At 48.9% G+C, this 70,665-nt stretch overlaps 4 protein-coding genes and 1 pseudogene across 4 annotated transcripts; 2 read left to right on the top strand and 3 right to left on the bottom strand.

Annotated features, from left to right (window-relative positions):
- The first annotated feature begins 28,299 nt into the window (after positions 1 to 28,299).
- Positions 28,300 to 29,284, top strand: LOC135577836 (olfactory receptor 14J1-like). The gene has a single exon (XM_065047953.1). The coding sequence runs from the start codon at positions 28,300 to 28,302 to the stop codon at positions 29,239 to 29,241; it is 942 nt and encodes a 313-aa protein (XP_064904025.1). The 3' UTR covers positions 29,242 to 29,284.
- A 9,097-nt stretch (positions 29,285 to 38,381) lies between these two features.
- On the bottom strand, positions 38,382 to 39,314 carry LOC102089075 (olfactory receptor 14A16-like). Its single transcript, XM_065047958.1, has one exon. The coding sequence runs from the start codon at positions 39,312 to 39,314 to the stop codon at positions 38,382 to 38,384; it is 933 nt and encodes a 310-aa protein (XP_064904030.1).
- Positions 39,315 to 50,362: 11,048 nt separating this feature from the next.
- LOC135577841 (olfactory receptor 14J1-like) lies at positions 50,363 to 51,118 on the bottom strand. The gene is made up of 2 exons (XM_065047957.1): positions 50,876 to 51,118; positions 50,363 to 50,743 (listed from the first exon to the last, which is right to left on the bottom strand). Exons 1-2 carry the CDS (start codon positions 51,116 to 51,118, stop codon positions 50,363 to 50,365), a joined length of 624 nt encoding a protein of 207 aa, XP_064904029.1.
- A 4,956-nt stretch (positions 51,119 to 56,074) lies between these two features.
- LOC135577840 (olfactory receptor 14J1-like) lies at positions 56,075 to 57,007 on the top strand. Its single transcript, XM_065047956.1, has one exon. The coding sequence runs from the start codon at positions 56,075 to 56,077 to the stop codon at positions 57,005 to 57,007; it is 933 nt and encodes a 310-aa protein (XP_064904028.1).
- Positions 57,008 to 70,193: 13,186 nt separating this feature from the next.
- The window catches only part of LOC135577839 (olfactory receptor 14J1-like), a 965-nt pseudogene continuing 493 nt past the window's right edge, over positions 70,194 to 70,665 (bottom strand).

Raw genomic sequence — 70,665 nt, 5'->3', positions numbered from 1 at the left:
TTCTCATCCTCTTCACATCCCCTTCCCCTTCCCCTTCCCCTTCCCTTCCACCTTCCCCTTCACCTTCCCCTTCCCCTTCCCTTCCCCTTCCCTTCCTTCCCTTCCCTTCCCTTCCCTCCCTTCCCTTCCCTTCCCTTCCCTTCCTTCCCTTCCCTTCCCTTCCCTTCCCTTCCCTTCCCTTCCCTTCCCTTCCTCCCCCTCCCCTTCACTTACCTTCCCCTTCGCCTTCCCCTCTCCTCTCCTCTCCTCTCTCTCTCCTCTCCTCTCCTCTCCTCTCCTCTCCTCTCCTCTCCTCTCCTCTCCTCTCCTCTCCTCTCCTCTCCTCTCCTCTCCTCTCCTCTCCTCTCCTCTCCTCTCCTCTCCTCCTTTCTTCACTCTTCCCTCTCCCTCTTCTCTCTCCTTCTTTTCCTTCTCCCTCCTTTCACTAGCAGTACATGCTAAAGAAATTGCTGACAAACACTAATAACCTTGCCCTGCTTACCCATTCTCTCCATCACCTTGTGCCCCCGACGCATGTACCTTCTGGTGGCCGGGAGAGCACCGGGCCCCCTTAAACCACTCTGCATTCCACTTCCTACAGCTGCTGACCTAGCTCCCCACTCCATCAGGACGGTGAGCTCTGCAGTGCTCCTCAAGAAGGCATTCCTTCATTTTGCTACTGCTATCCAGCTGAAAAGGATGATCATCCATCAGATGAACCTGGAAGGTTGCCCTGCTGGGAGATGGCCTTGCAGCGGAGAAACTCCAGCTGCCTCGTCCAGGTCTTCCTTCAGCCCCTGTCCAAGGGATTCCACCAGCTCCTCAAGGACTTCCTCTCTAATTTCTTCAGGCTGCCTCCAGGCCAGCTCTGGCAGCAGACATGGGAGCCTGCTCCCTTTTATACTGTCCTGGGGCATTGTGACATCAGCATTGCTGGCTGGTCACACTGTGACACGGAGGTGACATGGGCCCCCAATGTCCCACCCCACCCACTGCCCATGCACTTTGGGGTGCTGCTGGCCCCGAGGCTGCCTCCAGGACAGCTCTGGCAGCAGGCACGGGACGCTGCTCCCTTTTATACTGCCCCGGGGCATTGTGACATCAGCATTGCCCCGTGGTCGCATTGTGACATGGATGTGACGTGGGCCCCCAGTGTCTCACCCCACCCACTGCCCATGCACCCAGCACTCTTGGAGGAAGGACTTCAGGGTGCTGCTGGCCCCGAGGCTGTCCTTGTGCCCAGGTGGCCCAGGGGGCTGTCCCTGCTCTTGGTGGTCACGCACTGGGCATGGCTGCAACCACCTGGGAATGGCGGTGGCATGAAATTACTGAGGAGGTTATTCACATACAAAGGAACTTCTTCTCTTTGCCTTTAAAGTTACTAAAAGAAACTATGAAAAACAATCCTCTGGTACATGATGGTAATGAATTGCTCTGGCGAAAGTGCTGCCATGGGTGCAGGAACCTGCAGCCTACGTCTATTCCATTAAAGAATCTCAACATTTTGGTGCTGGCTCCATGTGTTTGACATGTGGCCTCTCTCACCTCCTAGATGTCCAGATAGGAAAAACAGGCGGGGGAGCAGGTCTCAGCTAAACCCCAGGGCACCTGCTATGGAAAGCATAGGTGTAAAAGCATAGGCATAGCCTCTGGGCTCAGCACCAGGTTCTGTGGGCTGGCAAATGGCTGCCTGACAGCTCAGACATGGTAATTATCCCTAATTCAAGCACTTGGGGTAATGCAAGGTGGTGCCGTGTTGGAAGCGCTTCATTAACTGCAGAAGAGTAAAGACAGGCCCATGGGCAGATCCTCTGCTGCAAAGGGTCTTCACATCCTTTGGTCTCACCGTGAACCCATGCCCTCACGTTCTGGATTAAAGTGACTCCAATTAGACTTAGCTTAATTCTCCCCTAGAAACAAAGTAAGAACCTACCCAGTCTACTCAGCCAGTTCCGCTGTCCTAAAAGTCCCAGGCAGATGAATCTCCAAAACCAGAACATGGGCGGCTGCTCATCCTGTTGGTCATTTTTCTATCACATGCCATTTATTGAGTGTTATTGACAACAAGGACATTTTGCCCCCGGCAGTGGGAACAGAACCAGACAACAGTGTGAACCTTATAAGTCCTCTTCCAAATTGCTGCCAAACTGATTCCCAATTTACATTCTCACTTAGTGATGTCCAGAGTTGACTAATTCCCAAACAAAATTGAGATGGTGTGGTCAGTTCTTGCAATACTATCATGCATCGGGATGTAACTTGTGATTTCCCTCCAGTTCGTATCATTACAAAACTAAGCATCTCTGTTTTCCTTACAAATGTGTTGCTTCCATGCTCACCGAGAGAACTTGCAAGTGTAACACTTTAATTTTTTTAAGTGAGTGGGAAAATGAAAACCAACTGCGTTTCTTATATGTCTTATTTTTAACTTCAGGGGCATGATTTTTTAAGCTCCTCCTTTAGTGCATTCACTAATGACAGATATGGACTCACCTTGATGTGCTGATCAGGTGCTGGAAAAATTTTCAGTAATAGAACAAAACTTGGGGTTACACCCTCTGCTGTGTCTGCCTGCAAAGTGTCCTTTTTTTTTAATGAAAAACTGCCCTGTGCTTGCACTAGATCTGACTTTTAATAGACCTATTTTCCCCTCCCCAGGCCAAAGGAGGACATTAACCCACTTCCCCCTGAGCAGGCTGGTTTAGAGCGTCAACAGCCCCTCAGCTGGTCTGTTTAGGAGACGCCCCAGCCGCGATTCACCACCCTCTATGAGGAGGAGATTTGCACTTGCTGAGATAAGTGCCTCTCACAAGCAAGCAAATCACTTTCTCTAGGAACTTTCTATAGATCAAAACACTTGAGGTGAGTCCTGAGAACATAAGACACAAAGCAAGACAAAGCACCTGGGCTAATCCTGACGAGCAAGAGGTGCTGTCCACTGAGTAGTCTCTTCTGTCTTCGAGCAAAGAAAACCCCTACATAATATCAGCCTCATCCTAGACACTGGCAAACACTTTGCCAATCGAAAGCATGCTTCTGTAGATCCTTTCAGCATTTCTTCTTCCACCAATAATGCAACTTCCGTCAGGTAACTTGCTTATGCAGACTATGCACAGGGTTGCCTGGGGCTTTCCATACTGAGCAAACAAAAGGACATTCCTATTCCATTTCCAGAAGCTGTACAGACAATGATCAAAATGTTCACAAGTTAAATTGTCCATTTTGAGATGTGAAAGACCTGCCTGGTTTAGATTTTTGTGGGGTTTTTGAGGGCGTATCGTATTTTCATAACATCCTCCCCCACCTCAACTGACCCAGTTGCCGGTGGAAATGAATCTGTGAATCTGATCCTAGATGTAACACACTGGATCTCCAGAAAACAAGGCACTGGCAACCAGAAGTCACAGGGAGGACTGAGTCCCTCCCTGCTGTCACACAAGGTCACCACGGCAGACACGAGGTTGGATGCTCCTGCGGGGAGCCGGGCTGCCTTGGTTGCAAAGCCCTGTCTGTCTGTCTGTCTGTCTCTCTGTCTGACTTGGTATTTTGAGAAAGACATATTTGACCTTTTTAATGATGCTGATATCTGTGGATTACTAAACACTTATTTTAGATGGACTAGATCTTCCTTTGGGGGTAGAATGTGGTTTTCTAGATGGGATGCACTGTCATTTTCTCGAATTCTGAAAGAAGTACTTAGCCATGTACTTCATGGACTTGAAAGAATGTATTTAGACTTCTCCATTTTAAACTGTATCAGACCATCCTAGGTAAACATATGTTTTAATAACTTTATTTATCAAAATGTTTGGCAGAGCCAAACCTGATTTCTAAGAAGCAGGATTATGTGTTTCATTCAGCGAATTAAGTTGGTACGCATGATATGATCAGTGCTTTTGCAGAGGAGATGGGTATTGTGGTAATGGTAAATGACACTTGTGACAGCAGAAACTGTGATTTCACACGGCTAGCCAGCAGCAACCAGCAACTCAGCTGAGTCAGTTTAAAGGATCACAGATGTGTCAATTGTGAAATGTTCTCTAATTTAACTGTATCTGCTAAAAATCTGTTCTTACTTTGAAATCTTTAGCAATCGCATTAGAAAAAAAAACATGTAGATTGTCTCTGTGCCTCACTGTGTTAAACTGAAGTCAGGAGGAGTGGGAAGAAAGTACACCACAAATATACTAATGTGCATTCTTTTCTCAGAATTCTTGTTGAATATTTCCCTCCTAAGTGTTTTGACGTTTCAACAAGTTTATAAGGTTTGGAATTTCAGCTGCCTAGTGGATGAAGGGAAGGCAGTAGATGTAGTTTTTCTGGATTTTAGTAAAGCCTTTGATACTGTCCCTCGCAGCACACTTCTGGACAAGCTGTTCAGCTGTGAGATGAGCAGATACGCAGTGTGCTGGGTGGAGAGCTGGGTGAATGGCAGGGCTCAAACTGTTGCAGTGGATGGTGCTATATCTGGCTAGAGACAAGCCACCAGGGATGTTCCTCAGGACTCAGTCCTAGGGCCAGGTCTGTTCAATATTTTTATCAATAATCTGGATGCAGGAATTTAAGGCACCATTAGCAAATTTTCTGATAATACCGTCCTCGGAGGTGCTGATGACTATCCTGAGGGACAAGGAAACTTGCAGAACGATCTAGATAGATTGGAGCATTAGGCAATGATCAACGGCATAAAATCTAACAAGTCCACATGCCGGATTCTGCACCTGGGATAAAGTAATGCCAAGCACAAGTCTAAATGGGGAGAGGATTGGCTGGAGAGCAGCCCTGCAGAAAGGAGCCTTGGGGCGCTGGTTGACAGGAGGCTCAACAAGAGTCAGCAGTGTGTGCCCTGGCAGCCAAGAGCGCAAATCCCACCCTGGGGTACATCAAACAGAGCAGAACCAACCGCTCAAAGGAGGTGATTATCCTGCTGTATTCAGAGTTGCTGTGGCCTCACCTTGAGTGCTGTGTGCAGTTCTGGGCCCCACGATTTGACAAGGATGTTGAAGTATTCCAATGTGTCCAGAGAGCAACAAAGCTGGTGACCGACCGGAAGGCATGTCCTCTGAGGAGTGGCTGAGCAATCTGGATTTCTCAGGTTTGGAGAGAAGGAAGCTGATGAGCAAGCTCCTTGCCCTCTAAAAGTTCCTGAGGAGGGAAGTGTATAGGGAAGTGCTGGTCTCTTGTCCCTGGTATCCAGTGATAGGACATGTGTGAATGGTGCAAACCTGCGTCAGAGGAAGTTCAGACTTGACCCTCTACTGAGAGTGTGGTCAAATACTGGAACAGCCTTCTGAAGGATAGGATGAGGGGCAATGGGCACAGCATAGGAGGTCCCATCTGAATATTAGGAAAAACCTCTTTACTGTGAGGGTGCCTGATCACTGGAACAGGCTGTTCAGAGGGGTTGTGGAGTGTCCTCCTCTGGAGACATTCAAAACCCGCCTGGACACCTTCCTGTGCGATCTGCTCTGGGTGAACCTGCTTTAGCAGGTGGGTGGGCTAGATGATCTCCAGAGGTCCCTTTCAAGCCCAACCATTCTGTGATTCTGTGACAGCTGGTTGATGCCCCAAGCCTCAGCATTCGAGAGGCATTTGGCCAATGCACTTACTACCCTGTTTTAACTTTAGATCAGCCTTGAATTGGTCATGCAGTGGGACTAGATGGTCATTCTAGGTCCCTTACAGCTGAACTATACCTCACCTCCCTTCTTTCCTTTCTCCTCCTTTCCCTAGCAGGGGGAAGCTGCAAAGCCCCCCAACCACAGCCCCACCCGGCACCCTTTGCAGGAAGCCTTTGGGGTGCTGGCCCCAAGGCAGTCCCAGTGCCCAGGAGTTCCAGGGGCCTGTCCCTGCCCTTGGTGTCCACGTGCTGGGCACAGCTGCTGGCTGTCCCTGATGCCTTCTCTGCCGTTTGGCTCTCCAGGACAAAGCTCCTGCTCTTCTCTCCAGTCATGGCAGAAACCAGCCCTGCAACCAAGAGAAGAGCCCTGGTAGCTGTCCCCTCTCTGCACCAGAGCTGATGTCCATGAGGCCCCACAGCGAGGAGGACCAGGGTCACAAAGCCTTTTCTGGGGGGATAACAGGATGGTTTCAACCACTGCAGCGTGGAGAAAATCCCAAGTGTGACCAGAGCCATAGGCTGCGCTGGACAGTGCCAACAGACCGCCATGGAAATAAGACTCGCTTTGAATCCATTCCCAAAGCACAGCCATGCAAATGATGACTCTTCCCAAATGAGCAAAAAGAGTCCATTGCTGCTACTGCAGTCATGTTTCCTTTTCTACCCAAACCAAGATCCACAGTTGGCCATCTGTACAGGGGATGCAAAATGCACTTCAGCCGCAGGGTAAACCTTCCACACCTCCTGTGTGACTTGCACCTTTCTCAGAGTTATTTGCCTACCTTGATTGGTGGGAAGAGGTTCAGAACTTATGGAAAGCCTTTAAGAGATACTCTTTTGAGTACTCAAAGAGTAAGGAAGCTACTGACATTTTGGACATTTGCGTCAAAACTCATACACACATGGGATAGTGTGTGGTGTGTGACATGGATTTCTTTTTCTCCTTGTTCTCCTGTTTAGTAATGCCTGAGATCTTTGCTTTGGAAAAAACATACCTAAACAAAAGAATCTGAGAACAAAAGTCCTGATCAGAGAGAAGGTCCATCTGGGCCAAGACTCAGTCTCCAAAGCTGCCAGCCATCCGTGTCTACAGGGTCTTGGGGTGCTCAAAGGCCTCAGTGGCTGGGACCGGCCTCCCTGGGGACCATCTCCTGCAGGGGCCCAGGGGCCGTGTCTCAGCTCAGCCTGGGACCTCTGGTGCCTGCCTGAGCCATGTTGTAGGTGTGTGTGCCTGTCTCTGCCCCATCTCCTGGACGGGCCTGGGCCCTGCCCTGCAGAGAGCGGCTCTCCTGGATGGAGTCCTCAGGCCTGGCTCAGAGCTCATCGTGCTCCAGGCACAACTACTGAGCACAACCATGCTGTGCTGTGCTGTGCTGTGCTGCTCTATTCTGTACGCTCACAAGGAGTCCAATAAAGATGTGACTGTTCCACTGAAATGCCAGACAGGTTTTAGATCCAAAAACAGTTTCAGGGACACATACACAAAGCATACAACTGGAAACAGAACTTTTTTTTTTTTTAATATTTATTTTATTAAAATTACAAATTTTAATAGAAGAAGGAGAAGGAGGAGAGCTGGCTCCTGCTGCAAGCTTGCCCTTGGAGAAATATCCCGATAAAGCCAGGGCACGAGTGGTGCCTTGGAGGGCAAGAGCAGTGGGCATGAACCGAGCCAAAAGGGCCCAGAGGAGCTCTGACAGGTGGTCATGCTCAATGCTGCAGAGGAAGGCAAAAAAACCCCGGGGACCAGGGCCAGTCTGCCCCGGGGGAAAATTCCTTCCTGACCCCAACACTGGCGATCGGCTGTTCCCTGAGCATTTGAGCAAGACCTGGCTCCTCGGCCCACAGGCTGGTCATGCCTCCCAGAAGACCACAGAATAATAGAAGCATAGAATGATAGGATGATGATGTCTTCTCTCTTCTCTTCTCTTCTCTTCTCTTCTCTTCTCTTCTCTTCTCTTCTCTTCTCTTCTCTTCTCTTCTCTTCTCTTCTCTTCTCTTCTCTTCTCTTCTCTTCTCTTCTCTTCTCTCCTATCTCCTCTCCTATCTCCTCTCCTCTCTTCACCTCTTCCCTCTCCCTCTTCTCTCTCCTTCTTCTCCTTCTCCCTCCTTTCACTACCAGTACATGCTGAGGAAATTGCTGACAAACACTTGTAACCTTGCCCAGATTAGGCATTCGCTCCATCACCTTGTGCAAAGGACGCATGTACCTTCTGGTGGCCGGGAGAGCACCGTGCCCCCTTAAACCACTCAGCATTCCACTTCCTACAGCTGCTGACCCTAGCTCCCCACTCCATCAGGACGGTGAGCTCTGCAGTGCTCCTCAAGAAGTTATTCCCTTCATTTTGCTGCTGCTATTCAGCTGAAAAGGATGTTCCTCTTCCTCCTCCTCTTCCTCTTCCTCTTCCTCCTCCTCCTCCTCCTCCTCCTCCTCCTCCTCTTCATCTTCCTCCTCTTCCTCTCTTCTCTCTTCCTCTCTTCTCTCTTCTCCTCTTGCTTCACCTCTTCCCTCTCTCTCTCCCTCTCCCTCTTCTTCTCTCTCCCTCTTTTCATTCCCCCTCCTTTCACTACCAGTGCATGCTGGGGAAATCCCTGACAAACACTTGGAACCTTGCCCAGCTTACCCATTCGCTCCATCACCTTATGCCAACCACGCATCTACCTTCTGGTGGCCGGGAGAGCACCGGGCCCCCTTCAAACCACTCTGCATTCCACTTCCTACAGCTGCTGACCCTAGCTCCCCACTCCATCAGGACGGTGAGCTCTGCAGTGCTCCTCAAGAAGGCATTCCCTTCATTTGGCTACTGCTATCCAGCTGAAAAGGATGATCATCCATCAGATGAACCTGGAAGGTTGCCCTGCTGGGAGATGGCCTTGCAGCGGAGAAACTCCAGCTGCCTCGTCCAGCTCTTCCTCCTTCAGCCCCTGTCAAGAGATTCCATTGGCTCCTCAAGGACTTCCTCTCCGATGTCTTCAGGCTGCCTCCAGGCCAGCTCTGGCAGCAGACACGGGACGCTGCTCCCTTTTATACTGTCCCGGGGCATTGTGACATCAGCATTGCCCCGTGGTCGCATTGTGACATGGAGGTGACATGGGCCCCCAGTGTCCCACCCCACCCACTGCCCATGCACCCAGCACTCTTTGGAGGAAGGACTTTGGGGTGCTGCTGGCCCCGAGGCTGTCCTTGTGCCCAGGAGGCCCAGGGCGCTGTCCCTGCTCTTGGTGGTCACGCACTGGGCATGGCTGAAACCACCTGGGAATGGCGGTGGCATGAAATTACTGAGGAGGTTATTCACATACAAAGGAACTTCTTCTCTTTCCTTTAAAGTTACTAAAAGAAACTATAAAAAACAATCCTCTAGTACATGATGGTAATGAATTGCTCTGCGAAAGTGCTGCCATGGGTGCAGGAACCTGCCAGCCTACGTCTATTCCATTAAAGAATCTCAACATTTTGGTGCCGGCTCCATGTGTTTGGCATGTGGCCTCTCTCACCTCCTAGATGTCCAGGTAGGAAAACAGGTGGGGGAGCAGGTCTCAGCTAAACCCCAGGGCACCTGCTATGGAAAGCATAGGTGTGAAAGCATAGGCATAGCCTCTGGGCTCAGGCACCAGGTTCTGTGGGCTGGCAGATGGCTGCCTGACAGCGCAGACATGGTAATTATCCCTAATTGAAGCACTTGGGGTAATGCAAGGTGGTGCCGTGTTGGAAGCGCTTCATTAACTGCAGAAGAGTAAAGACAGGCCCATGGGCAGATCCTCTGCTGCAAAGGGGCATTGTTCCTGTTGTAGCAAATACAAGCCCAGTGATACTCTTTAGCCCATATCGGCATACGTAGCTGGTTTTAAGAAGCGGCTAAGAAGAGTAATCGGGCTGCAGATGATGGCAAGGGGCTGCATTCATCCCCAGGGGCATCATCAGGGGAGGAAGTGACCATTACCCGGTCTTTTTCTCCAAGTGAGCTGAGAGAGTTGCGAAAAGACTATACTCGTAAAGATGGTGAGAATATGTTAACCTGGATGCTCCGATGCTGGGATAACAGGGCTGACACAAGAGAACTGGAGGGCGGAGAAGCCAAGCACTTGGGATCTCTGTCAAGGGATTCCACCCTTGATGGGGCAATTGCCAGTGAGCCCAACCCCACGGCCCTCTGGACCCGACTCTTGACAGCCATGAAAACAAGATTTCGTAACAAGGATGACTGTCCATGCACATCAAGGAAATGGAATGCTATGGAGCGAGGTATCCAGTTCCTGAGAGAGTTAGCTGTGCGAGAGATTATCTATTTTGGGCCAGATAGCCAGGAGGGGGTGAATCCAGATAGAGTTGAGTGTACACGGTCTATGTGGCGCAGATTCTCACAGAGTGCACCAGCTCCATATGCTAAGATATTGGCAGGAACGTTCGTGTCAACTGGCGGTAGACAAAGTGTTAATGACATGACTGAGCGGCTCCGGGAATTTGAGGAAAACCTTTCTGATCCCCTAGGGGCTTATGTCTCTAGGGTGGAGAAACTGAGTGAAACGACTGTTGACTGTTTTGAAAAGCTGTTGATAGAAATGAAAGCACTCAGGGAACACACACATGGCTCTCGATTTGTACGAACCAATGCTTCAGCTATTAGGAGAAAGCATTTCCAATATCCAGAGAGAGAGAGAAAGCGTTTCCAGTCCCCAGAGAGAGAGAGAAGGCGTTCCCAATCTCCAGAGAGAGAACACAGGCAGGCCACCAGCAGAGGTTTGCTGTGGTCCTTCCTACGTGAGCAGGGAGAAGATGTGAGTAAGTGGCCCAGTAAACCTACTGGGGAACTTCAAGAATGAGTGCATGAGTTAACAGGGCAGGCTTCTAGGAAAAGGGCTGCCTGGTTTACAAAAGAGATTCTGATGCTCGTGAAGGAACCTCTAATTCACACCGAGTGATGGTGGAAGACCGAGATTAGAGGTGCCCTGCCTCCAGCCAGGCGGAGGAAAGGGATAACAGAGTTTACTGGACGGTACAGATAGGATGGCCTGGTACAACACACCCCCAGGAGTACAAGGCTTTGGTGGACACTGCTGCTCAGTGCACAATAATTCCTTCAGACTGTAAGGGGACACAACTCATCAGTATTTTTGGAGTGACTGGGGGATCCCAAGAGCTGACTGTTGTAGAGGCTGAAATGAGCCTAACTGGAAAAACCTGGCAAAAGCATCCCATTGTGACTGGCCCAGATGCTCCATGCATCCTTGGCATAGACTACCTTAAGAGAGGGTATTTTAAGGACCCAAAAGGGTATAGGTGGGCATTTGGTACAGCATCAGTGGACACTGAGAGAATTGAACAGCTGTCTAATTTTCCTGGTCTTTCAGATGACCCTTCTGTTGTAGGACTGCTGATGGTTGATGATCAGCAGGTGCCAGTTGCTACCACAACGGTGCGTTGTCGACAGTATCGCACCAACCGGGACCCTTGGATTCCTATTCAGAAATTGATTCGTCAACTGGAAAGCCAGGGTGTGATCAGTAAGACTCGCTCACCTTTCAATAGCCCAATTTGGCCAGTGCGTAAGTCTAGCGGTGAGTGGAGATTAACTGTAGACTACTGTGGCCTGAAGGGGGAAGGGGGAAAAAGGGTGAAGGGAAACCTTCTCCCACAGTTTTGATTGTCTCCCCATGATCAAACCACGACAAAAACAAAGAATCAGCGTGGTGAGGCTGTCGAGTGGCCCTTGGTTTGTCCTGCAAACAAGCTCTGAATGTGGATTCTTGCAGGTCTAGCGGAGCAGGCAGCAGCATCTGAGTAAAGCTCTGGGGGACGGGGTCCTGTGTGCTGGGGACAGTTTCCCTCGCCATTCTCTGCTCCCTCCTCCTTCAAGCAGGGGCTGCCCCACGCCGCGCACAGCCAGTCCCAGCCGGGCCCGGAGGTGGGTGTCTCCATGACGACCGCCCGGGCTCTGTGACGTCATAACCAGAGGCCATTGTGACATGGGGTTGACATCACCAGAGGCCATTGTGACACGGGGGTCCCCGCCCGGACCGTGGGGGTATTTAAGGAGCGAGAGCCCTGGGGATGCTCACTCCCAGGAGAGCAGCTTCTCAGGAGCAGCAGCTTCTCAGGAGCAGCAGCTTCTCACGAGGCAGCATCTCCCCTGGGTGCCCGTTGCGGCTCTTTGATAGAGGAGACCCAAGATGCCAACTGACAAGGAGGTGTCCTGCTCCTCCTCCTGCCCGCAGATCGGCCACAGCCTGGGCCAGCACACCCTCCAGAGCACCTGGGTCACCCCCTCGGTCCAGGAGCGCTTGCAGGACCACCATGAAGGTCCCCAGGAGGGGTCTGGCTGCCCTCGCAGCACCAACAGCGAGGCAGCAGCAGAGGCAGAGTGCCCGGCACCTGCCCCACAGGGCCCCACAGCCGACGACGCGGCTCTGTGGGACACAGCCCAGCGCATCGTCAGTGAGGCCGTGCGCAGGGCTGTGGCTCAGATCGTGGCAGCTGGCCAGGAACCGGAGGAACAGCAGGACCTGGCCCAGCACATGGACTTGCAAGATGAGAACAGCAAAGAGGGGTGCCAAGGTGGAGACACCATCCACAGCACCTGGATCAACCCCTCGGTCCAGGAGCACCTGCAGGACGCCCCTGCAGGTCCCCAGGAGGGGTCTGGCTTGACCAGCTGCACAGACACAGAGGCGGCAGCAGAGGCAGAGCGCCCGGCACCTGCCCAGCACAGCCCCACAGAGGACGATGTGGACCTGTCAGACATTGTGGAGTACATCGTCAGTGAGGCGGTGCGCAGGGCTGAGGCTGAGATCCAGGGACCTGGCCAGCAACCGGTAGAACAGCAGGACCTGGCCCAATGCACGGATGTTCCAATGGCAGCACCAGCACCTGCAGGACTTGAAGCCATTGAGGCTCATTTGGCAGGAGAGGATGAGGGACAGGCCAGCACAGCCCCTCTCGTCCCAGCTGCAAAGGAGGGAGAAGAGAACACGGTTTCTCCAATGTCTGCAGAGCATGGGGGAGAGACCAGCGCAGACATCGCCTGCCCAGCGCAGGGCCCGGCTCCACGGCGACGGCCTTCCCGGTTCAGGAGGGCGCTCCGGGCTCTGCGCAGGGCTTTCCGCTGCAGCTGCACCGCGGCACAGCAAGAGGAGTAGAGCCGCGACCGCGGCGTTCACCTGCCCTGAGGACATGGTGCTGCCAGCCTCTGCTCGGCCTTGGATTGTTTTCAAAATCAATAAAGCCAAAAAAAAAAAAAATGACAAGTTTTCACCCTGTGCTCCTCTGTTCCTACTCCACCTCGGGACAAAGAAGGCTGCAGGAAATCTCTGTCCTCGGGGTGTCCCGGCCTTGGTTGCCGGAAGCCCTGGGCTGGTGCTGCCGCAAGGGGGCAGTCTGGCTGGATCCCCCTCAAGCTCCCTTCCCACCCGCCTGTCTCCAGTTCCAGTCCAGGACTTGGAACATTTGAGATCTATTGCCGACTTGGCCTGGTTGACCTGCACCGTACGGCATCCCCTTCGTCTCACAAGGAACCTCCCCATTGCGGGGGTGTTTCGGAGCACCTGCATGAGCTGATACAGGCGAGACCCTCCAAACCCACATGTGGTCCCTCTCCTCCACCGAGGGTCTTCCAAGTCAGGAAGAGCCGGCTGCTCGCTCCCTTGCTGGAAATCTGAGCCATGACCCATCTCTGCACAAGGCTCTGATGCACAAGGCTGCCAGCGTCACGAGAGCACGTTCAGGCCTGAGACACCAGGGAGAAGCGCCGCAAACAGTGCTGGTCTTGACAAGAAATCCCCCTGCTCAGAGCTTCGTCTCAGATGCGAGTTACTCTGCCCTGGGTTTCTGGGGCCCAGAAATGGAGGGAGGCTCAGGTATAAACCCAGTCAGCCAAGAGCCGCAGCAGCTGCCGATCCCTGTGTGGCGCATTGCAAACCAGCCATGGCTGTCTGTGGCTGCTGCATGCCCCGGGCTGCAGCCTTCGCAGCATCCTCCTCTTCCCCAGCACCCCCGTGCACTGCACAGACCCAGAGCTGATTGCAATGGCTGGGGCAGCACCGGGCAGCAGCAGCATCTCTCTCCCCAGCCTCCAGCTGCCCAGTTGCCCTGCAGGGAATTTCTGCCTGGGAAGGGCAGAGTTGTATTGCGATCGGCCGGGGGCTCAGGACAAAGCACAGCACCGCCACGTCCCCGGAGCAGAGCCCTTCTTTTCCTGGCTTGGACTGGTGTATTCCTCCTGCTCACAGCGCGGTCCTTCTCTGGGAGAAGGTGACGCCAGCACTTTCAGGGAAATTGGAACGTCATGATGGAGTGGACGTGAAACAGCCTCACTTCCCGAAAAGCCAAAGGAGTAAAGCTGACATGGAACAAAGCAAGTAACTTGCCACAGCTGTCCAACCTGTGCTCCTCAGGCGGGAGGTGACCGGCGACATGTTCTGGTGCTGCGGGGCTGTGCCGCAACAAGTCAGTTGGGGCCGTGGCCAGAAAGGTAGTGATGTACATCTAGAGATACCCACATCGTTCTGTGGGAAGCATCTGTTTCCTCGGCACGATTTGGAACACTTTTGACACACGGGGCTTGCTGGGCCCTAAATCACAGCTGTGTTGGCTCCTCTAAGCCTCCCAGTTCCAATTCAGCAGGTGCCCAGTTCAAGGTGTTGACTCAGCAATGTGTACTTCACTTTAATATGTATTATGTATTATGTATTATGTATTATGTATTTATTATATATTATGTATTATGCATTATGCATTATGTATTATGTATTATGTATTATGTATTATGTATTATGTATTATGTATTATGTATTATGTATTATGTATTATGTATTACCAACAGTAATTTGCCAACAGGAGGAGTTCTTGCTAAATTAACAGCAAAAGCCATGCTGAAAAATGCAAGGGAGCAATGAGGGAGGGCTGGAGTCGTGCTCGGGAGCTGTGTCCATGCGGGAAGGTTTATGTGTCTCGCTGGGTAGTGCCCAGAGAGTTGGTCTGATCGCACCGCAGAGCTCCCGGAGACATCAATCTGTTTGCTTCTTTCCTACACCAAGCTTTAAAGGCTGGTTTGGATAGTCAAATGGGATTCAAACGTAACGTTCCTCTAAGAAGGCCTTGGGTAAGTCATTTCCCAAAATTCCAACTTCTTTTCCCAGGGAGGCTGAATTTCCTCCATAGCAATCAAATGATCAGGTTTTGCACAGAAGAGCTGCTGTGGTTCTAAGCGTCTTTATTTTGTCTATGCTGCCTTAAAGAAGCAGCTGGTCTGCCTTTTGCTTTTGGTGATGGAAGTCGGGAATGGCCAGCGCTGTGCTTCATGTCAGGATGGTTTCATTCTCAAATTATTGAAACGTTTGCCGGATGCAACTAAAAGAACAACACCTCCATCTCTTCCAGGGCCCTGCTCTTTAGTCCGCTCTCAACATCACCAGCAAAGAGCTGCTGCTTCTCTTCTGCACTGGATGTTTGGACATCTCTTTGCTAGAGGGACAAGGTCCCTTCGATCAAGAGACTGAAGCAGAAGCATCAGAAATTGACATTCCTCCAAGTTTTCCCCCAGTGCCTCAAGTTCCAAAGCAAAGAGAAGGGCATGGCGGTGGTGCCATTTTCTACCCCAGGGATAAAATTGTGGCAGGAATCGTAGTATGGAACATCTTCTACAGGATGCCTATTGCCAGCAACGTCAGTGCAGGACTGGTGTGCTGAACAGTTAGTCTTGCTTAGATTGGGGATTTTCTTGTGGAAAAATCCATCTGCCCATTTAAAATGATGAAAAAGAAATGGAGATGCTCTGTTTGGTACGATACTTGCAAGAAACTTGTAGGTTGCTTGTGCTTTAGTTGTTAGCAGTGCAGGTCAGAGCGGCTTCACAGTATCACAGTATCACAGTATGTTTGGGATTGGAAGAGACCTCAAAAGATCATCTAGTGCAATCCCCCCATGGAGCAGGAACGCCCAGGTGAGGTTGCACAGGAACACGTCCAGATGGGTTTTGAATGTCTCCAGAGAAGGAGACTCCACAACCTCCCTGGGCAGCCTGTTCAGTGCTCTGTCACCCTTACTGAGAGAAGCTTTTTCTCAAATTTAAGTGGAACCTCTTGTGTTCCAGCTTGATCCCATTGCCCCTTGTCCTATCATTGTTTGCCACCGAGAAGAGCCTGGCTCTGTCCTCGTGGCACTCTCCCTTTATATATTTATAAACATTAATAAGGTCCCACCTTGGTCTTCTCTTCTCCCAACTAAAGAGCCCCAGCTCCCTCAGCCTTTCTTCATAAGGGAGGTGCTCCACTCCCTTAATCATCTTCGTTGCCCTACGCTGGACCCTCTCCAGCAGTTCCCTGTCCTGCTGGAACTGAGGGGCCCAGAACTGGACCCAATATTCCAGATGTGGTCTCACCAGGGCGGAGTAGAGGGGAAGGAGAACCTCTCTCGATCTACTAACCACCCCCCTTCTAACCCCCCCCAGGATGCCATTGGCCTTCCTGGCCACAAGGGCCCAGTGCTGGCTCATGGTCATCCTGTTGTCCACCAGGACCCCCAGGTCCCTTTCCCCTACACTGCTCTCTCATATGTAATTTCCCAACCTATACTGGAACCTGGGGTTGTTCCTGCCCAGATGCAGGACTCCACACTTGCCCTTGTTAAATTTCATTAGGTTATTCCCCACCCAGCTCTCCAGCCTGTCCAGGTCTCTGATGGCAGCACAGCCTTCTGGCGTGTCAGCCACTCCTCCCAGCTTGGTGTCATCAGCAAACTTGCTGACAGTCACTCTATTCCCTCGTCTAAATCGTTAATGAATATATTGAATAACATTGGCCCCAGTACTGACCCCTGAGGCACTCCACTAGATACTGGCCTCCAACTAGACTCCGCACCATTGACTACCACTCTCTGGCTTCTCTCCTTAAGCCAGTTTGCAACCCACCTCACTACTCTATTGTCTAGACCACGCCTCCTCAGCTTAGCTGTGATTAGTGCTTACACTGGTTCAAAATGATGTTTTGGGAAATCCTTGCTCCAGAAGGTTCCACTTTGTCAGGTTAATTTTGGGTACCAGGAGACGGGTTTGGCATCATTTCATTTTCTGAAATTCTGAAATCCTCATGTGACAATGGATTTCGACCTGATGGCGGCTCCAACCAGCAGCGAGTGCTTCATGCTTTCAGAACCACCCGCCACTGTCGTATCCTGAATGCGCAAGAGCAATGACAATTTTTATTTTAAAATAATTTTAAAATTATTTTTATTTTATTTTCATTCCTTATTTTTACTTTGTTTCAATTTGTATTATATTAATATTTTTACTTTATTATTATGTATATTTATATTTTATTTTTAGTTACGTTTACATTTATTTTTAAATTCCATATTCATATAATTTTATTTTTTAATTTTTGGTCTTATTTTTACTTTATTATTTTTCTTTATATTTACTTTGTTTTGATTTGTATTTATGTTTTATGTTTTTGTTTATTTTAAAATTCCCTATTCTTATTTCTTCTTTTTATTTCTCCTTTATTTTATTTGTGTTTCTGTCTGTCTCTTTCCAGCCACAGGATCCAGCCGTTTTTGGTGCTGATTCCATTCTGATGAACTCCTCCAAGCTCTACCTGAGCATCCGCTACACGCTGCTGCCGTACCTGTACACGCTCTTCTACCGCGCCCACACCCACGGAGACACGGTGGCGCGGCCGCTGCTCCACGAGTGTGAACCACAAATTTCCAGCAACTCCCAGAATTTCCCCGGAAATTACAAATTTACAATTTCCCCATTGGCTGTATTAACAGAATTATCGAATCATGTTGGTTTAAGAGATCCTCAGGGTTTTATCGATTCCAGCCATAACCTAAATCTAGCATTGCAAATGTTAATGAAACTTAATTAAATTAGTAGCACTAAAAATATTCATTTCAAATAATTTCATAGTTACAAAATGCCATTGGCAGTCAATGAAATTCTTATCCATTTGCAGATATATTCTAAAATTTTAATGTGTTTTTTTAATCTTAAAGTTTCATTTGATTTATTTTTAAAATTTTTGATTATTTTTAAAATTTCAATTTATTTTAATTTCTAATAATCTTGCAGCATCACCATATGAAACTTTTCAGCAGTGATTTTAGACAATCATGACCTTGAAACATTAGGATTGCTTCTGATTATATTAATTAATCTGTTCTTATATAAGTGCAATTAATGCTGCTGATTTCCTATATTTTTGACAGGTTTTATTCTGATGAAGTGACATGGAATGTAGATAAACAATTCCTCTGGGGTCTTGGGCTCCTCATCACCCCTGTGCTTGAGCCGGTAATTCTCAATTCATGATTTGTAATTAATTAACCAACACAATGCAAATTATTCCCTTTGTTTGAAACTACCTGTGGATTTTCTCACTTATTCAGACCGGGGTGATATTTTTTTTGGTTTAAAAATCTGAATTCCCCTGTTTTGTGCAGGTGTATTTCCCTGAACTCACACTCCTGGTCTATTTTTAAAACTGGGAAATAAAAAAAAATTTCACTATAAAAATTTTGATAAATTTTCCCCATTGAACCCAACAAATTGCTCTGGTCATTATCTAGCCTGAATTGTCTTGGTGACAATGGGAAAGAGAATTCCCTAGGTTTTAAATGTATTTGTATTCATATTTTTTTCATGAGCTTTAGTACATCTCCACTGGAAACATGTCTTAATATAAACTTTAATTATATCTTTCTTTCATACATATTAATCACCATTTTCTCCAAATTAATTATCCTTTAAATTAATTTTTTTCTAAATTTAATGATAACCTTAAACTCAATTTTCTTTTTAAATTTATGTATTATATACTTTTATGATATTATGTATATTTTTATATTTTCTTTTTATCTCTTTACATTTGTATATGTTTAAGCATACTAAACACATGCTTGTCTTTGGACTCCTCATTCATATATTTTTTCCTTTATTTTCTACTCGCTATGAGAGAGCCCGCAATACAATTTTATCTCTGTTGAATTAGAAAATGTTGCCCTTTTGCACCATTAAATTTTATATTCCGTTATTTCTGCTTTCTTGTCCTTTATCTTCCTCTTCCTTTGCAAAATTCTGCATTTCATTTCTCACCCGATTTCACTTTTTCCATGTGATTCACCAAGAGAAACATTAAAGTACAAATTGATGATTTTCCCATTGCAAAATCTTGTCCAAAATCCACATTAATTTTTGTTTTGAAAAACAAAATGTGTTGGGTTTTTTTTAACGTCTGAAAAGAGCCAACATGGAATAAAGAAAACCAAGATTTTACCATGTTTGTGAATAGCGATAATAAAATCAACAATAATATAAAGAATAATATTAATAGTTATAGCAATAATATTAATAAGGAATATAATTAATGGAATCATAGATCATGATATTGTTAATAATATTAGTAATATGAATAACATCATTAACAATAACAATAACGGTTATAGAGTTTGCTGAAATTAGGGCTTGAACTTCTGTTTTGCACTGGCAGGGGGTGGAGGTGATCCAGGCATACATCCCCGACGCAGTCTGGTACGATTACCATTCGGTGAGTGACTGGGATTAATTAGGGGGTAATGAGGGTGACGGACCTGGGGATTGAGTTGGGGATTGGGGAGCAACGGGTTGAATGAAACATTAAAATTATGAATTACCAAAATATTAATTACAATATTAAAATATACTAATTATGTAAAGAGCATTAAATATAGCAAATATTTCAAACTCTACAAAAAGTCTCTAAAAATAAATAATATATCTAAAAATTAACATATTAATAGGTCCATATTGTTAATAATGCACAAAACGTTGCTTATCTAATTTCTGGAAATGTATAGAATGTACAATATATGCAAAATAGTATAGATTATGTGGTTTTGTAGATATTAAATATGTATTTAAGATTTAGATATTGAATATTTAATATCTATACATATTAAATGTACAAATAAAGATCAAATATTCAATATAATATATTATACATTAACTATATACTGAATATCTCAATATGTTTCTGCATATATGTAATTTTTTAATATACTCAATATATTTGATCTTTATATATATTTAATGTATAACATATTATATTGAATGCAATATAATATATTATACATTAACTACATACTGAATATCTCAATATATTTCTGCATATTGTAATTTATTTAATATATTTGATCTTTATATATAGTTAATGTATAATATATTTTATTGAATGTGTAATTAATATATACTTACGATATTAAGCAAGATATAGTATATATTCATAGTATTACCAACGCACAGAGCGTTGCTGTTGCAAATCCATTTCCCACCCCTTGGTGGTGTTTTCAGTGAGTGGGAAAGGGCCATGGTTTGTTAGAGGCTGTCACCAGGTTGCTCATTAATTAAATAATCTGCTAGAATAAGGTGAATTAATAAGGTGAAATTCAATAATTAGACTTATTTATAGATAGAATTTTGTAGTTTTCTGGTCTCTGCTGGTTGGACATTCATGGTGATACAGCTGTTGTAAAAGGGCAAATGAAAAAAGAAGCAACACCTGTGGAGGAAAGATTAATTATTTCCCCTGTTAATTAGGGTGGGCGGCTGTGGGCGCGGCGGCAGCACTGGGACCTGTACCTGCCCGCGGAGCGGCTGGGGCTGCACCTGCGCGGCGGCCACATCTTCCCCATCCAGGGTCCAGCCAGCACGACTACAGACAGGTAAACCCGGTCGGCCTGAGCTGCTGGGTAAACTTGCCCTGAACCGAGTAAATGTGACCTGAACTGGGTAAACCCAGCCTAAACTCCTGGGTAAACCCGGCCTGGACTGCTGGGGAGTGAGGAGCAGGAAGGCACTCATGGCCACCTGATCACATGAAAAAAATGGCATTACTCTCATTATCATCATTTCTGGGTTTGTTTTTATATTTTTGAAAGTTTTAAATTTTATTAATTTTAATTTTTGTTTTCTTTTTAATTTTTTGTTTAATTTTTCTTTTATTTTTATTTTTATTTTTGTTTTGATTTTTATTTTTAATTTTTATTTTATTTTTTGTTTTCCTTTTTTTGTTGATTATTTTGTTTTATTTTTATTTTATAGGTTAATGTTAATTTTTTTTGCTATTTAGTATTTTAACTATTGTTTTTCTTTTTTGTTGTTTGGTTTCTATTTCTAATTTTTAAGATTTTAAAATTTTATTTTAATGTTGGGGTAAATATTTAAGTTTTATTTTAAATTTTGTTTTTATTTTATATTTATTCTTGATTTTATTTTTCTTTCTTTTTATTTTTAATTTGGGGGGGTATTTTATTTTTCATTTTAATGTGCTTTTTTTTTTTTTTAATTAGAATGGTCATAAATATCAGCACTAATATTAACACTAGCAGTATTATCAGTAATATCAGTTTTATTATTAGCATTACTCTTAATATTACCCTACATCACAACATCACATTATTACCAGTAGCAGTATCTGTGGGTTTGGGTTAGTAATTAGTTAGTTATCTTTAGCATTTGCAATTTGGCAATAACTCCCAGTCACTGCTTGCTGCTGCTGAGCTGGACACAAAACACGTTTAATAATGATATTTATTATATACTTTAATTTAAATTAATCATAATTTATTATATTAAATGTCTTTTACAGCCGTAAGAATCCCCTGGGACTCATCGTCGCGCTGGATGATGCTAACGAAGCCATTGGGGAATTATTCTGGGATGATGGAGAATCGACAGGTGAGTCAAATGTCAAGATGAAGGAATTATGATAATCCAAATACTAATACTTGATTTCATTTCATTTCATTATTTTATTTTATTTTATTTTATTTTATTTTATTTTATTCTTTTTTATTTTATATATTTTCTTTATTTTTTTTTTCAAAGAGACAATATATACAATAGTGTATTCTACATGGATAAACTAATTTTGCAAAAAGTTGGGGAAACTTCATTTATGTCAGTGAGGCTGTTCCACGCATTTGTATTGATATTTATAAAGCAGCTGGCCCTGCCTGAGGCCGCCAAGCTCGAGAGCGATTCAGCTGCATCACCTGCACATCGGTTTTCAACCATTCTTTTAAATTGAGACATTTTAGCCAATCAGCTCGTGCATATTTTATAGCCTCAATTTAGCATAAGTCTACATGGACACAAATTCATTGGATAGACCAGAAGCTCCCTCAACAAACACACATTTATTTATCAGTTCTGGATACTCTACTATTATGTAAATTAGAAACCATACACAAACACAGAAATTAAAAGAGGATAAAGATACAATAGATAATATTATCAAAATAATTATTATTATTATTATTATTATTATTATTATTATTATTATTATTATTATTATTATTATTATTATTATTATTATTATTATTATTATTATATTTTATTTATTTATTTATTTATTTATTTATTTATTTATTTATTGGACAAGATTTTCTGCTCCCACCATCCGATGTCCTGATGGAAAAGAGCCAGTTGGGCAAAAATTGGTTAGTTTTGTTTCATTTTTGTTAACAGTTGTTAATTGCTTAAAGGTCCCAGCAGGACCTTTGAACAGAGGCCGGTGTGGAGTCACTGACTCTACTCGTGACGAATTTTTCTTCTTAATTTTCAATTTTATTCTTAATTTTAATAATTATTCTTATTTTTTGTCACTATTATTAATTTTTATTGCTATTCTTAATTATTATAGTTTTTTTCTTGAGCAAATATTGTGTAATAAAGTCAGTGATTAGTGCTGCTTATTACAATTGTTGCAATTTCCTGCATATTAGCTTTACATTTTTGTTTTAAGCAGTTGAATAGCTGGAATTAAATTAGATGGGAATTATACAGACAGTCGATTTAAAAGAAATGCTTTGTACAAAAAAATGTGTTGTTTCATTTTCTTGGTGGCCAGAATTTGTTATTCTTAATTATAATTTTAATCTGCATTTTAATTTTAATATTTTATTCATGACGCTCATATTTCCCATTCATTTTGACTTTGTCAAGTCATTGGACATTAACTGCTAAGGGAGAAAAGGGTTTTTTTGCTCTTTTCAGTTGTAAAATGACATAATAAATGCACCTTTTCCTGCTTTTACAGAAAGCTGTTAAGGAAAAGCTTAATTAAAGCAGTTGTAAATCAATCAGGAATGAAGAATGCAATAAAATCACCATATTATTATTATTAATTAAGTTTGGGAATGAAGAGCTTCATAATCTATTTTAAGCTTTTTTTTTTTTTTTTTTGCATTTCTAAAAGGCAAATTAAAAATAAATCAGCAAAATGCCCGCAGGACTTCAGCAATAACCGGTGGTTGCACAAAAATCTTTCCACTGAATTCAGTAGTTTGGGAAACTCCAGAGAAATACTGGAAAATCAGGGAAAAAATAAAGAAAAGGTTTGAATGATGAAAACAACTTGTTTTAACCCTTTCCTATGCTGCAAAATTCACATCGGGACAAATCTGTTGAATATGCAGCAGCAGGGGATGCAAAGGAAGGGGGAAAATCAAAGCTGCCAACATTCGGAAAATGAAGTGAAAAGTGAAGCGAGGTGAAGTGAAGTGAAAAGTGAAGTGAAAAGTGAAGTGAAAAGTGAAGTGAAGTGAAGTGAAGTGAAGTGAAGTGAAGTGAAGTGAAGTGAAGTGAAGTGAAAAAGCGTTTTCTGACAAATAACTGCCCAAGCAAAAAATCACTGATATGTTTGTATTTCTTTTCCTTCAGGATGTTTTAGAGATAAAGGTTTCGCACCAAGGTTACGCTGATCCAAATAATGTGAGGTTCACCCAAATTAAGATTTTGGGGCTGAGCTCAACCGTCCGGAGGGTGATGGTGTCGCAGGACGGGCAAGAAATTCCATCTCCTCACGTCGTGTCGTACAACAGTGAAAAACAGGTATATCCATTTAGTTTTCCTCCAGAATTAATGATTCTAGTCACAAATCATGGTCGTGCTGTTCAGTGAGACCCCCGGAGCTAAAATCCATTGATGTTTAATTCAATTGACTATTATTCAGTTATCAATTTATGACTCAGTGTTGAGTTGTGTTTCCGTTTGCCTTTCAGCCAAAAGACAATGTGTTAATATATTAAAATGTAGAATTATTATAGGAAAGGAATATTGATAATAGAAATATAATATGTAAAATCAACAGGAGCATAACCTAATGTACTATAATATAATGTGATAATATAATATGCTAGAATGTAACATAATATATGATATAATTATTATAATTTACATAGTATAACGGGATAGAATATAGTAGGATGTAAGATAACATGATATAATAGGATAGGATATAATATAATATCAAAAAAGATAAATTAAGAAGGTAACGAGAAGCAATCTGAAATAAGAACTGTCAATTTTTTATAGTACGCCTCTTTTTTAAATATGTTTTCCCAAGGTCCTGGAAATCACTGGCCTGGAACTTCAGTTAGGCCAAGGCTACACATTGCAGTGGAGTTAAAACGCCCGTGAATCCCACGGAACTTCCTCATGTTCACAAGTTCTTTTTGAATTCTTCAGATGTTTTGGGGTAAAAACATGTACAGGGGGGCTGTTTTAAGTTATTTTGTGCAGAACAGAATTGTGGTTTTGTGTTGGCCGCATTTTTAAACGAATTGGACAAACTTGGTCTTTCCAAATGAAAAGATGAACGTGAAATGAGGTGATTTCTCTAACTCAAATTTTGTTTTATTTTATTTTATTTTATTGGCACGAACTGAGGGCATGTGGGGCAATAAATCTGCCCACATTTTTCTTCCCTGCTTGTTTATGAGTTGAGATTACAGATAATTATTTAAGGGCAATCACATGGATTTAAAAGATTCTGCAGTTGTTGATCTATAAAATATTAAGGCACTTGCAAGAAATCCTCAGAAGCTTTGCCCGGCCTTAGCCAGGCACTCAAGTACTCCAGCATGTTGATCCGAAGTTGTGTAAAATTAAACATGACATTTGAATGTTAACTAAAAACAAAAAAAAAAAAAAAAAACAAACAAACAAAAAAAAACAAAACAAAAAAAATTGAAGTTTTATTGAGGTTTTTATTGAATTTTTATTTCATGGAAGGTAATGTTGTAAATTTACTGGAATTAGTGTTTCACACAACAGCAGGTGGGAGAGAGCAGGGAGGAAATGGGAGAGAAAAGCACTGCAGACACCAAGGTCGTATCCCATAGGACCCAAGCAGGTCCCTCAGCAGGCCAAAGCTTGCTCTCCTGAAATCCTGCTCTTGGCCTTGTTCTCATCTCCCAGGAGCCCCAGCTCCACTTTCCATCCCTGACTGTTCCATCCTGACCAACTCTTTCTGGTTTGTAAGTGTGAAGTCCCACAGGGCACCTCACCCCACTGACTCCTCAGTCACCCGTGTCAGGAAATGTTGTCAATGAGTTCCAAACCCTCCTGGATGGCTGGTACCTTGCAGATATTGGGATATCTCAGGTCTGCCATGAGGACACAGCCCTGGAAACATGAGGCTTCTTTCATTTGTCTGAAGGAGGCCTCATCTCATTCCTCTTCCTCATCAGTGAGTCTGTAGCTGATGTCCAGTCACCACAACACTGCCCATGTTGTTCTGCCCTCTCATGCTGACTCCTCAACATTCAGCTGACATTGTCTGTCCCCAGGAAGAGCTCCACACATTCCTCCTGCTCTACCACTTGAAGAGAAATTTCTCCTCTTACTCCAGACCTCTGACATTATGAGTATCAGATGCACAAGACCCCACGGTTTCTCCAGGAGGTAGTATTTGCAGTGTCCTGTAACTCCTCATGCTGTTATCTTGGGAGAGAAATCCTCATCAGGATAAGCCGTCTGCATGCAAACATTAACAGGTGGGCAAATGGAGCTTCAGGCCAGGGAGAGTCCAGACCTTGAAAAAATCTGGCATTCATCCATCAGAAATCTCTGAATTGTGACAAGATGAAGTGACCAGTTCTGTATCGGGGCAGGAGAACAACCCCATCCATCAGGACAGAGCAGGACCTGACAGGCTGAGCAGTGACCCTGAGGAGAAGGGCCTGGGCACTACAAGGTCCCCACACCAGCCCATGGTGCACGCTCACCATGAACAAGGCAGCTGCACACGGGGCTGCATGAGGAGGAGCGTGGGGACCCAGACACCTGCAGTTCTCATCCCATTCGGTTCAGCACTGATGTGACCCACACACACGGGTGTGTGCCAGTGTGCGGCTTCCCAGTTTGGAGCAGCAGGGAGGAACTGCAGAGTGCAGGGCTGTGCCAAGGCAGGTTCAGCACCTTGTGCACATGGTGTGGGGTGCTGAGGGACCTGGGCTGCTTTGGCCCAGCAGCGCTGGGGAGCTGCAGCAGTGCAGGAGAAGCCTGAGAGTGCTTGAAGGGCGGTTTCAGAGGTGGTGGAGGTTTCTTGATAGTGGGAAAGAGCTTGAGAAAGAAATAATGGCCCAAAGTGCAGCTGGGGAGGTTCAGGCTGGACATGAGCACAAAGGAATGTGATGGAAGGGCAGTACTGTGGGGGAGCAGGTCAGCAGAGGGAGTCTGCATCAGCCCAAGTCTTTGTGCTTCAAGGACCAGCGGGGGAGGATGGAGAGATCTCAGCAAAGGAAGGAAGATGCTCAGACAAGAGCAAGGTGGGGCAGCAGGGGGGATGTCTCCAGCCTGCAGGGACAGAGGTGCAGGGGATGCCACAGCACAGGATAGGCTGTCGTGGAGATGATCAAGGGATGTAAAGAGGCTGAAAGCCCCACCAGACATGAGCTCCTTCTCCCCTTGGCTATGGCTGTTGTCTGCACCTCTGATGCCTGTGAGGAGACACCTTGTCCTTCCAGCACAGGGGCCTCATGGCCTCTTGTCCCCAGCCAGGAACCTGGGAGGTGTGGGACCATAGTCCTGCCCTTGGCCTTGCACAGCCCCACATCACAATGTCCCAGGAAGGGCCATGGGCAACGTGGGAGGGACAGGACCTGATTTCCAAAGGGGAGTCAAGGTTTGGCCCTTTGGTTAATGAAACACATCCAGGTTTACTTAGCATCAGAGACACCTTTACTTTGCTTTTCCTGACCTTTCATTATTGCCTCCAGTTTTCTGATCTAAACAGACATCAAGGGACATCAAGGGCTACTCCTGTGCTGCTGAGCTGGGCTGGGCTCCTGGGACACAGGGAGCTCATGGCAGCGGCAGCGCTGCAGAGAGACAGCTCTGCCCAGGAGCAGCTCCTCTGCACACGCAGCAGGGCTGAGGGCTCTGCCTGCAGCACCGAGGGCACAGGAGCCAGGCACAGAGAGGGGAAAGGCAATGTGGGATGGTTGGTTGCTGAGGGCTCATTGAGAGACAAAACTTCACAGTTCTAACACGGTAAGTCTCTGGCTGTAGGACAATGCAGCTGCATTTCCTGGAGGGATCTCCTAAAGGTGATACATCCCACAATTTACAGGATCTGTCAGGTCTCTCTCACAGTATTTCTCATGTGGAGGAGAAGAACATGGTCCAGACCAGCGCTTCCCTGCTGCACTGTCAGAAGGACAGGGCATGATGGCAGCTTCTGCTGAGGGTGATTGCAGGGGGAGCACCCAGGGGTGCCCAGGGCTGTCCTGCAGAGCAGGGTCCCTGCACCCCAGGGCTGTGCCGGGCAAGGGCTCTGCTGCCTGCCAGGGTCAGCGCTCAGCCTGCCCGGGAGATCCCATGGCAGCAGCTGTGGGTGGAAGGAGCGACCCCCGGCAGGGCAGGCAGGGAGCTTGTGGGGTTTGAGGGGGCTGTGTGGGTCAGGGCTGCTCAAAGCTCCAGATCCCCCCACAGACATGGCAGAGGGTCCTTATGAACAATGACATCAACTCATGAAAAACTGCAAGGGAAGGAGTCTGTGCTTTCAGTTTTCCACTCTTGGTTCTCTCCACCCCAGTTCTCGTTAGGACTTGTGTGAGCTGCTCCTGAGCCCCTGCACACACAGAGCTGCCCCTGGGCAGTGCCAGGAGGTGTGAGCAGGACAGAGCTGAGCACACAGCGGGTGGGACGGGGTCTGTGACACTGACAGGGAGCAGACCCAGGGACAGAGACACAGCTGCAGGCAGCACAGACCTGGGCAGGGAGAAGGAGCTCCTACCAGATATGCCAGGGACGTGATTTAGGAACCCCTCTGCAATCCCCTGCAGTGCAGACACATTTCCCAGTGCAAGCCCTGGTCTCCTCTCCTCCCCAGCAGACCCTCTGCCCCAAACCATGGGGTCCAGGTCACGAGTCTCCACCTCAGCAGCTGGACCTCCAGGTGAAGGGTTCCTGCAACGTGGTACTCAAAAAAGGTGCTAAAAGTACTTGCTCTCCAGTGTCATCATGTGAGTGGCAGCAGCACAGCCGGGTCAGGAGAAGGTTCCACAGCATGCCCGTCTGCCTTTCTGTCCTTGCTTTATTTTCTGGTAGCACTGCAGTGTCCTTCCCCGTTTCTCCACCTGTCCCTGGTACTCTTGCTTTCTGGGGTTGGGGTGGGAGTGTGGGTCAGTTTTTGTTCTGACACCAGTTCAGTGGATCTTGCCTCATGGGTGTGTTCATGGAAACCAGATGCCGAAGCTGCATTTTAAACTGTGATGAACAGTTTTTCTCAATTGGTAGAAAGAGAGAATGAGCGGATACATCCCTCCATCAGGGAGGGGGTTTTCCATGAGAAACAGCCTGTTTATTTTCCTTAGAGAAGACTCCCCTAACTTGTCACTGTCCTTTCCTCCTTGCACAGGTCCTCATGCCCACAGGCAGCCAATGTCCAACAGCAGCTCCATCACCCAGTTCCTCCTCCTGCCGTTCACAGACACACGGGAGCTGCAGCTCTTGCACTTCTGGCTCTTCCTGGGCATCTACCTGGCTGCCCTCCTGGGCAACGGCCTCATCATCACCACCATAGCCTGGGACCAGCACCTCCACACCCCCATGTACTTCTTCCTGCTCAACCTCGCCCTCCTCGACCTTGGCTCTGTCTCCACCATTGTCCCCAAAACCATGGCTAATTCCCTGTGGGATTCCAGGGTCATTTCCTATGCAGGATGTGCTGCGCAGGTCTTCTTTGTATTTTTCTTGCTTAGTGCAGAGTGTTCCCTTCTCACCATCATGTCGTACGACCGCTACGTTGCCATCTGCAAACCCCTGCACTACGGGACCCTCCTGGGCAGCAGAGCTTGTGTCCACATGGCAGCAGCTGCCTGGACCACTGGGTTTCTCAATGCTCTGCTGCACACGGCCAATACATTTTCACTGCCCCTGTGCAAGGGCAATGCCCTGGGCCAGTTCTTCTGTGAAATCCCCCAGATCCTCAAGCTCTCCTGCTCACACTCCTACCTCAGGGAACTTGGGCTTCTTGTGGTCAGTGTCTGTTTAGGATTTGTGTGTTTTGTGTTCATTGTGGTGTCCTATGTGCAGATCTTGAGGGCCGTGCTGAGGATCCCCTCTGAGCAGGGACGGCACAAAGCCTTTTCCACCTGCCTCCCTCACCTGGCCGTGGTCTCCCTGTTTGTCAGCACTATCATATTTGCCTACCTGAAGCCCCCCTCCATCTCCTCCCCATCCCTGGATCTGGTGGTGTCAGTTCTGTACTCGGTGGTTCCTCCAGCAATGAACCCCCTCATCTACAGCATGAGGAACAGGGAACTCAAGGAGTCTATAAGGAAAGTGATTACTGTTCGCTTTTCAAAAGCTGTAATGAAGTGACGTCCTGCTTCTGCATGTCACTTGTACTATAATGCATTACTAGTTCAACCTGAGTTCTGTAGGTTTTGTGGTTTTTTTGTTTGTTTGGTTGGGGTTTTTTTTGTTTTGTTGTTTTTTTTTGTGTGTGTGTGTGTGTTTTTGTTTTTGTTTTGTTTTGTTTTGTTTTTCTCTTTGGTGTTTGTTTTTCTTGGTTGTATTAATGCTATCCACAAGCAAAATTATTTGTCTTCGTATGGCTGTGTCCATATATACCTGTCTGGTGTGTGCCATAGTCTTTGTGTAAATAAGGAGCTGTACTCTCTGTGTGTATAAATGAAATAAAGGACCCCGCACTGACTTTTTTGCCCAGAATCCTCTCTCTGGGATCTCTCGGGCTGCAGGAGCCATGTCTGCGTGCTGAGGGGGAGTGAGCAGGAGCCACCCTGAGCTGGGTCTTCCTCCCACCCTGACCAGTGTGAATCTGCGGACTCACCCCATGGCCCTGGGCACCACAGCCCACTTGCTCTGCGGAGCAGCACCGCCAGGTCGGAGCTGTATGGAGCGTGGGAAGCGGGGCAGGAACAGCTGGCCAGGTCAGCATAGCTCAGGTCTCTTGGGAAAGGGCTCTGTGGGGAGATGGGATGCTCCAGGAGAAGAGTGGGGCCAAATGTCTCATGCTGTCCTGGGGAGCCAGTCTGGACCTGGGTCTGGAGCTTCCTGTGCTGGAGACCCACTCAGCTTGCTGGCTGGATGAACATTCTCACTGTCCTTCATTCTCACTGGTCCCCACTGCTGTGGGACCAGTTCCAGTTCCAGTGTGGCTGCTCTGCCAGCTTGGCTGGGGAGAGGGCAGGGGGGTGGCACAATTCAGGAGGGGGTGGGAGGGCTGAACTGACAAACATCCCAGAGAAGAAGATACCAGTGAACGGCTGAAGTGTGTGAGTGCGCAGGGCTGGCACACAGCGGTGTCCTCTCCCAGCGAGGCCTCCTGGGAGAGCCCTGAAGCACCAGCAGAGCAGGGGCTGGTGTGTGCCCATGTTCATGGGACAACCTGGGGAAACTGGCCCAGGACAGTCACCACAGACCAGCCCCTCATAACCACCTTTTCCTGCACTGGCCCTTCACCCCAGCTGAGAGAGGTTGTTCATCCCTCAACACAAGGACAATGAATGAGTAAGTCAGAAGCCAATGTTTCCACCGTATGGATGAGATATGAGCATGCATATCATGTACATAAGTTGAACTCGACTCAGTACAAACCCCATCAACTATTCCTGCATGTTCCACGAAGGCCTGAATGCAGCACTAGGATGTGCTGCCTTGAACTGAGGTCCCCATGTCCATTCCTCATGACGTGGGACATGAGGATGGCCATGCCTAAGGATCTGGACATGCTGGATCATGGGGCTGAGGCCTATTGTCTGAGGCTTAACAAAGCCAAGTGCTGGGTCCTGCACTTGGGTCACAACAACCCCAGGCAGCGCTAGAGGCTCAGGGAGGAGTGGCTGTAAAGCTGCCTGGTGGAAAGGGATGTGCGGGTGTCGAGCAATAGCTGGCTGAACATGAGCCAGAATGTTTCCAGGTGGCCAAAAAGGCCACCAGCATCCTGGCTTGTATCAAGAATAGTGTGGCCAGCATGACTAGAGAAGTGATCGTGCCACTGCTCTCGGCACTGGTGAGGCCGCACCTTGAATCCTGTGTTCAGGTTTGGGCTCCTCATCTCAAGAAGGACATTGAGGTACTAGAGAGAGTGCAGAGGAGGCGACAAAGCTGCTGAGTTGCTGGAGCACAAGTGTGATGAGGAGCGGCTGAGGGAACTGGTGGGTTTAGCCTGGAGAACAGGAGGCTGATGGGAGACCTTCTCACTGTCCACAACTGCCTGACTGGAGGCTGCAATATGGCGAGTCTTGGCCTCTTCTCCCAAGTAGCAAGTGATAGGACAGGAGGAATTGACCACAATTTGCACCAGGGGAGGTTTAGCTTGGTTATCAGGAAAAAAGTATTTCTCGGAAAGGGTTGTCAGGCATTGGAACAGGCTGCTCAGGGCAGTGGGGGAGTCACCACCCCTGGAGGGGTTTAAAGGTGTTTAGACAAGGTTCTCAGGGACATGGTTTGATGCGAGAGCTGGGCTATGGTTGGACTCAATGATCCCAAGGCTCTCTTCCTATCAGAGTATTCTGTGATTCTATGATTCTGCCTCAGATGAGAGTCCACAAAGCCAACTCAGTTATGGACACCTGGCACAACCCTGACATTTCTGTGTGTGACTCTGGGAACAAACCCCACTGACCCAGTGAGATTCACCTCCGTTGCCCTGTGATTCTGGATTGTGTTTTCAAAATGACAGTGCAATCCAGGAGGTCCTGGCATCCGTCAAACCCATCTTCAAGAAAGGCAGGAAGGAGAATGGGGAGAATCACAGGCTGGTCAGCTTGTCTCTGTCCCTGGGAAGGTGATGGGACAAGTCCTCCTGCAGCCACCTGCAGACACTTGAAGGACAAGAAAGAGACTTGTGAACCAAAATGGGCAGGGGAAAGACAGGCATGTTGTGTGTATGCAATTGTGCCAGGCCTTGGGCATGGTCTCCAGTGGTGTCCTTATATCCCGATTGATGGTGTCTGGGCTGAAGAAGTGGGTGCTTGGTGGGAAGTTCACTGAAACATCAAGCCCAAATATCATCTGCGATGCAGTGTCCTCTGTGCAGTTAGTGTGTCATCCCCCAGTGACCAGCATTTGGGCCAAAACTGCTGAAGGTCTTTATTCTCCCTTCTGCGCTGTGATGGAGATGATGCAAAGCTGAGCGAAGACCTTGAAGAACCTCACCTGGTCACCCTGCTTTGGGAAGGAGAGTGAAGCAAAAAGATGTTCAGGTTCACGAATATCTGCAGAGAAGAAAAAAAAAAAAAAGAGGCAGAAGAGGGGATAGAAATGATGTCAACATAAAAACAACAGTTACTGCCAAGAAAGTTTCTCCACTCAAACATTTAGAGGAAAATACATTTGTTTAATTTGATACAACAAGCATACTATTATCCGGTCAGGCACTGGGCTATGGGTGGGGGGATGGATGGGTTCGGTATTATGAGGTTAGCTGAGTCTCAGACACTCATAATCCAGGCGGAATCATGTGGCTGTGAAGGGGACAGTGGGGTCAGTTCTTTCTCTGGAGGTGACAGCCTAGCAGCAGGGACATGGCTGGGAAAGGGAAAGAACCTCTGCCCAAGTGCCCACAGGTCTTACCCAGGAAGAGAGACGGGTTGTCATGTCCATCCCACCTGAGAACATGGCGGGACATCGGCAGGGACATGGTCGTGTCTGTCAGAGATGCTGAAAGGCCAGCAGCACTCATGGGATTTAGAAGATCATGGCGAGGTGACTTCTCTCTGGTCAGGTAAAAGACCACAAGAAGCCTAACGGGTTGGGTTCCCTGCATGAAGGGCAGTTTATGAGATGGTCGAGCTTGTCTGGATAGTGGGAAGAAGCAGGAAAGAGAAAAAAGAAGTCTACTTGGAAGGTGAGGAATGGATATGAGGAGGAAGAAATGTCACTGGAAGGGCAGTGCTGTGGGGCAAGAGGTGACCCAGAGGGAGCTGGATCAGCCCATGGTTTGTGTGCCAAAGAGCAGCCAGTGAGGGTGCAGACACAGCAGTGAAGGTGCAGAAATGCTGGGCTGAGAGCAGGTGGGGAAGCGAGATTGATGTTTGCAGCCTGCAGGGAAAGAGGCTGGAGGTCATGGCTTCTCTTTTCTGCTTCAGAAAGCAAACCAAGGGGTTTCTCAGCATCAGAGCTGAAGAAAAGACTCAAAGGAGACCTCATGGTGGCTACAGCTTCCTCACAAGGGGAGAAGGAAGGGTAGGTACTGATCTGTTCTCTGTGGTGACTAGTGAAGGAGCCCAATGTAATGGCAGGAATATGTGTCAGGGGAGGTTTAGGTTGGACATGAGGAAAAGGTTCTTACCCCAGAGGTGCTGGACAATGAACAGGCTCCCCAGGGAGGTGTCACAGCCCCAAACTGACAGTGTTCAATAAGAGACTGGACAATGTCCTCAGACACACGGGGTGACCTGTTGGGTGTCCTGTGCAGGGGCAGGAGTTGGACTCCGTGATCCTTTGGGTCCTTCCAACTCAGGACATTCCAATATTCTATGAAATACTAGGTGAAAAGTCCTTGTTTTCATGGTACAAATGAGTTGCAAACATACACATCATGTGCATGTCCAGTGTGTGCGTGTGGTGAGATGAACCCAAGGGAGCACAAATGCCATCAGCTATTTCTTGGGGTGCCATAAAGGTCCGTGGGACAGAGATGGTGTTCAGGGGTCTCTTCCAACCTGTGTTATTGCAGGATTCCATGAATCCTTTCCTTGCAGAGCTCTTTCACGTCAGAATAGACAGAGGAAGAAGGAAAAAAGGCAGAAGCAGAGATGTAAAATGCCCCAGACTAAATACAGAAGCTCCTCTGAGGAACGTTTCTCCACTCAAACCCTTGATAGGAAATCTATCAGATACATTTGATGAAAGCAGCTTAGTTTGATCTGCTCACACACTGGACCACAAGGAGGGTGATGGTGGGTACGATGCCGTGGGGTCATTTGTGTCTCAGGAACTCATAGTCCAGTAGGAACCAATGGCTGTGGAGGGGACTGTGAGGTCACTTCTGCCTCTGCAGGGGATTGGCCAACAGCAGGAACAGGGCCGGGAAAGGACTGTGAGGTCACATACACGAGACAAGCAATCAGGCCCAATCAGCATGGCTGGATGAAAGGCAGGTCCTGCTTGACCACCCTGATCTCTTCTGTGACAAGGTGACCGGCTGAGCAGATGAGGGAAAGTCTGTCGTGGGGAGTGAATCCGCCACACAGGCTGTGGGTGTTGTGTCCTTAGACTGCAGTAAAGCCTTTGACACCGTGTCCCACAGCATCTCCTGGAGAAGCTGCAGCTCATGGCCTGGATGGTGTATGTGTGATGGAGGGCTGGACCAAAAGAATTGTGGTGAACAGAGCCAAATCCAGTTGGCGTCCGGTCACAAGTGGTGTCCCCAGGGCTCAGTACTTAACTCAGTTCTATTTAAGCTTTATCAATGATGTGGATGAGGGAATTGCGTGCACCCTCATTAAGTTTGCAGATGACACCAGGTTGGGTGGGAGTGTTGATCTCCTGGAGGGTGGGCAGGCCATGCAGAGGGATCTGGACCCGCTGGATCATTGGGCTGAGGCCATTTGTATGAGGTTTGACCAGACCAAGGGCTGGGTGCTGCACTTGGGTCACAACAATCCCAGGCTCAGGGAAGAGTGGCTGGAACATTGCCTGGTGGAAAGGGATCAGGGGGTGTTGATCGACAGCAGCTTAACATGAGCCTGTGTGTGCCCAGATGGCCAAAAGAGCCACCAGCATCCTGGCTTGTATCAGGAATGCTGTGGCCAGCAGGACTAGCGTGATTGTGCCACTGCTCTCAGCGCTGATGAGGTGGCATCTTGAATCCTGTGTTTAGTGTTAGGCCCTTCATCATAAGAAGGACATTGAGGCACCAGAGAGAGTGCAGAGGAGGCAACGAAGCTGCTCAGTGTCTGGAGCACAAGTGTGATGAGGAGCGGCTGAGGGAACTGGTGGGTTCAGCTGGAGGAGGCTGAGGGGAGACCTTCTCGCTGTCCACAACTGCCTGAAAGGAGGTTGAACATGGAGGGGGTTGGTCTCTTCTCCCAAGTAGCAAGTGATAGGACAAGAGGAAATGGCCTCAAATTGTGCCAGGGAAGGTTCAGATTGGATATTAGGAAAAAAATTCTTCCTGGAAAGGGTTGTCAGGCATTGGAACAGGCTGCCCAGGGCAGTGGTGGAGTCACCATTCCTGCAGGGGTTTATAAGATGTTTAGACGAGGTTCTTAGGGACACGGTTTTGTTCTAGATTTAGGTGGTGGTTGGACTCAATGCTCCTGATGGTCTCTTCCAACTGAAATAATTCTATGATTCTCTATTATCAACTGGAATATTCTTTTATCACATCTTCTAAGTGCTCTTCACATATCTGCCTCTTCACCTACAGTCCTGAAACTTATCTAATTAGATGCACAAGTGTTGAATACTAATTGTAAATGAGGAAAGCACCATCGCTCTATCAGTCTGGTCTGATACCCGCCAGTCCCAGGCAAACACCTCAGGTACACGGGGTCTCTTGAGGTTTGCACTGGGTGCTTATAGTGAGACCATGGAGCTCAGCCCGAAAACCTGAGAACTCCCTACAAACTTAAAAACCAAACCCAACCAAATTAAACCAAAGCAACAACAACAACAAGAACAAGAAACCCACACTTTTTTAATCAGATTAAATAATTAAATATTTCGAATAAAATGTCTGCGGAATTTCTATCCTGCCAAAATATGAATTTTCAGAATGTGTACGGACTGTGGGAGATGAAACGTTGGCCTTTCCCTGTGCTTGCAGTGCCAGAGCTCTGTCTATCACTACGTGTATTTAATCCCCTGAACATCCAGGACTTTCCACCTGTCCTTACCCAGCTCCCCGTGTCTGAACTCATCTCTTCAGAAGCCTGTCTGGACATTTGCACTTTCCATCGCTCCCCAGAGGTTCTTCACCTCTCACTCTTGGCTCATTCAGAGCCTCTCAGCTCTCACTCTGCTTTGAGCTTCAGGCAGGTCAAGTCTTTCAGCAGTTGCTCTCCTACTCCCTACAGGCAACTCTTCAATTATGGCAATGGACCTCGCTGGACACTACTTAATTTAACCACAGAACTGAGAAACATCATTAAGTTCTATTGTGTTTTCTTTTTTTTTCTCCTTTTCTGTTTCCTCTAATTAAAAATTCCCCGGTGCCTGTTTACATCCAGTTCTCTAAGGAAACATGAAGCAATTCCTGCAAAGAAGCTGTAACAATCAGTGCAAACTTCAGTGCAAATCTGATGTAAAGAAATGTGCTGGAGATCCCAGGGGCCAATGAGCAGAACAGGGAGTCTGGGGAGCTGTTTATAGACTTTCTGCTAACAGTTTGAGGAGAGAAACATTCTTCACAGAACTGCTCTGTTTATTTGACACCTTTGAGGTCTCCTCCTCTGCCTGTATTTTTATTTTCTTGTTCCTCCACCTCTTCCTTCTTCCAAAACCTTTCCAAGGGAAAGATTCCTGGAATCACAGAGCAACTCAGGTGTGAACATCATCTTGTCTCACTGTCCTGCTCAGGGCAGGGTGACCCAGGTGAGGTTGTCCAAGGCCTCTGCCCAGCTTTGCACCATCCACTATGGAGCTAAGGTTCACTGTGTCACATCATACAGGGGGAGAATAGAGACGTTCAACAGTGTTGGCCCAAGTGCTGGTCCTTGAGGGATCCCACTGGTAACTGTCTCTGTGGGCACTTTGTACCACTGGTGACGTTTGGGCTTCATCGTCCAGCCAACTTCTTACCCAGCATCCACTTCTTTACCCTTGGAGCACCAATCACATTATAAGGACACCACAGGAAACCATGTCTGACACCTCGTGAAATTCCATGTGCACAACGTGCCTTTGTTTCCCTGCCCATTTGGGTTCAGCAATCCCTTCCTTTTTTTCCAAGTGCCTGGACATGGCTGCAGGAAGACTTGTCTTATTTCCTTCCCAGGGACAGAGGTAGGCTCACTAGCCCGTAATTCTCCCAGTTCTCATTCCTGCCCTTCTTGAAGACTGGTTTGACAACTGCCTTTTCCAAGGACCTGAGTACCTCTCTGGTTGCTCTGACACAGTTGAGACCACAATCCAGACTCACGGGTAAGGACAACATAGCAGACAGGAGCATGTGAGATTGGTCTGTCTGGGCCAGTGAGGTTTGTTCTGGAGTCACACACAGAAATGTCAGTGTCTGTCAGGTGTCCACATCTGAGCTGGCCTCATGGGCTCCTTATGCACCCAGGGATGTTCAGAGACAGAGTCTGTCCCTTTTACACACAGCGGCAGGAGTCACAGTGTCCCTCTGGCCTCCTGTTGCCACTCGCAAAGGACGGGAGACACCTCAGCCCTGTGGTGTGTCACCTGCTCTGCACTCATCTGATGTGTTGCACGTCACGAGGAATGGACACAGGAACATTGGTTAAAGGAAGCACGTGCCAGTGCTGCATTCAAACAGTTTCCATGCAATGTTATTCCTAATGAGAAATGACCTCGAGAGCCTGTCTGTCCCAAAGGCCATCATGGAAGACCAGGAATAGCTGATGGTGTTTGTTTTGACTCAAGTTCATGTCAACTCCTGTACCTGTTCTGCATGCTCACGTCCCATCTGTACAATGCGAACATGGATTTCTGACCTAGTCATTCAGTGTAACTCCATGGAGGGACAAAGACCTCTGATCTGGGGTGAGAGGCCAGTGCTGGAAATGATGGCTGTGAGGGGCCAGTCCATGGTGATTGACCTGGGGCTCCTTCCATGGGGTGTCCAGTGCACAGGGGCACAGCCCAGCCCCTGCTCTGCTGGTCCTGCAGGTCTCTGGCAGGAGCCTGGCTGTGAGAGGACACTGCTGTGTGCCAGCCCTGCACACACGCACTGTTCAGCTGCACACTGATGTTTCATCTGTGGCCACTTTTACAGGAATAAGCTTGAGAGAAACTTTGCAAGAAGATATAAACCATCATGCACCACCCAAAGAAGATCACTTTTCCTTGTGCAAGTACTGTTACTGAGGCCAGCTCTGTCACAGCAGTGCCCATTGCCTGTCCCTGCCTGCGCCCACAGCACTGACACACAGCAGGACGGTGACCAAGCTGCCAGAGCACTCAGGCCTTGCACCAACACCAGGGATGAGAAGGAGAGTGTGGGAGTGGAACCAGAACAGCTCTGGAAGAACAAGCGCTGCTGCTCCCTGGCAGGGCTGCCATGCCAGAGCTGTTTTCCCCTCCACCCACACACAGGAACTGTCCCTGCAGCTCCAAAAAGCCTTTGCAGGAAGGATATAGTGAAAAACAAGTCACTAAAGAGCCCTTTATTCTTTTTAGAGACAAGGAGAGCACTGCTGCTCATTTAAGCAGCCAACATTTATAAAAGAAAAGCCAGCAGTGGATTAGAAATGGGATGACAACATTATCACGATAAGAAAACAACCAACACCACCAGAAAATCCAGTTGACAGGCTGGGCTTGTAATTAGCTACATTAAAACTCCTGTATAGAAGAAGATGGCCAGTTTATTGCTTCAGAAAACAGAGGGATATGAGTTTGCACAGTGCATCCTTGAGCTCCTGGTTCCTCATGCTGTAGATGAGGGGGTTCACTGCTGGAGGCACCACTGAGTACAGAACAGACACCACCAGGTCCAGGGATGGAGAGGAAATGGATGAGGGTTTCAGGTTGGCAAAAATGGCAGTGCTGATGAACAGGGAGACCACGGCCAGGTGAGGGAGGCAGGTGGAAAAGGCTTTGTGCCGTCCCTGCTCAGAGGGGATCCTCAGCACGGCCCTCAAGATCTGCACATAGGACACCACAATGAACACAAAACACACAAATGCTAAACAGACACTGACCACAATAAGGCCAAGTTCCCTGAGGTAGGAGTGTGAGCAGGAGAGCTTGAGGATCTGGGGGATTTCACAGAAGAACTGGCCCAGGGCATTGCCCTTGCACAGGGGCAGTGAAAATGTATTGGCCGTGTGCAGCAGAGCATTGAGAAACCCAGTGGCCCAGGCAGCTGCTGCCATGTGGACACAAGCTCTGCTGCCCAGGAGGGTCCCGTAGTGCAGGGGTTTGCAGATGGCAATGTAGCGGTCGTAGGACATGACTGTGAGGAGACAATACTCTGCTGTGATCAAGAAGAGAAACAAAAAGAGCTGTGTCGCACATCCCAAGTATGAGATGGCCCTGGAATCCCAGAGGGAATTGGCCATAGACTTGGGGACAATGGTGGAGATGCAGCCCAGGTCGAGGAGGGCGAGGTTGAGCAGGAAGAAGTACATGGGGGTGTGGAGGTGCTGGTCCCAGGCTATGGTGGTGATGATGAGGCCGTTGCCCAGGAGGGCAGCCAGGTAGATGCCCAGGAAGAGCCAGAAGTGCAAGAGCTGCAGCTCCCGTGTGTCTGTGAACGGCAGGAGGAGGAACTGGGTGGTGGAGCTGCTGTTGGACATTTGCTTTTCCTGAGCACGGGGCGCTGTCATGAGAAAAAATAAACACATTGAGAATCCAGGGCAGTTCTCTGACAAAAATCAAACCCACTCCCATAGACCCTCCCCTGTCACATGCAGACACTCTTTTGTTTTTCTAGGAGTACCTTTTTCAGCACTGTGGCTGCAGCCCTGCTTGGGGCTGGAAAATATGCAACCAAGAGTAGGGCCTCTGCCTATGGGCCGTCGATAAGTCAGTCCAGCTCTGCAGAAGTGGGGCCACAGGAACGGTGGGGACTGTCCTGGTTCTGCTAACACAGAAGGGCTGTCAGCACTTGCTTTCCCATTCATAAGGAACAGAGGTGGTGAAGGCAGCTAAGGAGTTCCACGTTTTTTTACACCTCCCCCCATATTCACTGCAGAGTGTTGTTGGGTGTCAGAAACCCTCAGCATTTCTGCTGCACTCAGGGAGAACAGAGCGAGTCCCGCGAGACCAGAGGATGCCTGTGGGTCAGTGCATAGTGAGAGCAGCTGCTCTGTCCCTCTGTCTTGCTCCAGCTGCCCTGGGCTGGCACCTTTCTGAGATGGAGCCTGATCACACTCCCATGTTACCCTGAAAAGCCACCAGGCACTGCTGAGAGCAGAGGGATCCACCTCAGACCATGACAGGTCTCACCCTTTCCGAAGGTCTGAGCACCCAACGTTTAGCCCAAGAAACACATGGCTCATTCCCCAGCCCCACAGACTGCATTGCCCACAGCCCACAGGTCAGAGCAAAGCTGGGACACGTGTGCCCATGGACACACCTGCAGGAAAGGACCCACAAGATCAGGCTGTGACTCTGCAGCTGAAACTGCCATCCCCAGAGAGCCTGACAGCAAGAACAAGATCCCAACAGCAGTGACCCAGAGCAGGGGAGCAAGAAGGAGAATGCGGTGAGGGTGGGTGTGAGAGAGGCCAGGGCAGAGGCAGCCGGGCACTCAGACAGCGTCACCCTTCCCCAGCTGTGCAGCCACCTCCCAGACACCAACACTGCCGGGCAGCTGCTCTCAGCCCCTGTGCTCTGCAGAGGAACTGGAGCTCTGGCTGCACAGGAGCTGCTTCATGCCTTGGAGCCCCCGGCCCTGAGGGCAGAGGCTTTGCTGGGTGGAACAGGAGGCCAGGGGGCTGCTCACAGGAGGGATCTGCACTGCAGGGGGTCACAGGCACTTTTCTCTCTTCTCCCTCCCATAACCATTCCGGGTTTGGTTTCCTCTCATTTCTGATCATTTCCCTGCTGCCTGGATATTCCCCCCCTGGGAGGTGTTTCCCTGTCCATGTCTCTTCCCTGTCAGTGCTCACAGACCATCCCACCCTCTGTGCCCTCCCCCTGGCCCTACAGATCCTGCCTGTTCACAGGGCACTGCCTGGGGGCATCTTCCTGTTTGCAGGCTGGAAAACGGGACAGGTCAGACTAAGGCTGACGGGTCCAGCCAAGGTGATGCAGGTGCTGTGCACAGGCAGAGGGGTGGGGAAGGGATGTCATGAGCCTTCTGGCAGATGTACTGATCACTCACAATTGCAGTTCAGGAGTCTCAGTGACTTGTTTAAGCATGAGAGCTCATTTTCATTTTATCCTTTCCTGTAGCCCCCACCCCTTGAGAGAGGAAACTGAAAAGACAGGCTCAGGAAAGCTCCTTATCTGTCTGGTAATCCTTGCATTGATCCTTTCATTGGGGCATCCACTTGGAAACATGCCAGGGGCGATCTGGAGCTGTGAGCAGTGCTGACCCACACAGCACCCTCTCCACAGCATGACCCTGTCTTACCAGTTCTTGCTCCTTCCCCCCCCAGTTTCTCCCCACAGCACTGTGGGGATCAACCCGGGCAGGCTGAGCGCTGACCCTGGCAGGAGGCAGAGTCCCTGCCCGGCACAGCCCTGGGGTGCAGGGACCCTGCTCTGCAGGACAGCCCTGGGCACCCCTGCCTGTGCAAACAGCTTCACACACCTGGAGTCATCCTCAGCAGGAGGCAGCTGCCATGTGTTATTGCTCTGATGGTATAAGGAGGAAATCCCTGATCTGCTGCAGGTCCTCCTTATCTATAGAAGAAAGTGTCTAATATTTTTACTTACGTACCTCGTTTAATATACCAGCGTTAGGAAATTCCACCATAATCTACAAATGCAATAACGTGCAGCCACCGACTTACTGTCTGTGAAGATTTCTCTCCTAGTGAACTCACAGCAATCCTCCCCCCACATTGCCTTTCCCCTCTCTGTGCCTGGCTCCTGTGCCCTCGGTGCTGCAGGCAGAGCCCTCAGCCCTGCTGCGTGTGCAGAGGAGCTGCTCCTGGGCAGAGCTGTCTCTCTGCAGCGCTGCCGCTGCCATGAGCTCCCTGTGTCCCAGGAGCCCAGCCCAGCTCAGCAGCACAGGAGCAGCCCATGATGTCCCTTTCTCTGTCCCCTCTGGGCTCCTCCAGGTGTCCCTCAGGCTCCAGGGGCACATCCTTTGAGACAACCTCAAGTAATCAGTATTGTTAGTTGTGTCTGCTCTGCAGAGATACTTCTTGCCAGCATTGTATTCTTGCTAGTAAAAAATATATTGGTATGAGAATATTCCAGGTGTGGTCTCCCCAGGGCAGAGCAGAGGGGCAGGAGAACCCCTCTGAGCTACTGACCACCCCCTTCTAACCCCCCCAGGTCCCATTGGCTTCCTGGCCACAAGGGCCCAGTGCTGGCTCATGGTCATCCTGCTGTCCCCAGGACCCCCAGGTCCCTTTCCCCTACACTGCTTTCCAACAGGTCCTTACCCAACTTACACTGGAACCTGGGGTTCTTCTTGCCCAGATGTAGGACTCTACACTTGCCCTTGTTCTATTTCATTACATTTTCCCTGCCCAGCTCTCCAGCCTGTCCAGGTCTCTGATGGCAGCACAGCTTCCAGTGTCACCCACTCCTCCCAGCTTGGTGTCACCAGCAAACTTGCTGACAGTCACTCTGTTCCCTCATCCAAGTCACTGATGAATTTATTGAATAGTACTGGCCCCAGCACTGCCCCCTGAGGCACTGCACTGGATCCAGGCCTCAACTGGACTCTGCCCCGCTGACCACGACCCTCTGGCTTCTTCCCTTCATTAACCCCTCCAGTGCTCCCAGTACCCCCCAACTAACCTTTCCAGTGCTCCCAGCAGCCCCCATTGTTCCCAGTAATCCTCCAAGAACTTCCAGTTCACCCCCAGTGCTCCTACTAACTGTCCTTGTGCTTCCAGCAGGCCCCCACAGTGCTCCCTGTAACCATGTTGTGTTCCCATTAACCCCCCACTAATCGTCCTACTGTTTCCAGTAATCCTCCCAGTAAACCTCCCAGTGCTCCCAGCAATCCCCCCCAGTGCTCGCAGTGAGCCCCAGCAACCCCCTCATTTCTCCCAGTAATCCCCCGCTAGCCCTTCTAGTGATCCCAGTAACCACAGATTGCCCTCTGCAACCCCCACTGTCCTCAGTAATGCCTCCCAGTGCTCCCAGTAACCCCCCACTAACCCCTCCAGTGCTCCCAGCAACTCCCATTCTTCCCAGTAATCCTCCAAAAATTCCCAGTAAACCCTCAGTGCTCCCAATAACCCTCCCAGTGCTCCCAGCAACCACCTAGTGCTCCCAGTAAACACCCATCAGCTGGAATGTTCCCAGTAACCCCCACAATGTTCCCAATAACCCCGCACTAAACCTTCTAATGTTCCCAGTTACACTCCCAATAACCCTCCCAGTAAAGCCCCAGCAACCCCCAATGTTCCCAGTAATCCTGCAAGAACTCCCAGTAAACCCCCAGTGCTCCCAGTAACCCTCCCAGTGTTCCCAGAAACCCTGCACTAATAAACCGACTGTTCCCAGTAACCTTCCCAGTGCTCCCAGTAACCACCTAGTGCTCCCAGTAACTCCCCAGCAACCCCCAGTGTTCCCAGACACCTCCCCAGACCACCCAGTGGACCCCACTAACCCCTCCAGTGCTCACAGCAACCCCCAATGTTCCCAGTAATCCTGCAAGGACTCCCAGAAAACCCCCAGTGATCCCAGTAGTACTCCCAGTGCTCCCAGTAACCACCTAGTACTCCCAGTAACCCTCAGGCAACCCCACATGCTCCCAGTAACCCTCCCAGTATTCCCAGTACTCCCAGTAGCCCCCAACTAATATTTCCAGTGCTCCCAGCAGCCCCCATTGTTCCCAGTAATCCTCCAAGAACTCCCAGTTAACTCCCAGTGCATGAGTACGCAGTACTCCCAGCATGAGTACGTAGTAACCCCCACTATCCTGTCCAGTGATCCCAGCAACCCCCATTGTTCCCAGAAAACCTCCAAGAAGTCCCAGTAAACCCCCAGTGCTCCCAGTAAACCTCCCAGTGCTCCCAACACTCCCCCACAAATATCCATCCTGGGGCCCTGGGCAGCATCCTCTGGGCACTGTGGGGCAGGGGCAGGGTCGGTTGTACACGAGTGGGTCAGCTCTCCACTCGGGTGGGGAGAGCTGCTGGGTGAAGCTGCTGGCCTGGCTCGCACAAGCCAGACAAGACCTTTGCTGGTTATCAGCATCAATGCATCCAGTCTTTCCTGTCACTGAATCCTAGAATCACAAAGTAGTTGGAGTTGGAAGTGACATTCACAGCCCGTCTGGTCCAACTCCCCTCGGCCATCAGGGACATCTTCAGCAGCTCAGGTTGCTCAGAGCCCTGTCCAGCCTGGCCTGGGATGTCTCCAGGATGGTTCATCCACCCCCTCTCTGGGAAGCCTGTCCCAGTGTTTTACCACCCTCGGTATAAAAAATCTCTTCCTCATTTCATTCCTTGACTCTCCCCTCTTCTAGTTTAAACCATCACCCCTTGTCCTGTCGCGACAGCCCCTGCTCTAAAGTCTGTCCCCATTGTTCTTATCGGCCCCTTTTCGGTCCAGAAAGGCTGCAATAAGGTCTCCCAGGAGCCTCTCTTCTCCAGCTGAACACCCCAACTCTTCAACAGGCAAACTCATGACATTTTAATTTTTTAATACACTGGTGTCAGAAAAATATGAGCACATCTTTTTCTATAGCATTTTATGTAGCATCTATAGTCCCCCGTAGAGCCCAAATGTCACCAGTGGTAAAAGTGCCCACAGAGCCAGTTACCAGTGGGATCCCTCAGGGACCAGCACTTGGGCCAACACTGTTGAACGTCTCTATTCTCCCCCTGTATGATGTGACACAGTGAACCTTCAGCTCCTTAGTGGATGGTGCAAAGCTGGGCAGAGGCCTTGGACAACCTCACCTGGGTCACCCTGCCCTGAGCAGGACAGTGAGACAAGATGGTGTTCAAACCTGAGTTGCTCTGTGATTCCAGGAATCTTTCCCTTGGAAAGGTTTTGGAAGAAGGAAGAGGTGGAGGAACAAGAAAATAAAAATACAGGCAGAGGAGGAGACCTCAAAGGTGTCAAATAAACAGAGCAGTTCTGTGAAGAATGTTTCTCTGCTCAAACTGTTAGCAGGAAATCTATAACCAGCTCCCCAAACTCCCTGTTCTGCTCATTGGCCCCTGGGGTTTACAGCACATTTCTTTACATCAGATTCTGCACTGAAGTTTGCACTGATTGTTACAGCTTCTTCGCAGGATTGCTTCATGTTTCCTTAGAGAACTGGATGTAAACAGGCACCGGGGAATTTTTAATTAGAGGAAACAAAAAGGAAAAAGAAAAAAAAAACACAATAGAACTTAATGATGTTTCTCAGTTCTGTGGTTAAATTAAGTAGTTTCCAGCGAGTACCATTGCCATAGTTGAAGAGTTGCCTGTAGGGAGTAGGAGAGCAACCGCTGAAAGACTTGACCTGCCTGAAGCTCAAAGCAGAGTAAGAGCTGAGAGGCTCTGAATGAGCCAAGAGTGAGAGGTGAAGAACCTCTGGGGAGCGATGGAAAGTGCAAATGTCCAGACAGGCTTCTGAAGAGATGAGTTCAGACACAGGGAGCTGGGTAAGGACAGGTGGAAACTCCTGGATGTGCAGGGGATTAAATACACGTAGTGATAGACAGAGTTCTGGCACTGCAAGCACAGGGAAAGGCCAACGTTTCATCTCCCACAGTCCGTACACATTCTGAAAATTCATATTTTGGCAGGATAGAAATTCCACAGAAATTTTATTGGAAATATTGAATTATTTAATCTGATTTTAAAAGTGTTGGTTTCTTGTTGTTGTTGTTGCTTTGGTTTAATTTGGTTGGGTTTGGTTTTCAGTTTTGAGGGGAGTTCTCAGGTTTTCGGGCTGAGCTCCATGGTCTCACTATAAGCACCCAGTGCAAACCTCAAGGAGAGACCCCCGTGTACCTGAGGTGTTTGCCTGGGACTGGCGGGTATCAGACCAGACTGATAAAGCGATGGTGCTTTCCTCATTTACAATTAGTATTCAATACTTGTGCATCTAATTAGATAAGTTTCAGGAGTGTAGGTGAAGAGGCAGATATGTGAAGAGCACTTAGAAGATGTGATAGAAGAATATTCCAGTTGATAATAGAGAATCATAGAATTATTTCAGTTGGAAGAGACCCTCAGGACCATTGAGTCCAACCACAACCTAAATCTAGAACTAAACCGTGTCCCTAAGAACCTCGTCTAAACATCTTATAAACCCCTGCAGGAATGGTGACTCCACCACTGCCCTGAGCTGCCTGTTCCAATGCCTGACAACCCTTTCCAGGAAGAATTTTTTTCCTAATATCCAATCTGAACCTTCCCTGGCACAATTTGAGGCCATTTCCTCTTGTCCTATCACTTGCTACTTGGGAGAAGAGACCAACCCCCTCCATGTTCAACCTCCTTTCAGGCAGTTGTGGACAGCGAGAAGGTCTCCCCTCAGCCTCCTCCAGCTGAACCCACCAGTTCCCTCACCTGCTCCTCATCACACTTGTGCTCCAGCCCCTCAGCAGCTTTGTCGCCTCCTCTGCACTCTCTCTAGTGCCTCAATGTCCTTCTTATGATGAAGAGCCCAAACCTGAACACAGGATTCAAGATGCGACCTCATCAGCACTGAGAACAGTGGCACAATCACGCTACTCCTGCTGGCCACACCAATCCTGATACAAGCCAGGATGCTGGTGGCTCTTTTGGCCATCTGGGCACACACAGGCTCATGTTCAGCTGCTGTCAATCAACACCCCCTGATCCCTTTCCACCAGGCAATTTTCCAGCCACTCTTCCCTGAGCCTGGGGTTGTTGTGACCCAAGTGCAGGACCCGGCACTTGGTCTGGTCAAACCTCATACAAATGGCCTCAGCCCAATGATCCAGCGGGTCCAGATCCCCCTGCATGGCCTTCCCACCCTCCAGCAGATCAACACTCCTACCCAACTTGGCGTCATCTGCAAACTTAATAAGGGTACACTCGATGCCCTCATCCACATCATTGATAAAGCTTAAATAGAACTGAGTCAAATACTGAGCCCTGGGGACACCACTTGTGACCGGATGCCAACTGGATTTGGCTCTGTTCACCACAATTCTATTGGTCTAGCCCTCCATCGCACATACACCCATCCAGGCCACGAGCTGCAGCTTCTCCAGTAGATGCTGTGGGACACGGTGTCAAAGGCTTTACTGCAGTCTAAGGACACAACACCCACAGCCCGTGTGGCGGATTCACTCCCCACGACAGACTTTCCCTCATCTGCTCAGCCGGTCACCTTGTCACAGAAGAGATCAGGGTGGTCAAGCAGGACCTGCCTTTCATCCAGCCATGCTGATTGGGCCCGATTGCTCGTCTCGTCTGTGTGACCTCACAGTCCTTTCCCAGCCATGTTCCTGCTGTTGGCCAATCCCCTGCAGAGGCAGAAGTGACCTCACAGTCCCCTCCACAGCCATTGGCTTCCTACTGGACTATGAGTTCCTGAGACACAAGTGACCACACGGCATCGTACCCACCATCACCCTCCTTGTGGTCCAGTGTGTGAGTAGATCAAACTGAGCTGCTTTCATCAAATGTATCCAATAGATTTCCTATCAAGGGTTTGAGTGGAGAAACGTTCCTCAGAGGAGCTGCTGTTTTTACTCTGAGGCATTTTATATCTCTGCTTCTGCACCTAATTTTCTTCTTCTTCTTTCTCTGTCTTTTCTGATATGAAAAGCTCTCCAAGGAAAAGATTCATGGAATCCTACAATAACCCATGTTGGAAGAGACCCCTGAACACCATGTCTGTCCCACTGACCTTTATGGCACCCCAAGGAATAGCTGATGGCATTTGTGCTCCCTTGGGTTCATCTCACCACATGCACACAGTGGACATGCACATGATGTGTATGTTTACAGCTCATTTGCACAATGAAAACATGGACGTTTGACCTAGTATTTCATAGAATCAATGAATGTCCTGAGTTGGAAGGGATCTACAAGGATCATGGAGTCCAACTCCTGTCCCTGCACAGGACACCCCACAGGTCACCCCGTGTGTCTGAGGACGTTGTCCAGTCTCTTCTTGAACACTGTCAGGTTGGGGCCGTGACACCTCCCTGGGGAGCCTGTTCAGTGTCCAGCACCTCCTGGGGAAGAACCTTTTCTTCATGTCCAACTGACCATTCACTGGCACATCTTCCTGCCATTCACTTGGGTTCCTTTACTGGTCACCACAGAGAAGAGATCAGTACCTTCCCTTCCTTCTCCAGACATAGAACTGACCCCACTGTCCCCTTCACAGCCACACGCTTCTGACTGGATTATGAGTGCCTGAGGCACAACTGACCTCATAATACCACACCCGTCCATCCCCCTCCTTAGCACCCAGGACCTCACCAGACTGAAGCATGTTCTATACTTTCCTACACCTGCCCCTCTTCCCACAGGCTGTAGACACCCATCTCGCTTCCTCACCTTGTTCAAATTTGTCAAATATATTTTCTACTAACACTGTGAGTGAAAAGCGCTCCTCACTGGGACTCCTGTACTTCCGTTAACACCTTCCATATCTCTTCTTCTGCCTTACTTTTTTTTTTTTTTTTTTTTCCTATTCCTCTACCTGTTCTCTCTCCTGAAACCTCTCCAAGGAAAAATTCTGTCAAATCACAAAATAACTCAGGTTTGCAGAGAGCCCTTGTCTCACTCATCTTGTCTCACTCTCCTGCTGGGTGAACCAGGTGAGGCTGCTCAAGGCCTCCACCCAGGTTTGCATCATCCTCAAGGCACTTAAAGTGCTGTCTCTTATATCTTGGAAAGGGAGAATAAAGACGTTCAACAGTGTTGTCCAAGTGCTGGTCACTGAGGGATGACACCAGTAACTGGCTGCATGGAGGACTTTGTACTACTCATGACATTTGTGCCGGATGGTTCAGCCAACTTCCCACCCAGCACCTGCTTTTTGAGCCCCATCAGCACCACTCTGGCCAGAAGGAGACCATGTCTGAGCCTTGCAAATGCCCTGTACACAACATGCCTTTCTTTCCCCTGTCCATTTGGGTTCAGCAATCCCTTCCTTGTCACTCACATTCCTGGAAATGGCTGCAGGAGGACGTGTCCCATCCCCTTCCCAGGGAGGGAGGAAGGGTGGCCAGCCTGTAGTTATCCCAATTCCTATTCCTGCTCTTCTTGAAGATGGGTTTGAGGTCTGCGTTTCCTTAGGACCCCGAAACCATTCTGGTTTCTAGGGCAGTTTTGAGATCACAATCTGGAATCACAAGAAAGGGTGACAGAGCAGACAGGAGCACTTGCAATGATCCTGTTCAAGGCAGCTGAGACGAATCTCACTGATCCAGTGGGGTTTGTTCCTGGAGTCACACACAGAAATGCCAGGGTTCCATCAGGCATCCATATCTGAGTTGGTCTCAGGACTCCTTCTGCACTCAGGGATGCTCAGAGACAGAGTCTGTCCCTTTTACACACAGAGGCAGGAGTCACTGTGGCCTCCTGTTGCCACTCCCAAAGGACGGGACACATCTTAGCCCTGTGGTGTGTCACCTGCTCTGCACTCATCCAGCGTCACGAGGAATGGACACAGGGAGCTCAGTTAAAGGAAGCACAACCCAGGGTGATTTCCCACAGGTTGTTCCTCCCAATATGAAGTGATCTCAAGACCTCGTCTGTCTCACAGGCCTTCACGGAATGGAAAAGAATAATTGATGGTGTTTGTGCTCACTCGTGTTCATGTCACCTTACGTACATGATGTGCATGCTCACATCTCATCTGTACAAGGCAAACATGGACAGCTGACCTGCTCATTCAGTGTCCGTCCATGGAGAGAAAACAGCCTCTGTGGGTGAAAGGCCAGTCCTGGAAATGGTGGTTGTGAGGGGCCAGTCCATGGTGATTGACCTGGGGCTCCTTCTATGGGGTGTCCAGTGCACAGGGGCACAGCCCAGCCCCTGCTCTGCTGCTCCTGCAGGTCTCTGGCAGGAGCCTGGCTGTGAGAGGACACTGCTGTGTGCCAGCCCTGCACACACACACTGCTCAGCTGTATAATGAGGTTTCTTATATAGGTCACTTTCTTGGGCATGTTCTTGAGAGAATCTTTGTAAGAAGAACTAAACCTTCAGGTTCTGTCCTGACCAGATCACCTTTCTATCTGGAAAGGCTGTTGTGAGGCCAGTTCTGTCACAGCACTGCCCATTGCCTGTCCCTGCCTGCGCTCACAGCACTGACACACAGCAGGACGGTGACCAAGCTGCCAGAGCACTCAGGCGTTGCACCAACACCAGGGATGAGAAGGAGAGTGTGGGAGTGGAACGAGAACAGCTCTGGAAGAACAAGCGCTGCTGCTCCCTGGCAGAGCTACCAGGATGGACTCTTTTCCCTTCCACCCATGCACACAGGACCTGTCCCTGCAGCTCCAAACAAGCCTTGGAGGAAGAATATCAGTGAAAAAAAAATCACTGCAGAGCCCTTTATTTTGTTTAAATACACAGAGAGCATGGGTCCATATTTATACGCCCAGTGGGTTTGAAAAAAAGCTGACAATGAATTAGAAAGGGGATGACAAAAATATCATGATGTATTAAAAAATAAACACCACCAACACACACACACACACAAGTCTGGGCCTCTAATGAGTTACATTATAACTGTTATTTGTTAAAGAGAAGATGATGAACACTTTATTATTTTTCAAATGCATCCCTCCATTAGTTTCCTCAGGGCATCCTTGAGCTCCCTGTTTCTCATGCTGTAGATGAGGGGGTTCAAGGTTGGAGGTATCAGCGAGTATAGAACAGACACCAGCAGGTCCAAGGACGGGGAAGAGATGGATGGGGGCTTCAGGTAGGCAAAAAAAGAGGTGCTGGCAAACAGAGAGATGACAGCCAGGTGAGGGAGGCAGGTGGAAAAGGCTTTGTGCCGTCCCTGCTCAGAGGGGATCCTCAGCACGGCCCTCAAGATCTGCACATAGGACACCACGATGAAAATGCAGCACATAAAAGCCAAACAGGCACTGACTACAATAAGCCCAAGTTCCCTGAGGTAGGAGTGTGAGCAGGAGAGCTTGAGGATCTGGGGGATTTCACAGAAGAACTGGCCCAGGGCATTGCCCTTGCACAGGGGCAGTGAAAATGTATTGGCCGTGTGCAGCAGAGCATTGAGAAACCCAGTGGCCCAGGCAGCTGCTGCCATGTGGACACAAGCTCTGCTGCCCAGGAGGGTCCCGTAGTGCAGGGGTTTGCAGATGGCAACGTAGCAGTCGTAGGACATGACTGTGAGCATAGAATACTCTGCTGTGATCAAGAAGAGAAACAAAAAGAGCTGTGTCGCACATCCCAAGTATGAGATGGCCCTGGAATCCCAGAGGGAATTGTCCATGGACTTGGGGACAATGGTGGAGATGGCACCCAGGTCAATGACGGCGAGGTTGAGCAGGAAGAAGTACATGGGGGTGTGGAGGTGCTGGTCCCAGGCTATGGTGGTGATGATGAGGCCGTTGCCTCGATGTGTGCTTGTGGATGAGGTATGGAGCCTTATAGTGCAAATAGCTATTTAATTGTCATTGCCAGAGGGGCTACCACAGATGCAGTGTACTATTTTACAGATATGTAAATATAAGCATATATGACTGACATTCCTAGACAAATGACACAAACACTTGAAGGACTATTCATGCCTTTAACATGATTATCCTCAGAAGTCCCACCAGCTTTGCATCTCAGGAAATGGGATGCCAGAGTCCAAGGGCAGGATGGTTTGGGCTCTGTGCTGGGATCTGGAAACTGAAACGTGCTCCCATCTCCCAGCCCCCTGCCCTCCTCAGTGAGGGTGTGAGACATTCTGCCAGCGAGGGCTGAACTCACAGCCATGACCAGTATCTTATGTCCAACTGCAGCCAGTGGTGTCCTGCCAGCTCAGGATTGGAGCTTCCATTGCTGGAGGTGTTTAAAAGATGTGGAGATGTGGCACTTAGGGATATGGCTTAGTGGTGGACTGGGCAGTGTTTGATTTATTTGGACTCCCTCATCTGCCCTGTGTGACACGTGTAAAATGGAACTACCCCAGACAATGGCTGGTTTTGATTCTCTTCACAGCCTGAAGCACCCCAGGGGTCAGGAGACAAGCCAGGATACCCAACCAGGACTCACATGCTCTGCACTTACAGTTCAGGTGTTCCCAGGAATCTCAGCAGACATGTCACGCTGATATCTATGTGCAAGGAGCTGGTCAAGTGCCTCGTCTCCATTTCTATAATGATGGATTTGTGTCTGGCTGCTGTGCAGACTCTGTATGTGGATGCTGACACCTGTTGAGCAACCTGCTCGGAAAGGGTTAACAACATTGACTGTTCTTTCTGAAACGGTATTAGGACAGAAAAAAGACCCTGGGTTGGGGCAAATGAAAAGGGATGCAAAAGTTGTGGTCAGGACTGTTAAGGGGCACTTGTAAAGCAGCCCTGCACCTCATGTGAATTATTCCTGTGGTCAGAGAGAACATGAGAGATTTCTCTAAATTGAAAACATGAAGGAGATGAAAGGACAATGTCATTCAGGCTCAAAAGGACCTCGGCAGGTGTCTTGATCAACCTCCTGCTCACAGCAGGGTTAGACAAGATTGCTCAGGGCTTTATCCAAACACATCTTGGTCACTTTCTGGGACAGAGTGAGTGCGCACTCCTGGGAAACAGCTTCCAGTGCTGGACTGTCCTCATGACTGGAACGTTTCTCCCTTTCTACAGCACCTTTCCAAGCCCAAGCATCCAGATGGTTTTTTACCCATCTACTTGCACACTGACACAGACCGTAATATCCTACCTTGGACACAAGAATATTGCAGGGGATGACACTGAATGCCTTGCTGACTTCCAGGTAACAGACCACCAATGTTCTCCCCACATCCACAACCCTGTCTTTTCCTCACAGAAAGCAAAGACGATGGACAGTCACAACCTGCCCTGGGCAAACCCCGTCACCTTCTCTTCCAGACACCCAGAAATGGGGTCCCAGCGGACATGCTCTGGGGCACAGCCCTTAGTTCCCTGCTCACCCATTGGCCATTTTGAAAAGTGCACACACTGTGTGAGAGCTGCCAGTGGTCAGGGAGTCCCCCCAGTCTCCATGAGCTTTCCAAGATGGTGGAGAGTGGCCTCACTGTGTCATCGTCCTGCTGTCCCAGCTCCTGGGATGCTGCCCCTGCTGTCCCATAGACTGGAGAGGATTGTGTTAGTTCCAGTCACCCATGACTTGATCCACATCCACCTCTGTATTTTCTGTCTCCAGCCACAGAGGACAGGGACACATTGCTGGGGAAGAGGGAGGACAAGAGGACACAGGGATTCTTACCTCTTTCTCTCATTAAATTTTTCAGTGGCCACACAGTGTCTTTGTTTGTCCTTTAAGTGTTCCTGCAGTAGTAACAGCTCACTATGGGGCCCTTGAATTGCCTTACAGGTCTGGACTGAGTTCTGATCTGGACTGTTGCTGTGCTTGGAGGCTGCTGTCCTTGCAGACCAGATGAACTCACTCCTGCCACCCTGCCTGGCAGTTCATTCCATCCGTGTCACAGCTCTGTCTGCAGCACTGACAGCTCCAGCTCCCCCAGTCAGGTCCCTGGCTGAGGACATTGCCTCACATCTGGGCTGAACCACCCCAGCTGTGGCACCAGCCCAGCTCTGACCTGCCACAGGAAACCTGGTACCAAGTGTCCAAGAGCCCATGTGTGGAAAGGCTTTGAATCAGAGCACAGACATGACATGGCCAAAGACTGATGAATGTCTCTCTAGACCTAGGAGTGTAAAACCAGAATGAAATGCCTAAGTTCATTCAACTGAAGATATTCCTCCCCTAGCCTGGAGAAATTAGATCCTTTGCTGTAACATTCCTTGTGTCCTGTCTAATGATGGGACAAGAAAGATGGTTGTCATACCAATTTATTTTTTAACATGAAAAATACAATGCTGGAAAGAAGTGTCTCTGAAGAGGAGAGAGAATCAACATCACTGATTACTTCAACTTTGAAGTTGTGCCACTGGAGCCCCAGGGAGACCTGGATGTGCCCAGAGGGGACAGAGAAAGGGACATCATGGGCTGCTCCTGTGCTGCTGAGCTGGGCTGGGCTCCTGGGACACAGGGAGCTCATGGCAGCGGCAGCGCTGCAGAGAGACAGCTCTGCCCAGGAGCAGCTCCTCTGCACACGCAGCAGGGCTGAGGGCTCTGCCTGCAGCACCGAGGGCACAGGAGCCAGGCACAGAGAGATTAAAGGCAATGTGGGGTGGTTGGTTGCTGAGGATTCAATGAGACAAATCACAGTTCTAACACGGTAAGTCTCTGGCTGTAGGACAATGCAGCTGCATTTCCTGGAGGGAGACCCTAAGCTGGTACATCCCACAATTTACAGAATCTGTCAGATCTCTCTCACAGTATCTCTGTTGTAGAGGAGAAGAACACACTCCAGAGCAGGGCTTCCCTGCTGCCCTGTCAGAGGGACAGGGAATGATGACAACTTCTGCTGTGGGTGACTGCAGGGGGAGCACCCAGGGGTGCCCAGGGCTGTCCTGCAGAGCAGGGTCCCTGTCTGGGGGAGATCCCCATGGTGCTGTGGGGACAAGCTGTGGGGGGAAGGAGCATCCCCGATAAGGGCAGGAAAGGTGCTTCTGCTGTGGAGAGGGTGCTGTGTGGGTCAGGGCTGCTCACAGCTCCAGATCACCCCCAGGGTTTTTCCAAGTGGATGCCTCAAGGAGAAGATCAATGCAAGGATTGCCAGACAGATAAGGAGCTTTCCTGAGCCTGTCTTTTCAGTTTCCTCTCCCAAGGGGCGGGGGGTGCAGGAAAGGATAAAATGAAAATGAGCTCTCATATTTAACAAGTCACTGAGACTCCTGAACTGCAGCTGTGAGTGATCAGTCCATCTGCCAGAAGGCTCATGACATCCCTTCCCCACCCCTCTGCCTGTGCACAGCACCTGCATCACCTTGGCTGGACCCGTCAGCCTTAGTCTGACCTGTCCTGTTTTCCAGCCTGCAAACAGGAAGATGCCCCCAGGCAGTGCCCTGTGAACAGGCAGGATCTGTAGGGCCAGGGGGAGGGCACAGGGGGTGGGATGGTCTGTGAGCACTGACAGGGAAGAGACATGGACAGGGAAACACCTCCCAGGGGAGAATCTCCAGGCAGCAGGGAAATGATCAGAAATGAGAGGAAACCAAACCCGGAATGGTTATGGGAGGGAGAAGAGAGAAAAGTGCCTGTGATCTCCTGCAGTGCAGATCCTCCTGTGAGCAGCCCCCTGGCCTCCTGTCCCACCTAGCAAAGCCTCTGCCCTCAGGGCCGGGGGCTCCAAGGCATGAAGCAGCTCCTGTGCAGCCAGAGCTCCAGTTCCTCTGCAGAGCACAGGGGCTGAGAGCAGCTGCCCGGCAGTGTTGGTGTCTGGGAGGTGGCTGCACAGCTGGGGAAGGGTGACGCTGTCTGAGTGCCCGGCTGCCTCTGCCCTGGCCTCTCTCACACCCACCCTCACCGCATTCTCCTTCTTGCTCCCCTGCTCTGGGTCACTGCTGTTGGGATCTTGTTCTTGCTGTCAGGCTCTCTGGGGATGGCAGTTTCAGCTGCAGAGTCACAGCCTGATCTTGTGGGTCCTTTCCTGCAGCTGTGTCCATGGCAACAGGTGTCCCGGCTTTGCTCTGACCTGTGGGCTGTGGGCAATGCAGTCTGTGGGGCTGGGGAATGAGCCGTGTGTTTCTTGGGCTAAGCGTGGGGTGCTAAGACCTTCAGAAAGGGTGATACATGTCATGGTCTGAGGTGGATCCCTCTGCTCTCAGCAGTGCCTGGTGGCTTTTCAGGGTAACATGGGAGTGTGATCAGCCCCCATCTCAGAAAGGTGCCAGCCCAGGGCAGCTGGAGCAAGACAGAGGGACAGAGCAGCTGCCCTCACTCTGCACTGACCCACAGGCACCCTCTGGTCTCACAGGACTTGCTCTGTTCTCCCTGAGTGCAGCAGAAATGCTGAGGGTGCTCTGCAGTGAATATGGAGAGAGATGTAAAAATCCTGGAAAGCCCAAACTACCTTCACCATCTCTGTTCCTTCTGACTGGGAAAGCAAGTGCTGACAGCCCTTCTGTGTTAGCAGAACCAGGACAGTCCCCACTGTTCCTGTGGCCCCACTTCTGCAGAGCTGGACTGACTTATCGACGGCCCATGGGCAGAGGTCCTGCTCTTGGTTGCACATTTTCCAGCACCAAGCAGGGCTGCAGCCACAGTGCTGGAGAAAGTACTCCTAGAAAAAGAAAAGGGTGTCTGTGTGTGACAGGGGAGGGTCTATGGGACTTGGTTTCATTTTTGTCGCAGAACTCTTCCCTGGCTTCTCACTGTCTTTTTTCTCCTCATGACAGCGCCCCATGCTCAGGAAAAGCAAATGTCCAACAGCAGCTCCATCACCCAGTTCCTCCTCCTGCCGTTCACAGACACACGGGAGCTGCAGCTCTTGCACTTCTGGCTCTTCCTGGACATCTACCTGGCTGCCCTCCTGGGCAACGGCCTCATCATCACCACCATAGCCTGGGACCAGCACCTCCACACCCCCATGTACTTCTTCCTGCTCAACCTCGCCCTCCTTGACCTGGGCTCCATCTCTACCATTGTCCCCAAGTCCATGCATAACTCCCTCTGGGACACTAGGGTCATTTCCTATACAGGATGTGCTGCACAGGTTTTTTTTTTCTTTTTCTTTGCTACAGCAGAGTTTTACCTTCTCACCATCATGTCGTACGACCGCTACGTTGCCATCTGCAAACCCCTGCACTACGGGACCCTCCTGGGCAGCAGAGCTTGTGTCCACATGGCAGCAGCTGCCTGGGCCACTGGGTTTCTCCATGCTCTGCTGCACACGGCCAATACATTTTCACTGCCCCTGTGCAAGGGCAATGTCCTGGGCCAGTTCTTCTGTGAAATCCCCTCGTTCCTCAAGCTCTCCTGCTCATGGTCCTACCTCAGGGAAGTCAGGCTTCTTGTGGTCAGTGTATTAGTAACATTTGGCTGTTTTGTGTTCATTGTGGTGTCCTATGTGCAGATCTTCAGGGCCGTGCTGAGGATCCCCTCTGAGCAGGGACGGCACAAAGCCTTTTCCACCTGCCTCCCTCACCTGGCCGTGGTCTCCCTGTTTATCAGTACAGGTTCCTTTGCCTATCTGAAGCCCCCCTCCATTTCCTCCACTTCAATGGATTTGCTGGTGTCTGTTCTGTACTCGGTGGTGCCTCCAGCAGTGAACCCCCTCATCTACAGCATGAGGAACCAGGAGCTCAAGGATGCCCTGTGGAAACAGATGACTGGATTTCTTCTGAAGCTGTAAACTGTCTCTGTCTTCTTCTACATATAAATTATAGACTAACTCATTGCAGATTTTTCCTGTCTGCAGTATTTTTTGTCTCTAGTTGTGTTTTTTTTTAATTGTGATAATATTGTAATTCCTTTTGTAATGCATTGCCTGCTTTCCCTTCTCACCAAGTGGCTGTGTCTATGAGGAACCCCACTCTTTGTGTTCAAGCAAAATAAAGGGCCCTTTAGTGATTCTTTTTTTCTGTTGACATCTTTCCTTCACGGCCTTTTTGGAGCTGCAGGAACAATTCCTGTGTGCCTGGGTGGAAGGGAAAAGAGTCCATCCTGGCAGCCCTGCCAGGGAGCAGCAGCGCTTGTTCTTCCAGAGCTGTTCTGGTTCCACTCCCACACTCTCCTTCTCATCCCTGGTGTTGGTGCAAGGCCTGAGTGCTCTGGCAGCTTGGTGATCGACCTGCTGTGTGTCAGTGCTGTGGGCGCAGGCAGGGACAGGCAATGGGTGCTTGTGTCACAGAGCTGGCTTCCATAACAATACTTTTATAATGAAATGTGATTTTCTTAGGGCAGTGCCTGAAGGCTTAGATATTCTTCAAGTTTCTCTCAAGAATATGCACAAGAAAGTGACCCACAGATGAAATACCAGGGTACAGCTGAACAGTGTGTGTGTGCAGGGCTGGCACACAGCAGTGTCCTCTCACAGCCAGGCTCCTGCCAGAGACCTGCAGGAGCAGCAGAGCAGGGGCTGGGCTGTGCCCCTGTGCACTGGACACCCCATAGAAGGAGCCTCAGGTCAGTCATCGTGGACTGGCCCCTCACAACCTCCATTTGCAGCACTGGCCTCTCACCCCAGCTCAGAGTTCTTTGTCCCTCCATGGAATTACACCGAATGAGTAGGTCAGAGGTTCATGTTCACATTGTACATATGAGATGTAAGCATGTACATCTTGTATGTGAGGTAAGATGAACATGAGTGAGCACAAACACCATCAGATATTTTTTGGGGTTCCATGAAGGCCTGTGAGACAGACAGTTCATTGAGGTCACATCATGTTGGGACTAATATCCCATAGGAAACCACCAGAATGCAGCACTGGGATGTGCTTCCTTGAACCAGTGTCCACTCCTAATGATGAGGGACATCAAAGACATATGTAGAACATGGTGACACACCATAGGGCTGAGGTGCCTCCCAACCTTTGAGAATAGGAACAGGAGCCTAGAGAGACACTATGACTCCTGCCTCTGTGTGTATAAAGGAAGGTGTCTGTCCCTGAATATCTCAATGTGTTTTAAGAGTCCACAGGGCCAGCTCAGATCTGGACACCTGACAGAACCCTGATATTTCTGTGTGTGACTCCAGGGACAAACCCCAGTGGCACAGTGAGATTCATCTCAGCTCCCTTGGACAGGCTTATTGCAAATGTCTGTATTTGCTCCATCACCTTTGCCATCTCCATCACATGCTGTTCTACACAGTCCTACACCTGCCCCTCTTTCCCTGTGGGAAATTCTGGATTGTGGTCTCAGAAGTTCCAGAGTGATCAGAGAGGTTCAGAGGTCCCTCAGACAGTCAGACGTCAAACCCATCTTCAGGAATGGCAGGAAGGAGAACTGGGAGAATGACAGGCTGCTCAGTCTACGTCTGTCCCCAGGAGGGTGATGGGCCACATTCTCCTGCAGGCATCTCCAGGCAGCAGAAGGACAAGGAAGGAATTGCTGAACCCAAATGGGCAGGGGAAAGAAAGGCATGTTGAGGACATGGAGTTTTGCAAGGCCCCAGACATGGTCTCCTGTGGTGCCTTAGAGCAGATTGGTGAGATCTGGGATGCAGATGTGGATGTTGTGATGGGCGGGGAGTTGGCAGCATGACCAAACCCAAACATCATCAGTGGTACAAAGTCCTGTGTTCAGCCAGTTTCTTGTGGCATCCCTCAGTGATGAGTACTTGGGCCAACACTGTCCAACGGCTTTATTCTGCCTCTTCAATATGTCACGGAGCACATTTTCAGCTCCTTTGTGGATGATGCAAAGCTGGGCAGAGGCCTAGAACAACATCACCTGGTGGACCCTGCCTTGAGCAGGAGAGTGAGACAAGATGATGTTCAGGGCTCTCTTCAAACTTGAGTTATTCTATGATTCAATGAATCTTAACCTTGGAGAGGTGTTTGAAGACAGAAGATGTCCTTACCAGCTAAAAGAATGAATCCTGCCTGCAATTGCTAACCTAAAATATGTAAATCCTCTCAGTTTGGGTCTGTCTGCTCCGCTAACAAAGATAAAAGTGACTTTTAAAACACCCAATCAGAACTTGCAAAGAATACTGTCCTTGCAGCGCAGACACTCTGGAGCCTGCACTATTAGCTGAGTCTTGTTTTAACATCTGTCTCAAGACTGTTACATAAAGTGTTCTTTAGCTGAGCTTTGCTCCTTATGTGCTCATATGCATCCCTAGGATGGGAGACCGGGGTCAGCCCGGGGCCCTTTCTCAACAAGCATGCGTGGTGATAAAATGGTTATGTAACCAATATGCCAATGTGTGAACACTTGCTTCTTTAGGACTGCCGGGAAGGTCTGAATGTAGTGATAAGATTTTGGATATAATAGATGTTCCTTCTCTATCTGTTGTGCTGGTTTTATTCCAGCATCCAGACTTGCACAACTCTGGAATAAACAAGATCTCATCTCTGGGTGTGGGATTGGCTTTGCACTTCAGTTAGTGAATTTGCAATTAGCAACGAGGAAGGAGGAAAAAATAAAAAAATAAAAGGGGCAGGAGAGGACATAGAAAAGGTCTCAACATTTCACATTCCTGTCAAGAATGCTTCTCCTCTCAGATCTTTAGCAGGAAATAGATTTGATCAGTTTGATAAAACACACATAGTTTTATCTAGTCAGGTCATGGCCCATAAGGAGGGGGATGGATGGGTGTGGGATTATGATGGCAGTTGAGTCTCTGAAACTCATAATTGAGTGGAAAGACTTTGGCTGTGAAGGGGACAGTGGGGTCAGTTCTGTGTCTGGAGGTGACAGCCCAGCAGCAGGGACATGGCTGGGAAAGAACCTCTGCCAAGGTACCCACAGGCCCTACCCAGAATGAGACCTTGGAGATGGGTTGTCATGTCCATTCCACATAAGAACATGATGGAACAGCAGCAGAGACATAGTCGTGTCAGAGAAGCTGAAAGGCCAGCAGCACTTGTGGGATTTAGAAGATCATGGTGAGGTGACTTCTCTCTGGTGAGGTAAAAGACCACAATAAGCCTAATGGGTTGGGTTCCCTGCATGAAGGACAATTTCTGAGATGGTGGAGTAGCAGAAAAAAAGGAAGGAAGAGGAAAAAAAGTCACAAAGTGACTTGGAAGATGGAGACTGGATATGAGGAGGAAGAAATGTCACTGGAAGGGCAGTGCTGTGGGGCAAGAGGTGACCCAGAGGGAGCTGGATCAGCCCATGGTTTGTGTGCCAAAGAGCAGCCAGTGAGGGTGCAGACACAGCAGTGAAGGTGCAGAAATGCTGGGGTGAGAGCAGGTGGGGAAGCGAGATGGGTGTCTGCAGCCTGCAGGGAAAGAGGGGCAGGGGTAGCACCGTGTAGAACAGCCTGTGGTGGAGATGGCAAAGGGCGCTGTAAGGCTGGAAGGGACCCACAGAACCCAGGTCTCTGTCCCCTTGGCCAGGGCAGTTGTCTCTGCCACTGAGGCCCAGGAGAAGACATGTTGTCCTCATGGCACTGGGGCCTCGTTGCCTCCTTGCAGCCCCATGGGGAAGCTGGAAGTTGTTGTCCCAGTGTTATCCTTCCCTGGGCCTTGCACACCCACATCCCATGGTCCCAGGAAGAGCCCTGAGCCGTGTGTGAGGGACAGGATCCCCCTTCCCATTGCCTGGAGCTCAGGGCTTCTCCTTTCTGCTTCAGAAAGCAAACCAAGGGGTTTCTGAGCATCAGAGCTGAAGAAAAGACTCAAAGGAGACCTCATGGTGGCTACAGCTTCCTCACAAAGGGAGAAGGAAGGGAAGGGACTGATCTATTCTCTCTGGTGACCAATGACAGTCCCCAAGGGAAAAGCAGGAAGATGAGACAGGGGAGGTTTAGGTTGGACATGAGGAAAAGGTTCTTCACCCAGAGGTGCTGGACACTGAACAGGCTCCCCAGGGAGGTGTCACAGCCCCAACCTGACTGTGTTCAAGAAGAGACTGGACAACGTCCTCAGACACATGGGGTGACCTGTGGGGTGTCCTGTGCAGGGACAGGAGTTGGACTCCATGATCCTTTGGGTCCTTCCAACTCAGGACATTCTATGATTCTATGAAATGCTAGGTCAAAAGTCCATGTTTTCTTTGTCCAGATGAGATGTAAACACACACATCATGTGCATGTCCACTGTGTGCATGTGGTGAGATGAACCCAAGCGAGCACAAATGCCATTAGCTGTTCCTTGGGGTGTCATAAAGGTCAGTGGGACAGAGATGGTGTTCAGGGGTCTCTTCTAACCTGCGTTACTGTAGGATTCCATGAATCTTTTCCTTGGAGAGCTCTTTAACATCAGAATAGACAGAGGAAGAAGAACAAAAAATCACAGGCAGAAGCAGAGACATAAAATGCCCCAGAGTAAATACAGCAGCTCCTCTGAGGAACGTTTCTCCACTCAAACCCTTGATAGGAAATCTATTGGATACATTTGATGAAAGCAGCTCAGTTTGATCTGCTCACACACTGGACCACAAGGAGGGTGATGGTGGGTACGATGCCATGTGGTTGCTTGTGTCTCAGGAGCTCATAGTCCAGTAGGAAGCCAATGGCTGTGGAGGGGACTATGAGGTCACTTCTGCCTCTGCAGGGGATTGGCCAACTGCAGGAACATGGCTGGCAAAGGACTGTGAGGTCACACAGATGAGATGAGCAATTGGGCCCAATCAGCATGGCTGGATGAAAGGCAGGTCCTGCTTGACCAGCCTGATCTCCTTCCATGACAAGGTGACCGGCTGAGCAGATGAGGGAAAGTCTGTTTGGGCAGTGAATCCGCCACACGGGCTGTGGGTGTTGTGTCCTTAGACTGCAGTAAAGCCTTTGACACCATGTCCCACAGCATCTCCTGGAGAAGCTGCAGCTCATGGCCTGGATGGTGTATCTGTGATGGGTAAAGAACTGGCTGGAAGGCATTTTGTCCCCTGGAGCCATTTGTCTCCTTCCTGTTCACAAGAGCATCCCATGAATGCATCACTGCTCTAGCCCAGTGTAGACAGGCACAAGGCCTTCTCCTCCTGGACCTCTCACCTCACCTGTGCCACTGGTTTCTATAGCATCCTCATCCTGGACTGTGGGATGCCCAGAACAGCCCTCGCAAGACAGTTTGGCAAAGCCTTTTTTCTACACCTTCCCCACATTCCTGCTCAATCTCCTCATGTAAAGCTTAAGGACCAGAAAGATTGGGTGCAAGTGGAGCTTGGAGAAAAATGGTCAGGAAAGCTTTGAGGTGCACAGAGAGCCAATCAACATGTTGGCCTGCTGCTCTCTCTGAACAGGCCCAGAGGACCTGGACAGCATTTGCTGTGTCCCAGAAACTCGCCTGGAAGGTTGGGATATGGAGAAAAGGTTTGGTCTGGGAAGGGACAGACAGGGGCTGGTGGAACTGGCTGATGTGACCGTGAGACATCTCTCCAACACCTCAGAAAAGTCCTGGCTCTCAGGGAGGCTGCAGAAAGAAAATATCAAAAATGACTTATCATGGAATCATAGAATAATTGTGGCTGGAAGAGACCCTTAGGATCATTGAGTCCAAACATAATCTTATTCTGGCAATAAACCATGTCCCTAGAGCCTCATCTGTATGTCTTTTGAACACCTTTCAGTGATGGTGACTCCACAACCTCACTGGGCAGTCTGCTCCATTGCTTCAAAACCACTTCCCTGAAGAATTTCTTCCTCATATCCAATCTAAACCTCCGCGTGTGCAACTTGAGGCCATTTCCTCTTGTCTTATCTCGGGAGAAGAGACTCGGGAGAAGAGACAACACCCTCCATGATAAAACCTCCTTTCAGGCAGCTGTAGAGAGTAATAAGGTCTCTCCTCAGCCTCCTGTTCTCAGGGCTGAACAGCCCCAGCTCCCTCAACCGCTCCTCGTCAGAGTGGTGCTCCAGACCCTTCACCAGCCTTGTCACCCTCCTCTGAACTCTCTCCAGCACCTCAATGTCTTCCTTGCCATGAGGGGCCTGAAACTGACCCCAGGATTCAAGGTGCAGCCTCACCAGTGCCCAGTACAAAGAGATGATCACTTCTCTAGTCCTGCTAAAGCTCTGATTGAATCAAGGCTTGAACACCTTGGTGTGACCCAGTTGGTGACAGGTTGGACTGCAGACTCCTGAGGTCCCTTCAACCTCAGTTCTCTCATGATCCCATTGTGATGTTGGGCTCTGTTTCAGACTGGAGCAGAGCAGGCGATGATGGGGCAGGATCCACCTGTGCTGTAGGTGACCATCTAAACCAACATCTCAGCCAGGGAACCAGCCAACCCCTCAGTGTGACTCGCTCTGGGCAACGTGTGAGGAGTCCTAGGCAGGGAAGGTTCAGAGGGCATGGGGCGCTGTGCAAGACACAACATGATCTTGGCTTCATGCCTGCAGGCCCATCAGATGTCAGTTAATGTCAATGGATATTAAAATAAGAAGAACTGAAGACAAAGATCCAAAGCAAAGGAAGGTGTCTTTCTTTCTTCCTTTCTTTCTTTATTTATTTTTTTTTTTCTTTCTTTCTTTCTTTCTTTCTTTCTTTCTTTCTTTCTTTCTTTCTTTCTTTCTTTCTTTCTTTCTTTCTTTCTTTCTTTCTTTCTTTCTTTCTTTCTTTCTTTCTTTCTTTCTTTCTTTCTCTCTCTCTTTCTTTCTTTCTCCCTTTCTTTCTTTCTTTCTATTTATTCATGTATGTATTTATGCATTTACTTATTTACTTACTTATTGACATACTTATTTACATACTTATTTATTTACTTATTTATTTATTTACTTACTGCTTTATTTATTTATTTACTTATTTATTTACTGATTTACTTATTTACTTATTTATTTATGTACATATTTATTTATATATTTGCTTGTTTATTTATTTATTTATTTATTTATTTATTCATTCATTCATTCATTCATTCTTTTTAACATCTTTGTAGGGGAGTCTCTTTTCTTTGGAAAGGAAAGAGTTCTCCAGAACTGGGCATGGGTTTAGGACACAAATGTCTTCAGCTCCAGGGACACAAACCCCTGCTGTCAGTGTAGATGCCCCGGGAACCCCTGCCCAGGCTCCACCTGCACTGCAAGGTGCTCTGGTCTCCCCAGGTCCTGTGTGAGAGATGCCAATCCCAGGCCAGCACCTCAGGTACACTGGGCCCCTAAAATGGCACTGGCTGTTTATGGTGAGACAGCTGATGAAAGATGTACTAAGGGAAGGAGAAGAAATATTGGTCTTCCCCTGTACTTCTATTACCAACACTCTATTATTTCATCTCCCTCGTCATTCAGGAGTTCCCACCTCTCCTGATTAAATGTCCCTGTCCAAGGACAACTTTCCAGCACTGTCTGGACGTTTGCCCTTCCCAGTGCTCTCAGGTTTCTCCTCCACTTGCTCTGTGGTCATTCAGTGGCCTCTCAGCTGCCTGGTTTCTGCTTTGAGCTTCAGGGAGTTACAAACTTGCCCCATTCTTCAGAGCTCTAATTAACATGGCAGTCAACACGTTCATTGTGTTTATTTCTATCCTCTCCTGTCTCTCTGTCTAAACCAGTTCTTGTGTGGGTGTCCCTTGTGGATGCTGGACCTCATCAGATCCAGCTTACACACACAGCTGAGGAAAGTGTTTTGCTGTTTATTAAACTGATGTAGGAAAAGTGATGCAATCTGTGGTGGCCAATGAGGGAACCGGCAGACTGGGGGTGGGGGTGAGGAGCCAGGTTGTCCATACAGTGTCCAGCCTCAAGGGACTGTTCTCCTGCCTGTCCAGATGTCTTCAGGAGACGCTCAGGATCAATGTCCAGTGTAGAATGCTGCTGTCACTTCTTCTATACACTGAAAAATGATAGAAAATACCCTGGAAAGAAAAACCCTCCTTTATGAAATCTTTGAAATCTTCATCAGCAAGTGTCCCATTAAAACCTCTCCAGTTAGTTCTGCAAGTCTGGAAGATTTGAAGGAAATTACAGAAAGAAACATTGCTCATTAGGGCTTTCTGTGTTTTAATGAGCCCCGTGGCGTATTTGGTGCTGAGTCCATGAACCTCAGATACCAAGGACAGGCTGAAGAATCTGCTCAAGAAGTCCAAGTCAGAACAAACTCCAAAGTACCTTGAAGCATTAATGGGCCCCACTGAGTGCTGTTACTGACAAAGCCTCCCCAGGGACTCGTTAGAGCAGATAATTGGAGGCTGTGATTGCATCAGGCAAAGGCAAAGTGCAGCAGCTCTGATGCTGAGAAAGCCCTTGGTTTGTCTGATGAAGGACAATGGCCAAGCCTTGAGCCCCTGCCCCTGGGAAGGGAGATCCTGTCCCTCACAGGTGGCTCAGGGCTCTTCCTGGGGATGTGGGGAGTGCGATGCCCAGTGCAGGACAATGGTGTGACACCTCCTGGCCTGCATGGGGGTGCAAGGAGGCAATGGGGAGCCATGGCCATGACAATGATGTGTCTCTTCTTAGGCCTCGGTGGCAGGGACATCAGCCATAGCCAAGGGGACAAAGACCTTGGCTCTTGCAGGGACATCCAGTGTCACCCTTGGCCATCTCCACCACAGTCCGTCCTACACTGTCCCATGCCTGTGGCTGTTTCCCCACAGGCTGCAGACACCCCATGCGCTTCCCCACCTTGTTCTCAGCCCACTGTGTCCCCACCTGTGCTGCTGTCTCTCCATCCGCACCAGCTGTTCTTGAAACACAAAGCCATGGCTGATCCAGAGTCCCTCTGAATGACCACAGCACTGTGCTCAGAATGACATTTCTTTATCCTGAGCTCCACTCTGGACATCCAGAGCTGCAGTTTCTGATCATTTTCCTTTCTCATGCTGTTACCTCTACCAAAAATAATAGAATAAAATAAAATAAAAGGTGTCATCTTGGAAAGTGATTTTCAAGTTTTCTGAAGCTACTACTGCCCTTTCTTGTCATGGTGTTACCACAGCCATAACTAAGACCATGAGAGCTGCTCACATCCTGCTCCCAGTCCCCAGGTGGGATAAGGGAGAGAAGTGAATGGGAAGGGAGAAACTTGTGGGTTTAGACAAAAAAATTAATAAGACAATAAAAAGAATACATTACTATTAATAATATACTTGTACTAAGATATACGTAAAGTAAAATATATGACACTCAGTGCCATATTCCACAGAACTCCCATTGTGCTGAAGGGGCAGCCCAAAAGAAGAGAGCACCCTGGTCCTGAACAGCTGATCCCAGCAAGAGAAAGTACAAGTGCAAAAGGCAGAGAGGCCCAAGGGCCAATTGAAAAACCGCAAAACATCGTAAAACTGAACTAACGCTGAACTCCCAATAGAATGGAACTTCCGAACAGAGCTAAGCAATGTAGCCGGAAAACCAAAAATAACGGGCTGGAAAAGGCATCTCCAGCTTTATACTGAGCATGATGCTAATGGTAGAGAATAGCTTGTTGATTGTCCTGTCTGTGCCCTCTCCTGCCAATTTGCACCTGCAGCTGGACTCCAGAGAAGTCCTTGTTTTCTGTGACAATAGTTAAGGTAAATTAAATAAAAATAGATAAATAGTCACACAGAGCAGCCAGTCCTGCAGAAGGGAGCACCTTGGTCCTGAACAGCCCATGCAGGCAAGAGAGAGCAAAAGGGCAACAGGCAGAAAGGCCCAAAGGCCAACGGCAAAATGGCAGAACGGCAAAAGGCCGAACTGACATCGAACTCCTGACAGAATGAAACTTCTGAATGGAACTGACCAAACCAGATGGAAAACCCAAAGTAATGGATGTAACAAGCCCTAAAAGCTGGCTGCAGCTTTAGACTGAGCATGGCGCTAATCATAGGGAATATTTCATTGATCAACCTGCATGTCAATCCAGGTGCTGTCCTGTCTGTGTCCCCTCCTGCCAATCTGCATCCACAGCTGGATGGCCAAAGAAGTCCTTGGTTTCCCTGACAACAGCCAAGATATCAGTGAGTTCTGACATTCCTTTCATAGTAAATTTCAAACACTGTAAAGCTGTTAAAAGACAAAATGAACTCAATCCCAGGGAAGAAACAGCGTTATCTCATTATTCTCATAGTAAATCTAAACAAAAGACTGTACTGGCTGTGAAGGAGAGACGTTCAAAATGCATGAAGAAAATTAACTCAATTTCAGTAAAATCAGCACATTTCCTCAGGCTCCCCTTCACCAGGCTAAAGAAGTTTGGGTGTCTCAGCATCTTCACACATGACCCAGACTTTCTCTGGCCACACAACAGCTCCTCCCGTTCCTCCAGAATGGGGAACCTCTCACTGGGCCACACGGCTCCAGATGTGACCACACCAGTGCTGAGTCACGATGGGCAATAACTGCCCTTGTCTGGGTGGCCACGCTCCTCCCAGTGCAGCCCAATGTGCTCATGGACATGTTCCTGTTTAGCATCACTGAGAACTGGCTGAACATCCAGGCTCAGAGGGTTGTGACCAGTGGCACAAAGCCCAGCAGGAGGTACCATGAGGAGCACTGAAGGACACCATATCCCCACCCAACCATCTCCTCCTCTCTTGGGTCCCTGGAACCACCTCAGTGACAAGGGGAAGAGCACTGCCTGTATGGGTGGAGGAGATGGGGTCTGGAATGAGGGTCCAGGGGCAGTTTCTCCTGGTTGTTCATGCAGTAACAAGCTGGGCTGGGGGGGGATGGTCTCCAGTTTCCTGCACACTGCCTTTTCTGGTGGAGATCACAGAGGCTGCCAGTCCTTTAGAGGACCCAGGACAGGCCTTGTCCTTCCTCTGGTCACATCTGGACCTCAGTTCTCCAGTACAGCCCCAGCTCAGGAGCCTTGTCTAGGGGTGACTTTTGGGGTAAGGTTTACAAGAGGAGTGCATAAGTTTGTCTCAAGGACATGTGATGAGCACCAGGACTGAAGTACCAGAGCAAAATGGTGTGGCTTCTGGGTGAATACTTTCTGCAGTGCAAGTCCGGACACAGGGTCCCAGACTTGCTTTCCATGCCACCCTTTAGGAGGGAAAATGCACTAAGAGATGGCACGTGGGGGACACCAATCCTTCTCCAGCTACTTCCCAGGCCTGGTGATGCACCAGGACAGCAAGGACTTCTGGCCCTGCACCCTTAACTCTGGGTGTTATCTTGGGGCAGCTGAACAACAGCATTTTTCTCTCCAAGGCAATTTCCAGCCCAGGTCAGCTCCTGTCTGATCTCCCCCATCCCTCCTCTGATCTGCTCTGGTGCTCCTGGCCCCATCCTGTGCTCCCCACAGGGCCCCAGCCTGGCACTGATGCTCTGCAGAGCAGGTTGGCTGCAGGACCATGGGGTGACTGCACACTGGTTGTGCTGCTCAGTGAGGGACACAGATGCAACTGGCTGGGCTGCACTGTCACTGAGCTCTTTCCTGAGGATCTAAAGCTCTGGAATGGGTCCAGAGAGTTTCTTATGACTCACTGGGTTTTCCACTCATTTGGGTTCAGCAATCCCTTCCTTGTCCTTCAGGTGCCTGGAGACTGGTGCAGGAAGACATGGACTTTACCCTTCCCAGGGACAGAGGTAGGCTGATCAGCCCATAATTCTTCAAATCCTCCTTCAGGCCCTTCTTGAAGATGGGTTTGACATCTTCCTTCCCCAAGGACCTCAGAATTTCTCTGATTCTGCTGTCACTCTTGAAAGCACAATCCAGAATCACGGGCAAGGGTGCTGTAGCAGACAGGAGCACTTGCAATGAGCCGTCCCAGCAGCTGAGATGAATGTCACTGGGCCAGTGGGGTTGTTCCTGGAGTCACACACAGAAATGCCAGGGTTCCATCAGAGCTGGCCTCATGGACTCCTTATGCACTCAGGGATGTTCAGAGACAGAGTCTGTCCCTTTTACTCACAGAAACAGGAGACACATTGTACCTCTGGCCTCCTGTTGCTGCCCCAAAGGGATTGGAGGCACCTCAGCCCCACATCATGAGGAATGGACACGGGGACCTCAGTTCAAGGAAGAAGATCCCAGTGGGTGGTTTCCCGTGGGCTGTTACTCCCAATGTGAAGTGACCTCGAGACACTGTCTGTCCCGCAGGCCGTCATGGAACTCCCAGGAGTAGCTGATGGTGTTTCTGCTCACTCAGGTTCATGCCATCTCACGCAATTGATGTGCATGCTCGCATCTCATATGTACAATGCAAACATGGACTGCTGACCTGCTCATTCAGTGTCCCTCCATGGAGGGAAGAACAACCTCGGTGAGCTGGGGAGAGAGGCCAGTGCTGGAAATGGTGGTTGTGAGGGGCCAGTCCATGATGATGCCCTGGGGCAGCTTCTGAAGTGTTTCCAGTGCACACGGGAACAGTCCAGCCCCTGCTCTGCTGCTCCTGCAGGTCTCTGGCAGGAGCCTGGCTGTGAGAGGACACTGCTGTGTGCCAGCCCTGCACACACACACACACTGCTCAGATGCACAATGGCGTTTTATAAGTGGGTGACTTTTTTAGGAATAAGCTTGAGAGAAACATTGCAAGAAGATATAAACCATCATGCACCACCCAAAGAAGATCACTTTTCCTTGTGCAAGTACTGTTACTGAGGCCAGCTCTGTCACAGCAGTGCCCATTGCCTGTCCCTGCCTGCGCCCACAGCACTGACACACAGCAGGACGGTGACCAAGCTGCCAGAGCACTCAGGCCTTGCACCAACACCAGGGATGACAAGGAGAGTGTGGGAGTGGAACCAGAACAGCTCTGGAAGAACAAGCGCTGCTGCTCTCTGGCAGGGCTGCCATGCCAGAGCTGTTTTCCCCTCCACCCACACACAGGAACTGTCCCTGCAGCTCCAAAAAGCCCTTGCAGGAAGGATATAGTAAAAAACAAGTCACTAAAGAGCCCTTTATTTTGTTTAAAGACAAGGAGAGCACTGCTGCTCCTTTCAGCAACCAACAGTTATAAAAGAAAAGCCAACAGTGAATTAGAAAGGGGTTGACAACATTATCACAATAAGAAAAAAAACACCACCACCAGAAAATCCAGTTGACAGGCTGGGCTTGTAATTAGCTACATTAAAACTCCTGTATAGAAGAAGATGGACAGTTTATTGCTTCAGAAAACAGCGGGATATGAGTTTGCACAGGGCATCCTTGAGCTCATGGTTCCTCATGCTGTAGATGAGGGGGTTCACTGCTGGAGGCACCACTGAGTACAGAACAGACACCACCAGGCCCAGGGATGGGGAGGAGATGGAGGGGAGCTTCAGGTTGGCAAACATGGCAGTGCTGAGGAACAGGGAGACCACGGCCAGGTGAGGGAGGCAGGTGGAAAAGGCTTTGTGCCGTCCCTGCTCAGAGGGGATCCTCAGCACGGCCCTCAAGATCTGCACATAGGACACCACAATGAACACAAAACAGCCAAATGCTAAACAGACACTGACCACAAGAAGCCCAAGTTCCCTGAGGTAGGAGTGTGAGCAGGAGAGCTTGAGGATCTGGGGGATTTCACAGAAGAACTGGCCCAGGGCATTGCCCTTGCACAGGG

The sequence above is a fragment of the Columba livia genome, unplaced genomic scaffold (genome assembly GCF_036013475.1).
Source record: "Columba livia isolate bColLiv1 breed racing homer unplaced genomic scaffold, bColLiv1.pat.W.v2 Scaffold_153, whole genome shotgun sequence".
In the NCBI taxonomy this organism is placed as follows: Eukaryota; Metazoa; Chordata; class Aves; order Columbiformes; family Columbidae; genus Columba; species Columba livia.
This window is presented reverse-complemented; position numbering and strand designations above follow the sequence as displayed.

Coding starts and splice junctions, on each gene's coding strand:
- LOC135577836 (XM_065047953.1), top strand. CDS start 28,300: ATGTCCAACAGCAGCTCCATCACCCAGTTCCTCCTCCTGCCGTTCACA.
- LOC102089075 (XM_065047958.1), bottom strand. CDS start 39,314: ATGTCCAACAGCAGCTCCACCACCCAGTTCCTCCTCCTGCCGTTCACA.
- LOC135577841 (XM_065047957.1), bottom strand. CDS start 51,118: ATGTACTTCTTCCTGCTCAACCTCGCCGTCATTGACCTGGGTGCCATC. Junction 50,744..50,875: donor GGACCCTCCTGGGCAGCAGA/GCTTGTGTCCAC, acceptor GAAATCCCCCAG/ATCCTCAAGCTCTCCTGCTC.
- LOC135577840 (XM_065047956.1), top strand. CDS start 56,075: ATGTCCAACAGCAGCTCCATCACCCAGTTCCTCCTCCTGCCGTTCACA.